At 36.2% G+C, this 72,089-nt stretch overlaps 2 protein-coding genes and 1 long non-coding RNA gene across 24 annotated transcripts; all 3 read left to right on the forward strand.

Moving 5' to 3' along the window:
* The first annotated feature begins 17,299 nt into the window (after window positions 1-17,299).
* Window positions 17,300-27,590, forward strand: LOC107632864 (vacuolar protein-sorting-associated protein 33 homolog). Of its 13 annotated transcripts, none has more exons than XR_015907304.1 (26): window positions 17,331-17,579; window positions 18,375-18,899; window positions 19,440-19,590; window positions 20,553-20,735; window positions 20,804-20,843; window positions 20,966-21,046; window positions 21,236-21,430; window positions 21,512-21,622; window positions 21,788-21,853; window positions 22,045-22,152; window positions 22,324-22,368; window positions 22,450-22,506; window positions 22,876-22,970; window positions 23,151-23,202; window positions 23,407-23,463; window positions 23,785-23,847; window positions 23,935-24,041; window positions 24,216-24,338; window positions 24,508-24,589; window positions 24,711-24,781; window positions 25,560-25,640; window positions 26,052-26,109; window positions 26,302-26,363; window positions 26,755-26,848; window positions 27,187-27,285; window positions 27,372-27,590. XR_015907304.1 is itself a non-coding variant. In XM_088508609.1 (26 exons), the coding sequence occupies exons 4-26, from the start codon at window positions 20,683-20,685 to the stop codon at window positions 27,377-27,379; spliced, it is 1,794 nt and encodes a 597-aa protein (XP_088364735.1). In that variant the 5' UTR covers window positions 17,331-17,579; window positions 18,375-18,899; window positions 19,440-19,590; window positions 20,553-20,682; the 3' UTR covers window positions 27,380-27,590. The 13 variants fall into 13 exon arrangements, 11 of the variants coding, with proteins under 11 accessions (XP_088364736.1, XP_088364733.1, XP_088364735.1 ...); XM_088508609.1 differs by having other exon boundaries at window positions 27,201-27,285; XM_088508610.1 differs by lacking the exon at window positions 18,375-18,899 and having other exon boundaries at window positions 17,300-17,579; window positions 27,201-27,285.
* A 2,525-nt stretch (window positions 27,591-30,115) lies between these two features.
* LOC107623871 (uncharacterized) lies at window positions 30,116-38,224 on the forward strand. 10 transcript variants are annotated; one of them, XM_088508631.1, is made up of 7 exons: window positions 30,146-30,826; window positions 30,946-31,084; window positions 32,989-33,323; window positions 33,682-35,502; window positions 36,446-37,037; window positions 37,126-37,583; window positions 37,666-38,224. In XM_088508631.1, exons 4-7 carry the CDS (start codon window positions 33,682-33,684, stop codon window positions 37,987-37,989), a joined length of 3,195 nt encoding a protein of 1,064 aa, XP_088364757.1. In that variant the 5' UTR covers window positions 30,146-30,826; window positions 30,946-31,084; window positions 32,989-33,323; the 3' UTR covers window positions 37,990-38,224. The 10 variants fall into 10 exon arrangements, with proteins under 10 accessions (XP_088364753.1, XP_088364756.1, XP_088364757.1 ...); XM_088508634.1 differs by having other exon boundaries at window positions 30,171-30,826; window positions 30,922-31,084; window positions 33,183-33,323; XM_088508632.1 differs by having other exon boundaries at window positions 30,171-30,826; window positions 33,183-33,323.
* Window positions 38,225-42,840: 4,616 nt separating this feature from the next.
* On the forward strand, window positions 42,841-43,789 carry LOC107630163 (uncharacterized). The gene is made up of 2 exons (XR_015907306.1): window positions 42,841-42,933; window positions 43,591-43,789. It is a non-coding gene; the product is annotated as an uncharacterized LOC107630163 (long non-coding RNA).
* Window positions 43,790-72,089: the final 28,300 nt, after the last annotated feature.

A 72,089-nucleotide genomic window follows, 5' to 3' on the forward strand; every position in this document is an offset into this window, starting at 1 on the left:
CCCTTATTTGTGCTTAGATGTGAAAACATGCTTTTTAGCCCTTTAACTTGATGATTTTAATCTCCCTTTGATTCCACTAGATGCCTTGATGTGTTTGTTAGTGATTTCAGATTGAAAAGGCTAGGAATGGATCAAAGGAGTGAAGAGGAAAGCATGCAAAGTGGAGAAGATCATGAAAAGCCAAAGAATTGAACTCGCCCATGGACGCGCGCGCGCACCTGGCGCTTACGCGCACCTTGCGAATTACCCCATGGACGCGTACGCGTGCTGTGCGCGTACGCGTCGATGCTGGAATATGATTTTTTAAGTGAATTCGCACCCAACGAATTCTGAGAGTTGTGGGGCCTAATCCTAACCAACTTTGGCACCTAAACTGCTATTTAAAGCCAAGGATTGAAGAGCAAAGGGAGATTCATTCATTCACACACATTAGGATTAGTTTAGAGTTAGTTTTAGAGAGAGAAGCTCTCACTTCTCTCTAGGATTAGGATTAGGATTAGTTTAGTTCTTAGATCTAGGTTTTAATCTTTGCTCTCATCTACTTCTACCTTTCAATTCCTTATTGTTACATTCATCCTTCTTCTATTCTTTTGTTGTAATTTCCTCTATGTTGTTCTCATACTTTATTGTAGATCTACTATTGTTCCTTCCATTTTCTTTCCATTCAATTCAAGGTAATTCATAATAATTGTGTTTCTTTTGGTTGTTGTTGTTAATTCTTTGCAATAAATGTTATTAGATTCTATTCTTGTTGTCAATTTACTACGCTTTTCTTTCATGCCTTCTAAGTGTTTGATAAAATGCTTGGTTGGATTTTAGTATAGATTTTGTTCCTCTTGGCCTAGGTAGAGTAATTAGTGACTCTTGCGTTATCTAATTCCTTTGTTGATTGATAATTAGAAGTTGCTAATTGATTTGAATGCCTCTAAAGCTAGTCTTTCCTTTAGGAGTTGATTAGGACTTGAGGAATCAAATTGATTCATCCACTTGACTTTTCTCCATGGTTAGAGGTTAACTAAGTAGTAGCAATGAACAATTTGTGGCCACAATTGAGGAGGATAACTAGGATAGGACTTCTAGTTCTCATATCTTGCCAAGAGCTTTGTTAGTTGTTAGTTTATTTTTTTGCCATTTATATTTCTTGTCTAAAATCTCAAAAATCCCAAAATAACTCATAACCAATAACAAGACACTTTATTGTAATTCCTAGGGAGAACGACCCGAAGTTTGAATACTTTGGTTTATAAATTTTAGGGGTTTGTACTAGTGACAAACAACTTTTGTATGAAAGGATTATTGCTTGGTTTAGAAACTATACTTGCAACGAGATTTCATTAGTGAAATTCTAAACCGTCAAAAATCCAATCATCAAAATGGCGCCATTGCCAGGGAATTGCAATGGTGTTGTGTTATTGGTTATTGTATATATGTGAATATTGTGAATATGTTTGCTTTTTGCTTCTTTGTTAGTTTTTAGTTTGTTCTCTTTATTTGTTACTATTTTTTTGTTTTTGCCCTCTCTTGCTATCATGAATTCTCACTTTGGCTATGAGTATAGTTACAACTATGTTGTAGGTGATGAGAACTATAATGAGAATGTGTATCAAGGATGGGATAACCAAAGGTGGGAGGAGCCATTTGCATATGATCAATCCTCTTGGCAACAACCTCCACCAATGCACTATGAAGAAGATCCATTCTATGATGCATATCAATCCAATGGCTATGGTGAATCACCTTGCGACTTTCAAGAACCACCACATATGCCTATGAACCATATCCTCAACATAACTCTCAACCATACTCACAAGCCCCTTCTTACCAACCACCTTCATATGACCCTAATCCATATCCATCCTACCAACAATCATATGAGCCATATGAACCACATATAGAGCCACCACCATTCCAACATCAATATTTTCAAGAGCCACCTCCTCCACATTATTACCAAGATGAACCACATCCAATATATGAAAATTTTCAACCACAAGATGAATACTACTTTCCACCGCAACCTCCCATGGAAGAATACTCATCTCCATTGATCCAAGAGCCACATGATCCTGATCATATTATCCAAGAGGAACAAGAGTCAAGGGATCGTCTCAAGGAAGCATTGGATCAATTTCAAGCAACCATGGAGTGTGTTGTGCAACAAGTGGAAAGAGTGGAAAACATTGAACCACCACAACTCTACCAAGAAGAACCACCTTCCTATTATGAACCCTTCTCCCAAAATGATGAAACCTTCCATCCACCCCAATCTCTAATGGATGAAACCCTTGGTGTTCTTGTTCAAGGGCAAGAAGAGATGAAAAGGGATGTGCAAAAATTCATGGCCGCCTTGGATGCGGTAACAAAGCAATTAGCCTCCCAATGCTTGAACACTCAAGGAACTCCCATGGCTACATATGGAGAATCAAAAGAAGAACATAGCATGAAGGAGAGATCGGAAACTCCGGTGGAAAAGGAGGAATTCCACTTTGTGTTAGAACAATTGGAGGAACCTATGACTATTGAAGAAGAGGAGGAAGTGGTTGAAGACTTAGGAGATGCGAAACCTCCATGGGAACCTAGAGTTATAGAAAACTCCTCCAAGAAGATTGAAGTTGATGTTGAAGAGGAGTGTGCACAACCTGCAAGGCATATCCCATATGAAGACTTGGAAGGAATAAAGCAAGAATCGAGTTCCCTTGGAGATAAAGATCAAGCATCAAATCTTAGTGGTGGTGAATCCTTTGAACTTGAAGAACCTTCTCCCGATGAAGAAGAAAGCGATGTGGAGGTAGATTTCTCTCAACTTCCCATTTATGATTTGAGTGATGGAGAAGAGTTAGATGAAATTGACAAACAAAGGATTGGATTTGAAAAATCTTGTGAAGAGGTGGAAGTCCTTAGAAAAAGAAGGACGGGAGTTGAGTACGCTTTGTCAAGATCCTTGGAAGCTTCTTTGCCTAGGTTGTCATATATTCCTTCACTTGAGTAGGTAAAATTCATTTCTATTAGCTTTATTGTCCCACTTGAGTATGGTTTGCTTGAAACAAATGGTCAACTTAGGATGATTTGTGGGATAAAGCATAAGAGAAGAATGTTTAGTGGTTGGCGTTGCAAATCAAGGCTCATTTTGGTTGATACTTCAAAGCTTAGATGCAAGGGTTGGGTAAGTGCTCACTTGAATGGGTCTAAAAGGAGAGTTTGGTATCACCTTGAGAATTTGGTGCACGAAATTGTGATGTCCAGTTTCGAACAATCCCTGGCAACGTGAGCAACTTGGTACGCGTAATCGTGATTACACTTTAATTATGTAAAACTCATGGCTCTTTCTTTCCCTGGCAATGGCGCCAAGAACATGGTGCCAATACCATGGTTCACAACTTCGATACAACTAACCAGCAAGTACACTGGGTCGTCCAAGTAATACCTTACGTGAGTAAGGGTCGAATCCCACGGAGATTGTTGGTATGAAGCAAGCTATGGTCACCTTGCAAATCTCAGTTAGGCAGATATAAATTGATAATGGTGTTTTCGAATACTAAATAATAGAATAGGGATAGAGATACTTATGTAAATCATTGGTAGGAATTTCAGATAAGCGAATGGAGATACTTTCGTTCCTCTGAACCTCTGCTTTCCTGCTATCTTCATCCAATCAGTCTTACTCCTTTCCATGGCTGGATTTATGCAAGGGCATCACCGTTGTCAGTGGCTACATCCCCTCCTCTCAGTGAAAAATATGCTCACATGCTCTATCACAGCACGGCTAATCATCTGTCGGTTCTCGATCATGCTGGAATAGGATTCACCCTCCTTTTGCGTCTGTCACTAACGCCCAACAATCGCGAGTTTGAAGCTCGTCACAGTCATTCAATCATTGAATCCTACTCGGAATACCACAGATAAGGTTTAGACTTTCCGGATTCTCTTGAATGCCGCCATCATTCTAGCTTACGTCACGAAGATTCTGGTTAGGAGATCTAAGAGATATTCATTCTAGCTTATTTCATGTAGAACGGAAGTGTTTGTCAGGCACGTGTTCATAGGGGAGAATGGTGATGAGCATCACACATAATCATCACCTTCATCATGTTCTTGGGTGCGAATGGATATCTTAGAAGCGAAATAAGATGAATTGAATAGAAAACAGTAGTACTTGCATTAATCTTTGAGGAACAGCAGAGCTCCACACCTTAAGCTATGGAGTGTAGAAACTCTACCGTTGAAAATACATAAGTGAAAGGTCCAGGCATGGCCGAGATGGCCAGCCCCCATGGTCTAAGAACTATGCGTTCCCAGATGTCTAATACAATAGTAAAAGGTCCTATTTATAATAAACTAGTCACTAGGGTTTACATGAGTAAGTAATTGATGCATAAATCCACTTCCGGGGCCCACTTGGTGTGTGCTTGGGCTGGGCTTGAGTGTTGCACGTGTAGAGGTCCTTCTTGGAGTTGAACGCCAGCTTTTGTGCCAGTTTGGGCGTTCAACTCTGGTTTTGGCTCCTTTTCTGGCGCTGGACGCCAGATTTGGACAGAAAGCTGGCGTTAAACGCCAGTTTACATCATTTATTCTTGGCCAAAGTATGGACTATTATATATTGCTGGAAAGCCCTGGATGTATACTTTCCAACGCAATTGGAAGCGCGCCATTTCGAGTTCTGTAGCTCCAGAAAATCCATTTTGAGTGCAGGGAGGTCAGAATCCAACAGCATCAGCAGTCCTTCTTCAACCTCTGAATCTGATTTTTGCTCAAGTCCCTCAATTTCAGCCAGAAAATACCTGAAATCACAGAAAAACACACAAACTCATAGTAAAGTCCAGAAATGTGAATTTAACATAAAAACTAATGAAAACATCCCTAAAAGTAACTAGATCCTACTAAAAACATACTAAAAACAATACCAAAAAGCGTATAAATTATCCGCTCATCAGAATTCCTCTTGCTTACCACCTGGATGGATTAATGATGATCAACTTCAAGACGGGTGCGAAAATAAAGTGTGGGATCTCGGATCGCACAAAGAGAATCAATTTTGGGAGCCCCAAGCTTGTGAAGAACTCCATCAACACTTGGCTCAATCCATAAGAAATCTTGGGGCACAATGGAGAACTAAGCATTGGTGGGAGTTCCAAGATGAATTCAAGCACAAGCCACCTTGAGAGGAGCTCCCCATAAGTCCAACTTAAGGACAATAAACAAAAGTGCTAGGTGGGAGGCACCCCACCATGGTAACTTCTTTTCATTTTCTCTTTTGTAAATATTGGTAGAATTAGGTTAATTTCATGTTTTGATTATTTTGTTGAGTATATTTGATAGTTTAGTATGTTAAATAAGGTTTTAAGGTGTTTTGGTAGATATTTGGAAGGCTTGGTTTGGTGCAAAAACATAGAAAAATTTTGAAAAACAGAGTACCATCCACGCATACGCGCACTGCACGCGTACGCGTGCCCAAGCTTTTTCAACCATCCACACGCACGCGCACATGACGCGTCCGCGTGGATGCAGAAGTTCCACCCCCAGCCAAAAACCTGAGAGTTAGGCCTGCACTGTGCGAAAATTGGGCCTAAGGCACAAACCAATGCGTGCGTACGCACACCTGGCGCGTACGCGCCTTTTGGCAACTTGCAGATTGACGCGCAAGCGCACCGTGCGCGCACGCGCCGATAGTGCCACCTGCCCTCCTGGTACATTTTCCAGAGAGTTATGCCCACGCTGCGCCAACATTGTGCCTTTGGCACAAAACCACTCGCGCGTACGCGCACCTGACACGTACGCGCCACTCTCGAAATAAGCCATCGACGCGGACGCTCTCTGTACGCTTACGCGTCGCATCCATTGCACCATCATCTGCGCGCGCGCCATGTGTGCGAACGCGCAGACGCCCTTATTTCAAACATTTCTTTTCTGCTCCTCCGTCCTTTTCTTTCCTTCTCCCTTCTTCTTCCCTTCTTCTACCCCCCATCCAACACTCCCAAACACCATTAGTAACCATTTATTTTAGTTAGCTAATTAGTTAGTTACTTAGTTGATTAGTTAGTTTCATTTTATTTTCTCTTTTTCATTACAAGTGTTGGATTATTACTTTTGTTGACATATATTGCTGCCTATTCCTAATTGTATGCTATCTTAGCATAATTGTTTCTGATATTCATTGTTGGATTCCATTGTTGAGGTTATATTTTGCTACTTGGTTTTGAGTCTTTCATGCTTACCTTTTAAGAATTCCAAGTGATGAGAAATGCCCACAAGCATGTTTAATCTTCTTGAATTGCATGATTTGGCCACCATGTGATTTGAACCTTATTCTATGATTAGGCAATATCTTGATGGATGATATTGTGCATTTACCTTAATGCATTGTATTTCATGATCATATGCATCTATATGTTATAGCTTGAATGCTCTCATGCTTCTTTAATACTTGTTTTGCCTTACAAGTTTACTTAAAGTATTTCAAGCACACTAGGATAAGTGTAACACCCTAACTACCAAAGCTCACGCTTCCGGCTGCGCAACTCTGATAGCTCGGACATTACGACGACACTTATATTATTTAATACTAAAATATGAGCCTGTTTAAAACTTTAAAACGCAATACCGCTCCCAAAATACTTTCGTTCGACAACGTACATCCATAGATACCATATAACTTACAAAAACTCATAAAGGATACATCCATATAGATACATATATTTATAGATAATATCACAAGTAGTATTCAATATAATTCCTATCCCTCTTACAGAATATCTCAAGATAAAGGCGAGGGTACAATAAATAATAATCTAAAGCAATACAGAATATCTCAACAACAATTAAATAAACTCTTCGTAACTTCTGCGCCCATATCCTGAAAGGGGAAAAATGTAGGGGGGTGAGAACATCATCCTCGAAAGGGTTCTCAGTAGAGGGTTTTTGGGAATTACTATAATAGGATACGTGAAGATAAACCGTACCAGTGATTAATAACCGACTTATGCCTCATTTCAAAAACAACGGTTTTCAATAAAAGTAAAGTCAGAAATCTTTTCTGAAAGAGGAACCGTTCAATTCTCGAAAACATCAAAAGCTTTTCAAAAAGATTTAACCATGCTGAACCAAATTAGCATTTCATACTTTTCCAAACCAAAAGCACAAAACCGGAACCAATCATCGGTCCATTTCATTTCAACCACGGCCCTAGGCCCAAACAATCCAACCATCAACCAATCACCACCATCCAATAGAGTCCCAGATGCAAACACAGATAGAAAGTTCAAGCATAAACAAACAGTTACAGCAAGTAGAACAATTAGCAGTTAATCACAAAGGCAAACCATGTACAATATGCACACCCAAACAATGTCACATAGATGCATATGATGCATGCCTGTCCTAGTGGCTGATGATATCATCTGTCGGTTACCAAGCCAACCCGACGTGTCCGGTAGCTAACCCGGACACAGTCTTTCTGTTGCGCATTATTATCATTAAAGGGTATCTGCGCTCTGTCGCCATTAGAGGGTATCTACGCCCTGTCGCCATTAGAGGGTATCGGTGCCCTGTCACCCTTACAACCGAAGAGAAAACACAAGCATATTCACATACAACATTCATCTCAGCCATCCGGCTCACGGTTCAATCCAGAACCAGCCAATTTATCAATAAATACAGCCCTTCGGCTTAAACTCATAATTCATAATCAGCCATACGGCCCACAACGCATTCGGCAATTAGCCATAGTTCAATAGCATACACAGCCATTCTGGCTCATAACAAAATAGTACTTCCACCATTCAACATCATCAAATTCATAAATCGGCATTTAAGCCATAAATCACTTTTCTCAATTCATTTCACTTTGAAATCAAATTTCAACTCTTTTCAGCCTTGGCTTTAAAGATCTCATTTCTCAAATCATCTCAGGCTCATAAGCCAAATTTACTCAAAGTGAGTTTCCTTTTTAAAACAAAGCCACTCTCGGCATTCTCTTTCCAAAACTTCCAAAACCATGGCAAGTTAAGGATTTATTTCAAAGTATTCAAAACCACCCATCCAACAATGGGATTTTATAACAAAAGCTTCTCGGCAGAGTCCCAAGTCTTTAGGGAAGGTCAACCTATATCAATTCCTAAAAATTCATTGAAACTCTTAAAATCATGGATTCTAGGCTCAAGTAAATAAAACTGAAATTATTATGAAACCGACCATACAAAATCATAAGTTCTAACCCGGTCCAAAAATCAACTCAATGGAAAAGGAACCAATTCATTTGAATTAAACCACTTTCAGGTTTCTTTTTGGAACCTATTTTTCTAACTCTTCCAAAATGCCTCAAACTTAATTACTCAATCAAAAGTCTATATTTCTTTGAAATCACTAAAAGCTCCTTTTTATATTGAAATCAATATTAGAGCATCATTCTTTCCTTCAGTGGTTCAAACGGTAAAAATAGTTCATTTCTAAATAAGTCGAACTCAAGGCATAAAGTTCGCTAAGTAAATTAAGCTTGAAAACATAAATATTCTCTTAATAAATCAAATAATACAACTTCTCAAATCCAACCCTTTTTAAATAAATTTTCAAACAAGACTAGGATTTTGTAGAAATTTCGGCAGCACCTCCCCTAAAACTTGGACTTTTGCCACCCGGTTCGGGTCCCAACTAAACCGTTTCTCATTCCTGTTCAACAGCTCAAAACCAGAAATCAATTCAAAAGCAAGCTAAATCCAATAGTCGCCTCAGTGGCATATCTCAAGGAAACCATTTCAAAACCAACTCAATATCAACCGATTTAACTCATTTCCAAAGTTTTAAAGAAACGGTTTAACAACAAATCATTTGTCAAAACCAAGCCAATTAAAGTAAACCAGACTGGATCCAAAAGAGCATTCGATATTTCACATTGTCAAAAAAATCAACTAAATCCAAATCAATTCTCAATGGATTAAACTCGACCTCAAATCTTTAAAGGAATCAACTCAAAATCATTCCGTTTCACAAAACCGCACAACAAACCAACCAACAAACATTCATAATCAATCGAGACAAATCAAACCATACATAAGGCCGATACAATCACCAAATACACAATATCTCACATTAGTATCCATATATAATAATTCCAATACATAAAAGATAGTTTTTGAAAAGCGCCCCTACCTCAAAACGCAATTCCATAACCCAAACGCCTCACAGAGTCCTTTCTGCCTCAACCCGAACTGACGGCAACCAAGACCTCAGCTCCCAGTCACGTTCGCAATAACCATAGCAACACTAATCGTAACATACAATAATCAGGACTCGACCCCACGTTATCAAAACTCATATTCAATAACCGAACACAACAGAATACTAACGCGAGATCATTCGAAACATAATTTCTTACCGAAACAACACAATGAGGCAACTACGATTTCGAACCGGCCCGACAACAGCTCCGACGGCAGCCAGAAGCTCCGATGGATCGACTATAAAAACCACGTAGCATCATAACCTTTTCGAAATCCAAAAAGAACAGAAATCACAAATTTAAAACCCTTAACGGCAGAGCATTCTCCGGCGGCAGAGGTAGCCTCAGCTTCAACTACTCGTAGCAGCAACAACAAGCCTAACCATGACATGCCATAATTCGAACTCAGCCCGCAACTAAGGAGAAGTTACTGAGCCAAGCGGCGGCCCTGGTAGTGATTCCAGCGGCGGCAACTTGCAGCAACTCCTAGCACAACAGCCGTATCACAACCCTCATGGTAAAGATGAACTGTAATGGATAAGGAAACTGAAGACGGGTTAAAGCTTACTGAACGACACCAGCTTTGGTGGCGGTTTCCGGCGGCAGCAGCGTTAGCTTCGCACAACACGGCGGTTCCAATGGAGGCGGCGCCGGCGACGCAAGCACGGCCGGGCACGGTGGCTGGACTCCCAACTCAGCCTCAGATCTCCCGCGTCTACTCTGCTCCTGGGCTCTCCCTCTCTGCTCTACCATAAATGATGGTGACTGTCTTGGTGGCAAAGGTGATGGCGGCACGGTGAGGACGCCGGCGTTAGCACACGGCGGCGCAGCGGGTCGCGCTCCTCGCGTCACTGGCCCGCATCCTCCTCCCTCACTGTCGCGCATTTTCTCTGGGCTCCCTCGACAGCGATGACTCCTCAGCGACGGCGAGCAAGGATGGTGCTGTCTGCATCAAGGCACAGTGGCGGCGGCGCGCTCCTCCTCCCCTGGCATTCCCTCCGTCACAGTTCTACTCCCCACAGGAGCAACAGGCGCGGTCCCCCTCTCTTCCCCTTCCCTGATTCTGCCTTCCCCTTTCTTTGCTTCGTTTGTTTCTTTCTTTTTTTTTTCCTTTTTTCCTCTGCGTGTGGGTGTCTAGGGTAGAGGGGCAGCAGCTGCTGCTACTGAGTGTGGGTGGAGGGAACCGGGTCGGGTAATGGGTCACTGGGTTAGGGTTTTACTTTCTTTTTGAAAATTAGGGTTAGGGTCACTTTTGTAATTTCACTTAAAAATAGGGATAATATAGTAATTGAAACTCAATTAAATCCAACATTAATTATCTATAGAAAATACTATTTGTTCATCACTTTCACAAATTATTTTCAATACAAGGTCCAAATCAAATAACTAAAAGCAATATAATTAAATCATTTATTTTCTAAAGTAGCAGTATTAATATTTAAAAATATTAATTATTTAATCCAAATTATTTAAAATCCTTATTAATTCATAACTATCAACTTTATAATTCAAATATAAAAATAATCCAATAATTGTGAAATTGGATAAAAATCGTAACTTATCTCAAATCAATAAATCAAAACTTGCCTTAATTATCTTTAATAAAATAATTTCTGAAATTAAGGCTATAAGTAACCATATGATTTGAGACTTGATCATAATAAGACTTTTCAAAAGTTCTGAGTCTTACAATAAGTGAAGTGTATATTTCTTTTATGGCATCACTTTTTATGCTAATGTGTGTTCTAAAAGGCGCTTAATTTAGAACTCACATCCCTACTTTCACTAATGTCACACTTATTCACTCACTCAATTCTAGTGATTTACCTCATTTCACCAATGTATGCTTCCTTGCTTTTGTCTCTTCTCATCTTATGGTGTTGTATTTCTGTTTTTCATGATGGATGCACCACAAGCAATAACAAAAGTAAGTCTAAAAACACGCAACACCGATTGATCTATCAGCTGAAGGTAGCAATCTGGAGAGTCGCCGTACCCCCTTGCTCATCTTTGAGTGCACCGAGGACGGTGCAAACTTTTAAGTGTGGGGAGGTCGTCCGACCGGTCGGTGATTTTGGGTGACAAATTTCTAATTCCAACACTTTTGCATTTCATCTTAGGTTTTTAGGATTTTTATTTGTATTTTTCCTATTTTTGCATACATATATAAAATAAGCTTAGTCAAAATAATGAAATTTTTCAAGATTTCTATCTATAGGGCATCTCAATTGATTTGAGTGAAAACTTTTCATAAAACTTGCTTGAATTATATATATTGTGGATCATGTTTTGAGCTAAGAACACAAGCAAGTGAGACTTGAGCCTAATGGTATGGTTACATCTTATAACCACTTATTTTTCCTTCTTGTGTGCATTATTCTCTTTCTATGATTGTAATCTTTGATTTGTTTGGTTCTATATGTCCATTATTTTGTGTATACATGCATTTATATGATTGAGGCCATCATTTCATTTAGCTTACTTACCCAAATGGCCTTACCTTTTATCTTCCTTTGTTAGCCAACTTTGAGCTTACGATTAACACACTTTGTTCTTAATCTAGCACATTACAAGCCTTAAAGTAGAAAACAATAAAAGTCCTTAATTTGGATCTTTGATTAGCTTAGGCTAGTGTGTGTGGCTATCATTCAAGTGTGGGAACCTTGGGACATCGAGGGAATAAAAGGGTAGTTTTATATTTTGTTGTAAATATTGAGAATTGGGTACATACTCATGTATTGATCAAATGTAAAATCTTATGCATTGATGCTCTTGTATATAGAAATAAAAAGATGAGAAAAATAAAAGAAAAAGAAAAATAATATGGAAAAGAAAAGAAAAAAATAGAAAAAAAAGAAAAAATAAAGAAAAAGAAAGAAATAAAAAGGGGACAAAATACCCCAAAGTAAGTTCAATAAAGACCAATACATAAGTGTTGTGAAATGAAAAGAAAATGATGAGTATGTGAAAAAGTGAGAAGAATGGGTAGTTAGGTTAGAACTTAAATTGTATAGGATGTCGTAGGTTAGGTGGGAGGTTTAAGCTTATCAAAGATTCAAATTTCAAGCTCACTTGATCAAATATGCATCCTACCTTGACCCTAACCCCATTACAACCTAAAAAAAGACCTCATGATAGATGTATGCATGCATGAAATATATGTTGATTGTTAGAAGAAGAACAAATCTTGAAAAGCATGAAATAGGGGAGAATTGAGTGAATCAACCCTAAACACTTGAGCGAATAGAGTGCAAACATATCCGGTGAGGGTTTGATGCTCAATTACATGTTTTCACCAACAATCATCACTTTTCATGCAAGTTTATAAAAATATTTAATAACTCGATTCAATTGTAGATTAGACTTGCTAGTCCTTAGCCCTTGTGCATATATGCTTCTTGCGAATTGATTTATTTTGACCAAGCACTTGCATTCATATAGATAGTTGTAAGGTTTATGTTGTATTGATTTTAAGAGATTTTAACATCTTTTACCCACATTTATTCAATGAATTAGCATGATTTTGTGATTGTCCCCTTATTTGTGCTTAGATGTGAAAACATGCTTTTTAGCCCTTTAACTTGATGATTTTAATCTCTCTTTGATTCCACTAGATGCCTTGATGTGTTTGTTAGTGATTTCAGATTGAAAAGGCTAGGAATGGATCAAAGGAGTGAAGAGAAAAGCATGCAAAATGGAGAAGATCATGAAAATCCAAAGAATTGAACTCGCCCATGGACGCGCGCGCGCATCTGGCGCTTACGCGAACCTTGCGAATTACCCCATGGACGCGTACGCGAGCTGTGCGCGTACGCGTCGATGCTGGAATATGATTTTTTTAAGTGAATTCGCACCCAACGAATTCTGAGGAGTTATGGGGCCTAATCCCAACCAACTTTGGCGCCTAAACTGCTATTTAAAGCCAAGGATTGAAGAGCAAAGGGAGATTTATTCATTCACACACATTAGGATTAGTTTAGAGTTAGTTTTAGAGAGAGAAGCTCTCACTTCTCTCTAGGATTAGGATTAGGATTAGTTTAGTTCTTAGATCTAGGTTTTAATCTTTGCTCTCATCTACTTCTACCTTTCAATTCCTTGTTGTTACATTCATCCTTCTTCTATTATTTTGTTGTAATTTTCTTTATGTTGTTCTCATTCTTTGTTGTAGATCTATTATTGTTCCTTCCATTTTCTTTCCATTCAATTCAAGGTAATTCATAATAATTGTGTTTCTTTTGGTTGTTGTTGTTAATTATTTGCAATAAATGTTGTTAGATTATATTCTTGTTGTCAATTTACTACGCTTTTCTTTCATGCCTTCTAAGTGTTTGATAAAATGCTTGGTTAGATTTTAGTATAGATTTTGTTCCTCTTGGCCTAGGTAGAGTAATTAGTGACTCTTGCGTTATCTAATTCCTTTGTTGATTGATAATTAGAAGTTGCTAATTGATTTGAATGTTTGTAAAGCTAGTCTTTCCTTTAGGAGTTTATTAGGACTTCAGGAATCAAATTGATTCATCCACTTGACTTTCCTCCATGGTTAGAGGTTAACTAAGTGGTAGCAATGAACAATTTGTGGTCACAATTGAGGAGGATAACTAGGATAGGACTTCTAGTTCTCATATTTTACCAAGAGCTTTGTTAGTTGTTAGTTTATTTTTTTGCCATTTATATTTCTTGTCTAAAATCTCAAAAACCCCAAAATAACTCATAACCAATAACAAGACACTTTATTGTAATTTCTAGGGAGAACGACCCGAGGTTTGAATACTTCGGTTTATAAATTTTAGGGGTTTGTACTAGTGACAAACAACTTTTGTATGAAAGGATTATTACTTGGTTTAGAAACTATACTTGCAACGAGATTTCATTAGTGAAATTCTAAACCGTCAAAAATCCAATCATCAGTATTTTTAATTTTTTTTTAAGAAACACAAATAAATGTATCCAATGGAAGTGTTTGAATTGCTAGACTTGGTAGTTAAATATTTAATATTTAAAATATTATTATTTTGAGTAATATTCAATAATTTTTTTTTCAAAGGTGAGTACCCGTAATATAATTCGTAGCTAGTTACTTCGATTTAGAGATTTGATAAAATGATAATGGATTCAATTTGCTACGACGCCCAACATATTCCATAAATTGAATTCATCTAATTCGATTTACCATGGAATATAAGCTTTATTATGGTGGGACTCACAATAACAAAAAAATGTAAGTTATATAAATTTTTTAGTATAATAATCCAATAATTCATTTTAAGTCCACACTTTTAAATATTGTTAGTTAATTAATAATAAAAAATAATAAAATTTATTTACTTTTTAGTATTTCTCAATGTCTGTGAATTACTAAATAAAGAATTACAAAATTAAAGATTCTATTCACTACCTCGATTTTGAAATCAAAACAGTGGGTCGTTTTATGAACATTACAATGAAGAAATTGATTGGATCTTTGTTGATTGCTGCAACTGTGGTTATCAATTAATGATGTTCAAACAAATATTGGATATTAAAGAGATGGATAAAAAATGAAGAAAAATTGGATATTAAGTAGATGGATAATTGGAACAAAAACAATGAAAATTTTGATAATTAAAGAGATTGATAAACGATTCTAATTGTAGGATTGAGTAATTGATAATAGATTATTCACCAATTTATAATCTTAATATTAAAGGAAAGATAAGATTAGAGTATCTAAATTAAAATAAAAACTTAAAAATTGAAAATAGAAATTTAAAGATAAGATAGATGAATAATAAATTAATAATTTATAAACACGAGCAGGAAAATTGAGAACGGCGTAACATATAACGTAGTGCACAATTCAATCGATTGGATAACACAACCAATCAATTGAATTGTGAAAATTCATATTGCTTTCAAGACTTAAATCGATTGAGTAACACAAACAATCGATTAAATTGTGAGACCTCATATTGCTTTGAAGCATTCAACCGATTGGATAAAATGAACAATCGAAAAAACCCACATTCTAAGCATCGTTCAATCGATTGTGTAAAAGTTACAATCGATTGATTTTTGGAAAAACTATACTACCGTCTAATATTCAATCGATTGTTTTGTGAAAACCTGAATTCCAATCAATTGATTTTCTAAGACACACGATTTTCACAACCCTATACGAATGACGAATGTAACGGATTAAAGATAAAATTTTAATCGATTAAGATTGCCAAAAAGATTATTACGATTAAAGATCTAATTCGTTATTATTTTTGTTTTTGATTATTAATAAACATGATAGATGAATAATAAAATAATAATTTATAAAATAAAAAATAGATTTTATAATTAAATAATATATAAGAGAATAATTTATAATTAAAATTAGATAAGAACTATTTAGCAGATATTAAAAAACTTAAAAAATATATTTTATTATAAGACCATTTAATAATCTATACGTTCTAGACCATCGAATCCGGTGCTAACAAAGAGCCGGTCATTTTCTAAATAAATAAATAACGAGACTTTTTTGGATTCCTGAAATATATAAGACATCATGTTTGGACTTTGGACCTATCTTATTAACTTTTAAACTTTTGTTTTCGGTTCCTCTGCTTCACTTCTTCTTTTGCTAAAAGAAGTTTTTGTGTTTGTTTGAGGGTTATGGGACTGGGCTTAGCCATTTGAACCCTTTCGGTCCAATTGCGCACATGAATTTTCCTACGAAATGTTGATTTGGGTTCAAATGTCACAACAAATCCAAGAAGTCCTCACACCAAGGCCTATCGTTCATGACAAAAACAGTCACGGTTTAATATGGACCAAAAATATTATTTCTACATCAAAATTAATCACGATGTTTTTATGTATAAATGTATGTATTATTTAATTTATTTTTAATATATATTTTATATTTTAACATATATTTTATACTAATGGTTAATTTTAATATATATGTAACATGGTTGAATCTAGACACATGGTCGAAAGAAAATCTGAACAAACATTTGTAATTATTGAAGGTTTAATTATTTTGTTAGTACCTATAATTTCATCGAATTTTTAATTAGATTCTTATATTTTTTTTTAATTGAGTTTTTATACTATTTTTTTGTAATTAAATCATTTCTAGTATAAAATATATTCGAGTTTATTAAATATTTTTCCATAAATTGAAAGTATCTATAATTATTAACCTAATTAGATTTTTGACCACATATTTTTTGAGAAAAATATTTTGTTAATTTTAATATTTTTAACATAAAAAAATTTAATTACAAAGTTAAAAACAGTATAAAAATTTAATTAAAAAAAATATATATATAAAAATCTAATTACAAATTTAGTAAAATTATAAACACGATGAATTTAGTAATAATAATACATGATGTGTTCACCAGAAAAAAAATAATGATAATGCAGGGTGTTGATCAACCACCCCAACCCCCTTCTTTTCCGGCCGCAGTGGCAGTATATATACAGTGATACACACACAATATGATATGTATGGGTGACTTTGATGGCATAATTCATTATTCCAAGGTTGCGAGAATCGGACCGGTTAATAAACCGATAAGGTTACTGGTTTAATAGTTTATTGGTTCGATCGGGGTTCAACCGAAGTTCAACCGGTTTAATAAAATATTAAATAAAATTATTAAAAAACCTAAAAATAATTTTAAATATATAAATTCAATAATTTCTAACTTAATAAAATTTAAAATTTCACATAATAAATTATCCATGACTTAATATTAGAGGTTCATAAACAACCTCAAACATCAACGTTTATAACTCCCTGTAACATTGATACTGGTTCTTGCTCCCTGTTGACATGATGATTGTTCACAACCATGGTTCTGAAAATCGAACCGGACCGACCGGTTCAACCGGAAAAACTGGAAACCGGTTATTTATCTGGTTTGGATAAGATCAAAAACCGTCTGAGAAAAAATCGGAGAAAAAACCGGTCGAACCGGCGGTTAACCGATGAACCGGGAAAACCGTCCGGTTTTTTTGCGGTTTTTAGAAGGCAAGTTGAAATGTTTAAACGGCGTCGTTTTGCCTCTTTTTTTAAAAAAAAAAAAAAAAAGAAAACGCCTAATTGCCTAAATGAAACGAAGCCCTAAATCCCCTAATCAGTTTCCAGAAATCACCAAGCTCCAGAAATCACCCAAGCACAGTTCACCACCCAGTCACACACAGCCATCAGCCCTCTTCGCAGTCGCATACCCACCAGCCCACCACCACCAATCGAGCAGCCACAGCAGCGACCACCGCAACCACCACCGTCGTTGCCGAGCTCGCCTCCTCCTTGGTCGTTGCCGAGCTCGCCTACTCGTTGGTCGTCGCCGACACCCCGTCCTCGCCGTTACTCGCCTCCTCCTTGGTAATATTCTGTTCTTGATCTATTTGCTGCCTTCTGATTTTGATTTATGAGCTCGCCTCCTTCTGATTTTCTGTGCTTGATTTTATGATTTATTTGTCTGCGATTTTGATTTAGTTGCTGCCTTCTGATTTTAATTTTTTGTGCTTGATTTTGTTTTTTTTATTTGCTGCCTTCTGATTTTCATGTTCTGTTCATGATTTTGTTTACTGGCTTCATTATTTGTTTGTTTGCTGGCTTCATGATTCTGAGGCTATTTGTTCATGAATTTGTTTGCTGCTTTATTTGTTCGATTTTGATTTTGATTTTTCATTTTCTGAAGTTATTTGTTTGTTTGGTGGTTTCATGAATTTATAGTGAAGTATGACAATATTTTGCTCTCTGCTGGTCCCTTTACTGTAATAAGATTGCAACATTTCCGTTTTGGATAGAAAAGGAATTTTATTAAAGAGAAGAGCAGATATCAATGAAATTAACGATTTGTTATAATGAATTCACAGCACAACTTACAGAAGTTGGAATTTTGGACACTTTTTCAAATCTTCCAATTTTTCGTTGTTTAATTCAGGGCAGTTTTGGCCATCTAAATTAATGTTGCACACAGTTCTTCTAATTCAATCCTGCTTCCTGCATTTAGTAAAGAATGGCCTTCATCTCTAGACTACCAATGAGTTTGGTAGCTTCTGTTGTTTTTTTTGGGGGGAGTGTTTGTACATGTCAATGTAAGGTCTATTATAAGACTGAATATGATGGTATTTTAACACTTACTATTTTTTTTTAAAAAAAAATTGCATTCAGGATAACGTCAGAGATATGGTTGATAATTTTCTTGAATTTGTTGTGAACAATGTTCTGAAAACTGGACCGGACCGGCCAGTCAAACCGGTTTAACCGGGAACTAGCACTATAAACGGTCCGGTCCATTATCCAAAACCGTTAGAAGAAAAACCGTACAAAAATCGTCGAACCGGCCGAGAACCGGTCGGTTGGACCGGACCGGTAATCGACCGGTTCGAATAAAGCGACGCCGTTTTCTATTTGTAAAAAAAAAAAAAACGAAACAGATCCGTGAAGGCGTGAAGTGTGAACCAACCCTTATTCCCCCAATTCATTCGTCACTCAGTCACACCCTGGATTGGAGAACTCTGAACTCTGAAGCAAAGGGAACCCTAGCCCTTCTTCGCCGCCGCCGGTCCCAGGTCGTCAACGCCGCCGCCGTCCCCAGGTCCTCAGCGCCGCTGCTTCTTCCTCTTCCCCGTGTCCAGAACCCAGTTGCTCGGCATGTCCTCTTCATCTTCACTGGCTTCTCGGCATGGAACCCAGGTTAGTGGCTTCTCCTCTTCATCTTCACTGAGGGCTCGGTCTTCTTGGTTTGAAGTTCCGAAATTGTTGTTCTTCGGTCTTCTTCTTCGGTATTCTTCTTCAATTTTTGTTCCATTTTTCTTCAATTCTTCTTCTTCGGTCTTGGTTTGAAGTTTGGTTCTGAATGTTTTGTAAATTGTAATTTCCTGTTGTTGATAGATCTGTCTTGTACTCTTGAATTTGCTGGTTGCTGATGGTTGAAAATTTACAAATTTGCAAATTTGTATATGGTTTTGAACTTCTGATTGCTCTGTTACTCTGTTAAATCGTGTATTAAAATAAACTTACTCTGTTATATCATTTGTATCAACCAGAACACCTAATACTTACTCTTTTATTCTGTTTTAGTGTTTTCTAATTGCTCAATGGCTCTGATAATGTTTTACTGGTTCACCAGGCTCCTAATTTTTTTGTTCATATTTGCTCATGGTCTGTTGCAAAAATTAGAAATCAAATCATTATTGAAATTTTTTTATTTTTGTTTATCTTTATTGATTTCAGGTTTAGTGTGGTTACTTTATGCTTGTTTTATAATGTTTGTTGCTGGATGAAGTGTGCTTCACTTGGCATGCCTTGTATCTGATGCTGGAATGGTGGAGCTGCTCCTACAATTTAGAGGGAAGATTGCAACTGCAAAATTACTTATTTTAAGGTAGTTATGTCAGTAGTTCTTCTATCTTTTAGATGATGTACTTTATGCTCTAAAGTGCAACTTGCCAAAGGCTGCCCTAAGAGGAGACAAACCCATTCGTCTTCATACTGTGTGTCCTATATATTATATGCCTTTGAAATTATCTGTCCTAGCTATGAAGATCTACCCCGCCTCTTGTTATATTCTGTTTCTGCACTTGTAGTCACATTTCTTATCTTACTTTATGTGCTAAACATCTAGTTCATGAGAAACTTCATAGAATTAAGGCTAGTGAAACATTGTTATAATTTACTGGATAATGCATGTTTTTCTAAGTAATACATATACATTTGGTACTTTTCAAGTGTTTCAAGTGATAACAACACTCGAGAGCATTATATTTATGCGTGTTTTTTTTTATTGTTGGAATCAGCCACTTTCTGAGGTAGTTATTAAGGGAGAGGGCATTTATTCAGTTTCATTATGATTCATTTTGTGTTCATTTTTGAGATATTTGTTTGGTTGAATCAGACATTTTTGTGAATATGATAAACACATGATTTGGTATGTGTATAAAGTATAAACTTTTTTTCGATTTCTTACGGTACATACAATTAAATATCTAAATGACTTATTGCTTGAGTTTTATAGTTTATTTTCTAATGATTTATTAGAATGTTGTTAGTTTATAATATAATGATAACGCGTATTCTATTCTAAAACGGTTTTTTCGGTTGAACCGCCGGTTAGACCGGTTGAACCAATAAACCAGTAAACCAGTAACTAAAACGGTTAGATGACCGGTCCGATTTTCAGAACCTTGGTGTGGACCATGTTAAAATCAGAAAACTCAGGTCTAAAAACACATAAATTAAAGTTGAAGGGTATACATTTTTTTTTAATTTTTTTTTTCTGTACTCCATGTTATAGGTTGAGTTGGCGAAAGTAAGTAGCTTTGGTGAAGTTGTTACATTTTATTACAGGATTCTCAGTTCAGGCTAAAGTAGCTTAGTGTTGAGTAGCGTTATCAGTGATTGATCTGCGGGTGTACGTTAGCGTAAGATGCGCTTCGATTGAAACTCTCTTTGAACCGCTAATTTCATTTCAATTACAATGGCTCAGATTCCCAACCTGGACAATGCCCCCATCAATCTCATTTCAATCAGGTATACCTCTTTTAAAAGTATTATTTGATAACAATTCTAAATTTTTAATTTATATGGTTATATTTCAGGGAACAATCCCAAAAGGAGCTCATCAACATCCTCAAGAACGTAATTGTTTCTCAATTCCCACCAATTTGTTTGTCCTTTTTTGGTTTTGAGTGCAATTCGTTGTGATGGCACTCAAAAATCAAACTGACTTTGTAAATTGCTTGTGGTCGTTCTTGTTTTAGATTCGAGGGAAGAAGTGTTTGGTTATCGATCCGAAGCTAGGGGACTCTCTCTCTCTCATCATACAGACATCATTACTCAAGGTAATCAAATTTTCTGTCTTTTGCTTCTATTCAATTTTTACACGGAACATATTTATTGTATTAGATTTCAGAAAAATCATTCTTGCCCATGGAAAATAGTTGGAATTTTTTTATAAGTAGTAGTTTGTTGTTTAGATGATTGGATAGTTTTATTGTATACTGAGAGGTTGTGTTGAACTGGTGAAATAGGAGCATGGAGTTGAATTACGGCATCTTTCAGCTGACCACATTCAAACTGACTGCACCAAAGTGGTCTACCTCGTGCAATCTCAGCCTAATTTGATGCGACATATATGTTCTAATATTCACCATGACGAATCGAAAGGACTACAAAGAGAATATCATGTTTATTTTGTTCCCCGCCGCACTGTTGTTTGTGAGAAAGTGTGTTTTCCCTTAACTTGAGTATGTTGTACTAGTATACTTGTCCTACCATACAAAATAATTATATTTTCTTGTGAACAGGTTCTTGAGGAAGAGAAATTACATAACATGGTTACAATCGGGGAGTATCCCTTGTATATTGTACCAATGGATGAGGATGTACTATCATTTGAGCTTGACCTTGCTTACAAAGTATGTTGTTGGATATTACCATTTCTGCTCTTCCTGATATATTTATTGAGTTAATTTGGTATTGTTGTCCCTATGAGTTATAATTTATCATCTTTGAAATTGTCTTCCATTTAATATTTGCTTTGAACAATTACTTATCCTTGTTTGCCTTCTCATCTATGGTAGGAGTGCCAAGTTGATGGTGATACAAGCTCGCTTTGGCATATCGCAAAAGCAATTCACAAACTTGAGGTTGTAGTTTTGAATACATAATGTTGTCAAATTTGTTAGCAGGGAAGTTTTGGACTCAGAACAATTATCATCAAACTGATAGGAGATAATCAAATACAAATAGAATTCCCTTTTTGATATAATATCATCGATCTGCTTGTCCTCTTTCTTAAAATTGTTTCGTTGTTGTGTTTTATTATTTTATTTTGCAGTTCTCTTTTGGAGTGATACCAAATCTGAGGGCAAAAGGAAAAGCATCTGTGCGTGTTGCAGACATCCTTAACCGAATGCAGGCTGAGGAACCAGTCAACTCATCTGACGTAATCATGCTCTACTCTGTTTTTTTCCCTTTCTTTCTTCAAGATAACTGGCAACAGTAAAACAGCCAAAAGATACCCCATAAAGAATAAAACTCATACACACAGTGAGAGTTTTCAAAGCTTATTTAAATACGCCGTACAGTCCTCTGATTGTTTGATATTTGTATATAGATGGTTATGCCAGAGATAAACACGCTAATCCTTTTAGATAGAGAGGTATGTCCTTCCGTTCCATTTACTGGATACAATTGACATCCTCAAAACTTATCACTGAAATTGGGTGCACAATGAATGCAGGTGGATATGGTTACTCCTTTGTGTTCTCAATTAACATATGAAGGATTACTTGATGAGGCAAGTTAATGCAGAAGCAGCCTACATATTTATGAAAGGATACATATTGCATAGTATATTTTATTGCTTGTTATTTGATGATCGGTCTTTTCTCCTAAGAATATGAGAATATCTCCTAATCAAGTTTGGTCTGCTTAGTATATTCCTTCCCTTCATTTCTTTCTGAATTTTAATATTGTAAGTATGAATACCAAAACTTTCCAATACCTGCTTTAGTTATTTGGATAAGTAGTTTTGGAGCGTTATGTAGCCTTCATGGCTTATTCTGGTGCCATGATTTTGTTTTCAGAAATATATAATTTCAGCATATGGAAAGAGTTGAAATGTGGCTTTACCTTTTTTCTATCTTATTGCATTTGTATACTGCAGTTTTTGAATATCAAGAATGGTTCTGTAGAGCTTGATGCGTCTATTATGGGACTTCAGCAAGAGGGGAAAAAAACTAAAGTTCCACTTAATTCAACGTAGGTTACTTTTCTGACTTCCTCTTTTAGTTTCTACCTTCTATTAATGATGCAATGTTGATGGATGTTAACTCTCTTATCTATGAGGTTTGAGATGCTTTACTTGCATCATACCTGTTATCTTTTATTTACGATTTGCTCTTTATATATCTTAAAATTTGCTTTCCTGTCCTGTGTTAGTGACAAGCTCTTCAAGGAGATACGGGATCTCAACTTTGAAGTTGTTGTCCAGGTTGATTTTATATTTATCTTGACTAATTTCTCTCTCTCTCTCACTCTCTCTCTCTCTCTCTCTCTCTCTCTCTCTCTCTCACTCACACACACACACACACACACACACACACACACACACAGAGGAGTGAAAAGGTTATTTAGATAGACCATCTATGGTTCCCTTGTAGTTCTAGTTTCTTAGTTGATGTCTGCAGTATTGCAGATTTTGCGTCAAAAAGCTACATCCATGAAGCAAGACTACACTGAGATGACGACTACTGTAAGTTGATGTCCTATACTTGGATGCTGCTTTTCCAATTAATTTTGCAAGAAAACAAAAACTGTTTCAAAACCAAATTTTTATGTGAAATTATTTATCGAATCGACTGGAATCCTATTGCATACTTTACCTTGGAGATCAAATCCTTCAAGCTGTCCCAGTTGTATGCATGCTCATTATTGCAACCTAAGAATAATAAAATAGTTAACTGCATATGTTCAAGTATTTAAACTTTGAGAAGCCTAAACATGTTTTTTTAACTATTTATATTAAGATGGATCGCCAAAGGCATTCTAATATATTGCTTTCCATAATATCCAGTCACAATCAGTTTCCGAGTTGAAGGACTTCGTGAAAAAGCTGAACTCATTGCCAGAAATCACTGTAAGAACTTGTTCATTTTGACATTGACTTCATTAACTAGATTCTTAGAGTTATCAAAACATAATATGCTTGAAATTATTTTTCCAGAGACACATAAATCTTGCTCAGCATCTGACAACATTCACATCAAAGCCTTCATTTCTGGGGCAGCTTGATATGGAACATACAATTGTTGAGTCTCAGAGTTATGACATGTGAGTTGATGTTGCATGCAGACGTCCTTAAAGTATTTGGATGGCATTTTATTGTCAATTAATCTGGTCAATGTTTGGAGTTTGCTAACTGGTGATGCATTGTGCTTTAGAGATTTCTGCTTGTACATAGCTTATGTTTTTAAGATGTGAAACTTTAGTTGCTAATTTATGCAGATGCTTTGACTATATTGAAGAGTTGATCCACAAGCAGGAGCCTTTGACGACGGTCCTGCGCCTTCTAATCCTATTTTCCGTTACTAATTCTGGGTTGCCAAAGAAGCATTTTGACTACTTAAGGCAAGCTTGAATGACCATGGATCTTTTCTTCTTTTACTTTCCTTTTCTTACTCTATAGAAACTAGGTTACTTGTAATATTTCTCCATTCTTGCTTGTCTGCATTATACCAAGAAATCTTATTTTGTGGTACTCATTGTTGTCCCATATGTTTGTAACTTCCATTTTTAGGAGAGAACTACTACATAGCTATGGATTTGAGCACATAACAACCCTAAATAATTTAGAGAAAGCTGGGCTCTTTAAAAAGCAGGTATCATGAACTAGTTGTTTACTTGCAAGCTCAAATGGGTCTCTGGGTTTTTTTAATTTTTTTTTATTATATTTGTGGACATATTTTTAACTAATGCTTATTTTGCATTTGATCCTCTTAGGAGTCAAGGAGCAACTGGCTTACCATAAAACGTGCTCTGCAGCTTGTGGTTGAAGACACTGATACAGCCAAGTAATTTTCTTCTAGATAATGTGATGCTTGGACACCTTTATTGTGTTTTTCCAATTTTGATTAGGAGGTTGATGCATGTTAGTGTAAAAGTGCTAGAAGCATTTTGACTCTTGCAACAATTGTCCCAGAAGTAATTGTCTTGCAAGTTGTTTTGACTTTACAATAACTACCCCTCAAGTCATGCATATAATGAGATGTGGTTTTGATTGGCAATGCAAAACATTTGACACCAATAGTATTTCAAAATTAATCTCTTTTGTTTAAGTTATACAGCCACAGATTAGAAAGTTATGGATTCTTCTTTAGAAATGTGTTAATGAGTATGTATACAACACAACTAAAATAATTTCTTTTCGCGGTGGGATTTGGGGTAGGGCGGTTGTTAGACATTATGAAATGGTAATAAATACAGAAATAAGCATCTCACTATCACTTCATTAAAGGTTAATTGTTGCAACATTGATGTTTCCAGAGTACGTGCTCTTTTTTTAATTTAATTATTATTTATTTATTTATTACTACTTATTTTTAATTGCTCATCTTTTGTGGCTGCACCACAAGTATTCCTCTGTTATATTCACTTCTCAGTAGCAATTACTGATGGTGTTAATGTTTCAATTTGTCTTAGTGTATATAGTACATGGTATTTCTTGCAAAATCTTTCATGGGATTCATTTACATCATCATTACTTTATTAATAAAATGCTGTTTTGCAATTATCTACTTGTTGCACTCTTGTATCCCTACTAATTTTTAAGTGATTTCCCTCCCGTTACAGCCCCAATGATATCTCTTATGTCTTCTCTGGATATGCACCATTTAGCATTCGTTTGATCCAGCATGCCATTCGATCTGGATGGTAAGTTTGAAATTTCAATACTAAAGGCCCTCTTCATAGCTATTATTGAGCATGGAAATTAATTATTTATCTAACATGATCATATATAAAATTTAAAGACAAAAGTTTATAGAGCTGCAAGTTTCATTTATAAGCAAGGTTCCAATGATGTTATTGTTATTATTAGTACATACTACTTTATAGTTGTGCTCTCTGTTGAGTTCCAATATTGTTCAGTTTCTTAGCTTATTTCAAATTGGAAGACTATATTGTATTATTATAAATAGCAATTTCCATGCTAATCAAATTATCTTAGCCTTTAGTTCCAGATTTTCATTTAAACACAATACATTTATTCAAAAAGATAATTTGATTGTGAGCTTAGTTTTAAAGCAACTCATGCAATATTAAATGTGATAATTGGTCTCTCAGGCGTCCTGTTGAAGAAATTTTGAAGCTGCTACCTGGACCTCACCTGGAAACAAAGAGGGTTAGTACTTATTAACTTTTCTAAATCATAATATCGGTGCATGCTATAATTGGCCAGCTGAAAATCTTATAACTGTTCCAGCAATATTTCACTTATCCTGTTCATATTAGTCACATCACTTGTATACTCCACTTACCTTAACCTCTCTTTCTATTTATACTTAAAGTTTGGCTTGCTTGGTTGCTTTTACAGGGTGCATTCTCAAATAGCCCATCATTTGACTCTTTATCAGGGGTTTCAACCGGCATAGCCAAGTATGGGTTTACATCAATCTCCATAAATGCAATGCTTGTGCATTGATTTGACACTGCTAAAACATTTAGCAATAATAATATAACTAATAAGGTTCAGATGGATCCTATCTTTTATTCATCCACAATTTATTATTTGTTAAGGGTATCACTTAGCAGCAGAGGTGAGCTTTACTACCTGGGAAAATAAACCCTAAATGCAAGAAAGAATTCAATCGCTTTTCTGCCATTTCCTTTGTTTTTAGTTTACTGAAAGAGATAGCAGTTGGAACTTGGTGGTTCACATTTGAAATAGGAGTTTCAGAAATTGCAAAAGATTTTAGTCTTAAAGGAAGAAGTTTTATAACTTCTTTGATAACGTTTTTTTTCCCTTCTGACCCGTTACATATTTCAGAGTACCTGATGGGAGGCGTGCCCTGGTGCTTGTTGTCTTTGTTGGAGGTGTTACCTTTGCAGAGATTTCTGCTCTTCGGTTTCTCTGTTCTCAGGTGTGGCAATCGTTTCTTTTTTCCAATTGCTTTTAACATGTTAACCAATACATTCTTCCTACTATTTAGATCCTGGTTTTGTAAATTTGGCTATTGATCCATAATGTAGCAGGTGAATGGACGTATTTGCTTAGTAAATTTGTGGCTTATCATGTCTTATCTTTTTGATGATGTGTACTAGAGGCATTATCTTTCTAGAATGGTGTATAGTGTGTCACATTAGGTGTGAATCTCTTCTTGTCATGAAATCGCTTGTTTCAAAAGGTTAAACTATTAGGTAGAGATACATAAATCGTCGCATCCAACACTTCTATTTGGTTCCTAAATCAAATTTATAGTGTTGATTTTGCAGGAAGGCATGGCATATGATTTAATCATTGCAACGACAAAAATAGTCAATGGACAAACCTTGGTTGAGACATTTATGGAGAAGCTAGGTTGATCAATCATTGCAGTTCTTTTTTTTTTTTTTCATTTTTTTACCTTTTATTTTTTATAAACTAAATTGTCTTTCCCGGCTTAGGGGGGTGAGATTATGTTTGATGATGCCAAATGAAAGCTATATGCAGCCTAATCGAGTTCTTCTAGAGTGATGCTTAACCAATGTTTATTGATGTTGTAAAATAAGTGAGGCCTGGAATATGAGAGTTGTTTTTATTTAGTTCTACTATCGTATATTTGCCTACTCTTATCTGGTTCTTTAATAGAATCTTGGTGCCTCTTCCATGGCTTAAGATTTCTAGAGATAGTAAAGTGTGATGAATTGTTAATTTAACTACATTTGAGAAGGAACCTTAATTTGTATTCAAAAAAGTTAAAAAAAGAGACCCTACCATTAGCAATGATTACAAGATTTTAATCCGAAGTTCGTTAATGAATTGGAGTCCACCCTTGGTGGCTGGCTTTACTTGCAGTTACACTTTCTGCTTTCTAGGTTATCATTTAACATTTCCAAAACACTCCCTTCGTGATGTTTAATCAATTTCGTTCCATCATTTGCCACGCTATTGTGGTACCTACAACGTGAAAGTGTCATGGTATATCTTTATAGTAAACATCTTAGTTTAAACATTCATAATGATATATGTTGTACTCGCTTGTCAAAATATTTGTCTAAAGAACCAAAAAGTACAGAAAATAAAAAACTGGTATTTTAAAATAACTATTTATTCCGAATAATTAGATCCACTCATGTAATTTTAATCATTATCAAATTTATTTATTATTTTTCTTATATGTTTCTAGTTGGTCATTTTTAAACAAATAGTCGAATACAGTAATTTACAAATATTCAAGAATCATCATTTAATAGATATAAACGTGATTTTGAATTTAGAAATCTTGTACAATCGTCACATAACATCTTTTATAGCTAATTTTACAACATTTCTCTTTACAGAAAACTAGAAAAGTACGACCACAACATAATACAAAGTTCCTGCACATTTTGCATGCTCAACTCTATCAGCAATGCAACAGAAATCAAAGTGAAGGAAAAACAATGGAGAATAATACACCATTATACCAGGTGGACATGGTTTACAATACAATATCATCTAAACATCTATAAGCTAAATAATGAAGTTACATTGTCATTAAGCTAAAAACTTTGCACATTCTGATCCCCTTCAATCCGCTGTAAGACTTCTAATATGCTTCTACACAATAGTTTAGTACTTTTGGAAAATGTTGGATTTAAAAATTTTTTTTTGAGAAAAATAAACTAATTCCCTCTATTTCAAATTGAAGTTGTTCTAAATTGTTGTACTATTTTTCCTAATGATGTTCATATTGAAACTGTTTGATTCAAAATTTCTTCCTAATCTTTGAATTAACCCGCTTTATGCTACATTTTGTTGCATATATATATATATATATATATTCTTGTTGTTTGGTAATCTCACGTATTCCTTCAAATCCTTGCGAAATACCACCTTTGTCCAACTGTGAACTTGAGTATTCTTCCAATTTCTCGCATAAACCTTTCGTGCCGTTTGTCTTTCTCTTCTCATGTTTCGTATTCCTTATATGCGCTAGTTCTTAGGGACACGATTTGTGTGTACGGAAAGTGAATATGGTCAATCTATGAAGTTATAAGGAGTTGTGGAGTTTTGAGGCAATAAGAGGAAGTGATCATGCTTTATTAAGAGTTCTAAACGAACATTGTGCCTATTTAATTTTAGATTTTGAAATTTGGTTTGCATCAAATTACTTTTATCAACTTTTGCATCATCTAATATATTTTCTTCTATGTTTATGTGATATGATTTTCTTGGAACCTTTAAAATATTCAAAAAGGGATGTGAATATAAATCTTTTCTTCAACTTATATCAATTTTCGAGGGCAAAAATTTTTGTAAGTTGGATAGAATGTAACATCCCACATTTTTGAAAATATAATCATAAATAAATTGTGATTTTATTTTATTAAGTTTAAAACTTTATAATTTTAGAAATTATTTTATTAGAAATAATTAAATAGATTCGGAGATAACTTTATTTTGAATCAATTAATATTCTTAAGTAATTTTATTATATTGGAATATTTTGTATAATTTTAGTAATTGAAAAATAAGGAAGGATTGTATGATTTAATTTAAGTAACTTTTATCATGAAAAAGTTACGATTTATTTTATTAATTTGATATCTTATCTTATAAATTAATTAATTAAGGGTAATTAAATTAGTTTTATTAATATTTGGAGTTATGTTAATTAATACTCTTGTGTAATTTTATAATTGTTATTTCATATAATTTGAAATTAAGATTTAGTAATAGAAGTAATATATAACTTAATTTAAGAAATTTTTATTATGGATAAATTATGGTTTATTTTATTAGTTTGAGCTCTTAGAGATTAACTTATTAGGAATGATTAAATTGATTTTTATAAATACTTTAAGTTTAAGTAAGTTAATATTTATGTACAATTTTTATTATAATTAGATATTTTGTAAATTAAAATTAAAGTTTCGGTAATAGAAAAATAATAAAAAGTTATATCATTTAATTTGAATCATTAAATATTGAGTTTAAACTGCATTTTATAAAAATGTGATTAATATGCTTATTTTTTTAATTTAAATTAAAAATAATTAATTCAACTTAGCAATATGTTGATAAATAATGTTCTTAAATATTTTTAAGAGAGTATATTTAATTTTAAAATTATTCTACCCTTCAATTTTATCAAAATATCTATTCATATCTATCTATAATTTTTTATAAAATTTTAATTTCTAACCCTAATTCCTAAAATTAAGTCAGAACCCTAATTTCCCCAGTTCCTAACCCTAACAGCCGCAGCCTCAACCTCCTTCATAGCAAATGCATACAAATTTAAGAAAGGGGGAAACAGGGAGAAAGAGGGAAGAGAAGGGAGACGGCGCTGGCTGGGGCCTCGCCGCCGTCACCGTCGCTGTCAAGCGTGAAGGGTGGAGAGGAGAGAGCTTGCATCCAAGAGAGAATAGATGCTGTCTGCCGTCACCGTCGCCGCCCTGGAGCTCGCCGTCGAGCTGCTTCACGGCGCCGTCCCGTCCATGGACCCACAAGCTTGCGTTACTGCCGATCCGTTCACAAGCCGTCGTCGATGGGACAGAATCGCGAAGAGAGAGAGAGAGACACACGAAGAGAAGCCCACGACCAGCCTTGTTGCCGGCAGCGCCGCGGGTTGCCGTCGCCATCCTCGCGAGCTGCCACCGCATCGCCGTTACTGAGCTGCAGCACCGCCGTTGTCGCACTCTGCTGCTGCCGCGTCTCGCCAAGCCGCCGCTGGAGGAGGAAGGCCCGCCAGTTTTGTTTCTGCTTATGGGTTTTGGAATCTGAGAAAACGCCACTGCCGTTGTTGTTTGTTGGGTTCAAGATCATTGCTGCCACTGGAATCACGAACCGGAAAGGAGAGGAGGCCGTTTTCTGTTGTCGCTGGTGCTGCCATAGGACGGTTGAAGCCATTGCTGATTATGATTTTGTTATCTGGGTACTGGTCTGATCTTTTCCTTAGGATTGATCCATTTACTTGTTTTGTTTTGTTACTGCTATGGTAGCCATGTTCTGATTTTAATTCTATTTTAGTCCTTGCTTTGTCTTGAATCCTAGGGCTGAAAATTGCTTTTGATTCCTACTCAATTTAAATCCTCTATTTTACTGCAACCATGGTCAAAGTTGCGAAGGCTGGTATTGTTGCCGTTCTGGTTGTGTGACAGTTACCGCTACTGCCCTGACACTAAAAGAGAAGGTATTTGTTACGTTAAAGTATGCGATTGCGACATCGAGGTAGGGGGTTTAAAACGATTTTAATTTAAGAATGCCTACAAGGTTTATTGAATAACTGCAAATAGATTTAATAGCTGTGATTAATTGGTTGATTATGTGAATATTGAATTGTGGCTGAAATTGTGATTGGAATGGTTGAGATTGTGATTTGGAATTGTTGATTGGTGATATTGATTGATTATGTAGATTGGGAATTGTTTGATGACTTATTGTTCAGAATTACTGAATTTTAATGGGTTATGTTGGATTTGTTGCTGTTGAGCTGATATTTGGTATATTGTAATGATAATGAGCTTGGTTGGTGGTTGATTTGGAATTGGTTTTGAGGGGTATTGAAGGGTTGGGTTTTGAATACTAAATGGTTTGCTGAAAATCAGGTTCTCTTGAAAATAAACGGCAACTTTGAAAGTGAATCAGTGACTCTATAGTGACTGAAATGATAAGAATTTAAGTGTTAAGTAAATTATATTAAGTGTAATTGTGAAAACTCAATTTTGAAGGTTTCGTATCAACTAGAGAATTAGTTATGATTTTTCAAAGTTGAATTCTAAAATCTGATTTTCTGCGTAATTTCTATACCGAGTCAGCAACTTTGAAAAACTACAACTAATTCTGTGATTATCGGAATTGCGTGGGACCAAGTCCGGATTAAGCTTGGGAATATAGGGAGCTAGACTGCTGAATTTGAGACTTTTTCATTAAGTTTATGATTTATGGTGAATTTTTGAATTATGGATGTCAAATCTGGTTTTTCTGCAGAACGTTTAACACAGCAGCAACTTGTTTCCTCTATTAGAAATTCTCCAGTTTGCATTTTTAAATGGAACCAATTTTAAATGAAGCTCTGGTTCTAACACTTTAATTTCAAAAGAATTTAGAATTGTTAGAGTTGTGGTTTTAAAGATTTGGATTTTTAAAGTAAGATGTATTATGCAGTAAAAGTCAGGTTTTGTTTTCTAAGTCAGTAACTTTGAGACTTTATAATTTTTAATTCTGGAATGATATTGAGATGCAACCAATTGGAGGTGAAAGTTGAGTATGTTTAGTATAGTTTAAATGTTCAACTATTAAACTCAAATTTGAAGACTCTTGCAGGGTTCTGATTGAAAGGCTTTCATACACCTCAAGTTGTAGTTTAAGAAATTTGTTAATTAATCTGGTGTAAGAGGGATGAATGACTAGCTTCTGGTTCTTTTACTGCTCTGTTGTTACAGCTCCTTTCAGTCCTTAATTGCTTTGTTACATTCTAGCTTTCAGTCCTTTTATGCGAGCATTTGTTTTGGAGCTTCTGTTCACTATTTTTTTGTATTTTTTTAAGTGCTTCTATTACTTTATGGTTTTTGTTACAAATTGATGCTGAAAGCTTGCAAAGAATTTGGCCTAATTTTACTATATTCAAGTATTGTTTGTTAGGTTGGATCAGATAATTAGTGATATTCTGGATTCTATTTTCTCAAATAATATTCTGACTTTATTTACAAAATGCAAATTTAAATTTGGCTTTATTAACAAACTTACAGTGGTTTCTTTTTATTTGGTCAATTTAGACTTCAACTCTAAATCTGATAACTTATTCTTCATTCATATGTGTCTATATTTTGGGTTGTTGTCTATGCTGCTATGAGCTTCAATTTAGATCTTTCTTTGTGGTTTCTAATTGAAATGATTGGTTGTACTCTTGGTCTAATATAAGATAGAGTATTTACCCAAATTGGTCCCCAAAGAATTTTTAAGTGGACGTTTTGGTCCCCAACAAAATTTAATTATGTAATTAGTCCCCAACTTTTGTAAACGTCCGTCATTTTAGTCCTTTTGTTGGTTTTTTCCGTGAAATTCTAACGGTAGAGTCCAACGTGTCACGTTCAGGTGATGAGTCAGCCGTTAAGTGCCACATGTTCAATCAAGACAAATTGGTCCCTATTCTGAATGATGCTAAACGCGTCGTTTTGGGAGTAGGACATAAGGGTGTGTGTCGTTTCGTTAGCTGAGTGGTTTTAAAGGTCCATTTTTGTCTTCCTCCCCCAAAACGAAATTACAACCAGCACCCTCTCTTCCCCTAGGTTTTACAAAGAAAGCCACCACCACGTGAATCGGTAGTCAGTCTTCCGACGACCTCGCTGACATTGTTGACTCAAGACTTTGTACCAAACGAAGTTATTGTAGAAGAAGGTTTTGCCGGTCTATCGGTCTTCACCGGTCAGGTTAGTATATCTTTTCTCTATTATGATGCGGATGGTATAGTTGATCATCGTTGCAATTGTTCGAATGTGTTTACCTTGTGTATCTGTTTCTGGCAATAGAAATTAGTTACTGAAGAAAGTGTTTTTAAGTTCTTCATTATTATGAAAATCAGTTACTGATAAGTGACGTAATGCATGCATATATGAGTTTAACATTAAAAAGATTCAATATTTTGTGGTAAATACACTTTATACATTAATTAATCTAGTTATCACAATTAGGAAATTAAAGTTTGAGCAGTTGTTGTTTAATATGAAATTGCTCTGTATAAGTTTGTGTTCTGGTTTTGACATTTTATTCCATGTTTATGGATTACAGATGACTGATTGGGTTATCCCTGTCTTTCAACATGGGGGGAGTTTTGTCAAAGATAACAAGGGTGAACTACTTTACATTAATGGGAATGTAAAGAGATTTCCTCCTTTGGATCTTGATTTAGTGAATTATTTTGATTTGAAGAAAATGTTTGAAGAACTTGGCTACCATGCATACAAAAAGATGTATTGGTATGACCCAACAGCTCCTAGTTATGAAGCAGGCCTACATCCTATATATGGAGATAAGGAAATCAGAGAGATGTGTGACAAAAAGAGGGAGGACAGAGAGACGGATGAATTGTGTCTGTTCTTTGATCATCCAATTATGGAAGATGTTGATTTTGAGGATAGCGATGATACTGATGAGCATAGTGAGGCCGAGGTCTTGTCTGATGAACCAATTTCTGACAACGATAGCTATGATAGCTATGAAAGTGCTGAAGACGAGGCGTATAAACCCCCACCTCCAGGATTTGAGGATGACACCGATGATAGCTATGATAGCTTTGAAGATGAAGAACTCATGAAGAAAACAAAGAGAAAAGGTGGCAACAGAGATAAGAAGGGTAAAAAGAAAGCTGTTGGAAAAAAGGATAATGCAAGGAAGAAAGGTGGGCCTAAACAGACTACTAGGCCCAATGACAAATATGGGCCCAATATAACTGTTGGGCCTACTCCTACTGCTAGGCCTAGTCCTACTACTGGTAGGTCAGAATTTGGTGTTGGACCGGGTATAGCAGAGGAAGGGGATGATATCTTTAGTGATGAGTCTGATGGTTTAGGATTTGAGTCAGAGGGGTTTGATACACCTCAATCATCAGACAATGAGGGAGATGATTTTGATTGGCCCCAATTCAATGAGGAAGCAGACTTTGGTGATGTTCAACTCCAATTGAACATGGAGTTTGCCACATTGGATCAATTCAAGCATGCCTTAAAGGACTATACTATTGCTGAAGGAAGGAGGATTTTTTATGCTAAAAATGATAATAGAAGAGTTAGATGCAAGTGTGCAAGTGGGGAAGAGAAGGCTATGATTGCAAAGGCAAAGTTCAAGGCTAAATGTAAGGCTAAAAGGAAAGAGACTGATGCTGCAGAAGTGGATAATTCTGGAGAGAATGGAACTGCTATTGTCCCTAGCAGTGATGATAATGAATGTCCCTGGCTGATTTATTGTGCCTGGAATAGTGCTAGAGGGTGCTACCAGATTAAGACGTATGAGCCTAAACATACTTGTGCTAGGGAATTCGGGTCTAACATGGCTGATCAGAAATGGGTGGCTGATAAATTAGAGAAGAGGTTATTGACCCAACCTCACATGACTCATGGCGAAGCTTTTGATCATATTAAGATAGACTTTAATGTGGTGTGCAGTGACAAGATGATTTATAGAGCTTTAAGGGTTGCTAGGGAAAGGTATGTTGGGAATGAGAGGGCTCAGTATGGAAAGTTGAGAGATTATCTCACTGAAATACACAGAAGTAATCCTAGCAGCACTGCATTGCTGGAAACAACCCCCACAATTCCTGGTTCACCGCCATTGTTTAGCAAACTGTATATTTGTCTGGAAGGGTGTAAAAGGGGGTTTAAGGCTGGTTGCAGACCACTGATTGGGTTGGATGGATGTCACTTGAAAGGATATTATGGGGGGCAATTGTTGTCTGCTGTAGCTCAAGATGCAAACAATCACTTCTATGTGATTGCCTATGCGGTGGTTGACAGTGAAACAAAACAAAGTTGGAAGTGGTTTTTACAACTTCTTCAAGAAGATATTGGTAACTGCTCAACAGAAGAATGGAATTTTATCTCGGATCAACAAAAGGTAAATAACCATTGCACTGATTGTATTTGACTTTATTTTACTTGCTGTGATTAAATTTGGGTTGGTGTGGTTGCATTTGAATTGAATTGTTGTTATAATAGTTGCATAGAATTGTTATAATTGTTGTTAATGCTTACTGTGATTATATTTGTGAATGTTAACGCTTACTTGTATTTTCTCTTCTATCCTAAAATCTGGTTGGTTAATAATTAATACTGCTTCTTTTATTTCAATATCACAAGTTATACTGAAATTTGGTCGTAAATTAATTTTTCCACTTTGTTTTCTGCGTATATATAATCATGTCTCAAGCTAATCTTTATATTGTTGCATATTTATTGGATGAGGAAGCGTGCCATACAAAAAAGTGTGTTTCTATTAATGTGATATTATTGGCATATATAAAGAGCATGTTACTTCTTCACCTAATAATATCATGTACATTGTTGCATAATATAATAGCATGTTACTATTCATGTTATAATTGCATGTTACTGTTCATGTTATATAAAGAGCATGTACAATAGCATGTTACTATTCATGTTATATAAAGAGCATGTTACTGTTCATGTGATATTATTGGCAAATATTATTAGTGGAATGCGTGACATTTGAATTAGTGTAATTGATTATAAGTCTCTTATGCTCTTGTCTTTTATTTGAATTGTACTATTTGTAGTAATTAAATTTGAATTGATGTCATTATATTTGAATTGAATTTAGGTGAAGTTAATATGAAATAGTGTTCTAATAAGGTTTCGGGTGGATGAAAGGGTCTAGATGACTGTCAAATTATATTACTAAGGACTAATCTGTCTGATAAATAATTTACTTAGGGGCTTATTTGTCTGATAAATAAATTTTTTGGGGATCTTACTGTCTGATCTATGATTTTATTAAAAAAGTCTGTATATGTGTTTGTTCATTTTGATGCCTTCTTCAGGGTTTACTGCCTGCTTTGCATGAGGTGATGCCAAATGCACACCACAGGAATTGTGTAAGACACATTTGGAAGAATTTTATTGGGAAGTTCAAGGATAAACAACTAAAAAATATAGTGTGGGCATGTGCAAAGAGTAGTACAGATGCAGAGTTCCAACATCATATGCAGAGGCTAAAGAGGATGAACGAAGAAGCATGGGCATATCTTGCAAAGTTTCAACCTTCTTGCTGGACCAAATCTTATTTTAGTCATTGGCCAAAACTTGACAACGTGACCAACAACATGAGTGAGGTCTGGAACGCCAAAATTAACCACTATAGGGGAAAGCCTATTCTCACCATGTTGGAGGAGCTTCGTTGCTACTTGATGAGGAGAATGGTAAAACACAAGAAGATTCTAAGCACCTACACTGGAGTACTGGCACCAGTTCAGCAAAGGAAATTGGAGGACCTTATGAAGGATACTAAATTCTGGACGGCTCAATGGACTGGTGACAATGATCGTAACGTGTTTGAGGTGCAGACACATTCAAAGAAGGTTGGTGTTAATCTTGGAAGGCATACTTGTACCTGCAATATGTGGCAACTGACAGGTAGTCATAACATATTGTATTTGACTTACATGAGTTTAAGATATGCATTCTGCTGTATTAAAGTCAATGCTAGTTAATTCTTTTGTAGGAATACCATGTGTTCATGCATTAGCAGCTATTCAAAAGAGGTGTGATAGGCCAGAACTATATGTGCATCCTTGGCTAAAGATGGATGCATTTAGAGCAACCTATGAGCATGTCATGAAACCTGTCAACTCAGAAGAGTATTGGGTGAAGACTGGACTACTATCTCCAGAGCCACCCATCATTAGGAGACCTGCAGGCCGCCCCACGAAGAAAAAAAGGAAGGCGGACCCTGTTGAAGACGTGCGTGATGGAACAAAAGGACGACGAACATTCAAGGTTACCTGTCAAAAATGTGGCGAATCTGGCCACAATGCAAAAACATGCAAGGGACCACCAAGGCCTAAACCCCCACCAAAGAATAAAGGTAAAAAAAAGGGTAATGGAAATGGATCCACCATTGCAGCAGGGTCACAGGAAGAAGTACAAGTAACCCTCTCAGCCCCTCAACCACAGCCACAGGTACCTTTCTAAATTGGATTATATTCGATGCTTTGTATGCCATTCATGTACTTACTTGTTTTGTTACTTTGTCTTGTGTTAGGAGCAAACTACTAACTCATCCAACCAAGTTGCATCAACAAGTTTTAGGCCTCCAAGACCTAAACAACAAATTCTGAGACCTCATGTAGCTCCAGTCACTGCCCCAACACCTCCTATGAAGCTTGTTTCGGCTCCAAGACCTTTACCTCCACCAACTTTAACTCCTCCACCTACAGCCCCATTTGCTCCAGTGCCTAGGTCACTCCATCCGAATCAGATACCAAGAATCTCTCCGGAAACAGTTGCTGCTACAAGCTCTGGAACTGCTGCCAGAATATTCAAGTTCATGCCTACACCAGGACTCAACCTCCAAAAGAAGAAATGATATTGCTCTATGATATCATGCTGATTGTAGTTATGTTGTTTAGTTTATTAAGACCCTTTTGTAACAGATTATGGTTATGTAGTGCATTTATGCAACTTTGAGCTATGCTTTTGGAATGTATCTTTGATGCTAGCAACAGATATAAACTAGCTAGGAGTAAGTTTTTTGTTGGAATATTTAGAACTTTGATGCTTGATTTCAAATATATGAAATTATGGTTATTAGACTATTTTGATAATTATGAGTGATGTGATTTGTATTAAATCAGGTTTTTGAAACATTATTTTTGTGAATGCATATGATTCTAATATTTGGCAAAGGAAATTTCATTACACAATTCTGACAGACTATAATATTAGCAATTACACTTTGATCAATTATTCAATTACAATATATCCATACATAATAAGCACTTAATTCCCTTCTTTTCCTACCTAACTATATCTTTCCTAAAAAAATACAAACCAAAAAACCTAGCATGAAAAAGAACACATTTTTCCAATGACTGCTCCACTCCCTCCTTTTACTTATATTCTTAGTCTTCTTCTCTAATTCATCTACCAAATCTTTCAACTTCTTCACCCTCTCTTCCAGTACAACATTATGCTGGCTATCTTGCATTTCATGGGAAAAAATTTTGTCAAACCATATAAAAAATTTACAGTGTGGAAGATTCTCCTACATTGAAGGGGAAAATGCACAAAATCAGAGTTAACCCATGAATTTAACAATGCATAAAGAAAATACCATACCCAACGTTTCTTACCCTATAATAAGGACAACCAAAGAAAGGTCTTCTTGGGTTCTTATCTGTTCCAGATTCCACAACAATGGCATAAGCTCCACAGTGGCATCTTGGATTCTCCCTTCTTGCAATTCCAAATTTGGGGCCACCTGAAGCACTGCTAGCACTACCATCTCCGCTACCTCTAATAACTCGTTGACAATAAGAACTTGTTGAATTCCCTCCACTTGCCATGGTTACACGTTTTCAGAGTAGCACACGAGGATGATTATGACCTTCACACCATTGTTTTAGGATTTAGGGCATCATACAAGAACAAATCTGTAGTTGTATTTCTAGGGACTATTTTGTCTTTCATCCCATGTGGCATTTAACAGCTGACTCAACACATTAACATGACACGTTGGACTCTACCGTTAGAATTTCACGGAAAAAACCAACAAAAGGACTAAAATGACGGACGTTTACAAAAGTTGGGGACTAATTACATAATTAAATTTTGTTGGGGACCAAAACGTCCACTTCAAAATTCTTTGGGGACCAATTTGGGTAAATACTCTATAAGATAAGGTTATCAACACTAATAGGTAGGAAGCTTATTGGGAGGCTCCTCAAAATCTTTTCTTACCATGGTACACTCTAACCCCGACAACAATATAAGAAAACAGAGGAAAAATAGAGGAAAAAAGAATTCGTACCCCTTTTATTTTTTCCCCACCTTTCTTAACATGTGTCCTATTATGTTGTCGAAGTTGTGTGTTCTTACTGTTGGTATAAGTATTTTGATATTATCCCTTAAGAGTTATTACATATCTTGGAGATTTTCTAAGTTTAGATTTATATATTTGATCATTCCTCCAGTATATCAAGTGACTTTTGCAAATAAGTTGAGCTTATCTTTTATCATACAATCCTAATCTTACCATAACTTAATCTATTATTGTGTTTTGCAGTTGCTCAATGTTCCAAATCCTGCTGTTCTTGACATTCCTGTTTGTGCATTGGGGGGTGGATATTGGAATTATATATTATTATACAGATTGCCTAAAGACTAGGTAATACCATTATGAAAACAAGTTTGTTAGGTACTCATAAAGATTTTTTATGCCTTTGAATGATTAATTTAAATTTTTAATTTAGTCAATAGAAAAATACTGCAAAAGCATTATGTTATTCTTTTGCATGTTGTCAGATAGGTATATCCATGATGAGGAAGGAAGTTGAGAACGATGAGTCTATAAAAGTAATTCGTTTCCGTTGCTGTTTCCATATATTTTTTTTAACTCAAAACAAATAAACAAAGGCCATGCTTTTATATCAGCTGGATTTGATTTTAAGAAAAGGATTTAGGTTTGGAAATATTTGAAACTTTTTTGTGGTCAATCATTTGAGCTGGAACCAACATACGGACTTAAGAAATTTATGTTTAAAGGTTTTGTTCTGATTTTTTGCAGGAATCTTCATCTCTTAGAAAAATACCAGTGGTATCTTTTGGCCGTGAACTTCAACTTCCTGCACATAGTAAAAGAAATTCAAAAAATATAGTCATACTGAATAAGCATACAAATTAGAAGTTTTTAACAATTATTTGAATGGTTTCTACTCATTGCAATATTGTGCAGTTAGTTGGAGATGATTTCTTGATGTTTAATGCAAAACGCATTGAGAGAGTAATACTAGAGTATGCATGTAACGCTCTTTTTTAAATGGACTTTGATGGGGTTCCTTTGTTTAGTTCAAAATTGTTCTCACTTTTTCTTCATAAAATTAATCATATTTCGTTAATAAAGATGTTTGGATATCCAGAGTTTGAAAAAAGTTGCTTCTTTATGCAATAAATTAGAAGATAGAGTTTACAAGTTTTTTACCCATATTAAAACACTGTTGCATGAGCTATTTTTGATAAATTAATTTTTTTTAATTGCTATTTTGTTATTTTTTTTATTGCTGTTCTTCCTCTGACATGGATTTCTATAGTATTTTACTTATGCATTTGTTTTTGTCAATCTTTAAACGTGCATAAATTTAATTTAATTGTTACGATAATTATAAATACAGAGCAAAGTCCAAAAACAGCCAATTAGACAGAACCCAGAAGTTACTCTTTGCTGTGATGTACGCTGTAAGATTGTAGGAAGAAGTGATGAACCCAATGTCTACATAAGCAATGAACAAACCACTGCGGCTGCAACGCTTTCCTTCATTCAAACTTCAATTTCATGGTAATAGCTACTACCTCTGTTGATAAGTTCATTTTTTTAATTGATTTTTTGCTGCTTTTTCTTTTTGTTCTTCCATTGCCATTAAAAATCACGACATAGAAGCGCAAGTATGAACTTACTGTTTTGTTAAATTTACATATAATCTTTGATGCAATTTCTGATTCTGCTGTAAGTTTGTGACTTAAAAAAATATATATTAAAAGGAGATTAGAACATGAAATTAAGAAAGAAAACAAAGCTCAACAGATTGACCTTTGTTGTTTTTTTTCTTTTCTTTATTTTCCATTGACCTGATTTTTATCAAGTCTATAAAGACTGAGATACATGCAGTTCCAGTCTTATAATAGTGATAATTGCTATGGTGACCAAAGTACATATCGTAATATTCACTTCTAAAGCTCATACATTTTATATACCCCATTGTAATGTAGATCAACCAAGTTGGAATTGTTACAGAGATCATTGAGGTGGTGAAGTAGGCAAAGGAAGTACATTGGGGAGTGGTAACTTTTCATAGATTTGGGAAAACTATAGACTCTTTCATTGTTGCCAATGGAATTAAGTAAATCAGACAGTTAGTATGATCTTCTATAAAATAATTCTTTTGTCTTCATATGTTTATATGTTATGACTTCGTTCAAGTAAATTTTATTGAGAAAAAAGTCTACTATATTTGTAAATTGGTTTCTTGAAACTTATCTTATTACTCTTTAAAGGAATTGCATCTACCGTAGAATATTAATATTTGTTTCTCAGTATCTATTAATTGGACAAAATTGCTTATGTTTTTATGAATTTTTTTAGACTTTATATTTGATGGGTTGGTAGTGATTTGAGTAAGGTGTATGCAATTCTCACCAAAGCCTTTACTAGATTTTAACATTCTTTTAAGTCTAATGCATTTTCTTTTGATTAAAATCTCAATTGCTGAGATTTTTCTATCATTCAATAAACCTGAAAAATTTATATTCCATAATTTAAAAGAATTGATAAGAACTAGATGAACATGGAGCAGTTTACTTTTTGTTTGCGGCTTAATCATATGATGCTTTCATGAGATGGTTTCATTGTGATTTTAGAGTTTGTATATTGAAAACTTTTAATTAATATGCATGCTCAGGAGAAATCACTTGAACTGTTGTCGGCATCTTAGGTCTCTCACATACTCTAATTAATTAGTTACTTCAATTGTATATACTATATCATCATTGATCTTAATTACTTTCTTTTGTCTTGCTCAGGAAACATAATTTCTGCCTTCCTGTTCTTGTCCCCAGTGTAAGTTTGATATATTTTGCCTTCATTCTTAACTATCTCTTTTTATGGGGCCATATTTTTGTCATTTTTATTTGCATCTAATCTTCCTAGAGTAAAAAGGAAACAAGTGTCTTAATTAGGATGATGCAAAACACTAATTTAGTATTGCTTGTGCTGTTTTATCATTGGGTTTTAAGGTTTAACGGGTTTCATTGATATTTAATTTGATTGCATGGTAATTAGCTAATTTTTGGTACTTAATTACTTTGGTTAGATAAAGATAACTCTCTAATTATTTAAGATTAATTATTAATTTAAGATAAAAATATTCATTTTTCTTTCGTGTTATTTCGATCTGTTTTTGCTTCCCTGGTTGAAGTGTGAAAAATTGTGTCTTGATTTTCGCCTGGATTGTTGCAAGTTGCTATGATATTCCTTCCCTTTTTTATGATGGATTTTCTCTATTTTGTGTTTCAGAGAGATCCAAAATCCTGTGAATCACGTAATCCAATGTGCTCGAAGCCTACACCAGCCTTCAAAAAGTCGCAAAGTAACCCTTCCTTACCTATTTCCTTCATTTCTTTATTCTAATTTTTATCTCATTGAAAGGAGCTGGTTTGGACACAGGAGTTGAGAGGCAAATTTGGTCTTGTTGCCTTTTTTTTTTTTGCTTCTTCAATTGTGCAGCAGTTTTTGGGTTCAGAGATAAAATACTTTTGGGTAAGTTAAGTAAGACCACTACTTGTTTATTTTTTATATGAATTATTCTTTTGTTTTCTTTTGTGTGGGTTTATAAATTTTACCTTTTTATGATATGTGAAAGTTTATGTGTGTAAAAATAAGTTAATGTATTTATAGGGTGCAATTGTATTCACTGGTTTATTGTTTTTTTTTCTGGTTTTCTGATTTTATGGTATTTTATCTTCTTGATTATTTACTTTCTAAATACATATTTTGTTTACCTCTCTTATGAAATAAAATTAGTAAGAAACTTATGGTTATTTGTTTCTCTCTTTTATTTATTTCTTTTTTCCTTGTCTGAATATTTTTTTCCCTTCTGTTTTCTTGGGTGTTGAACTAAATAATTAATAAGTGTTGCTGTTCTGTCATTTTTTTTCACCATTTGCTTCAGATTGGAGCTATTTATCTCTCTATATCTAACTGTTGAATTATGCCCTTTTATGCATTCAATTTCGAAAAACTATTGTTTTAAAACAGTGGAAAATTCTTTAAAAATCTGTATGGTGTAATTTCAACCGCTGGGTTCCTTTATTTTATTCTGTTGTTTCTCTAATCTTTTGGTTTTTATCTTCTTGGATACTTATTTTATCAATGTATATTTTGTTTCCCTCTATTCTGACGTGTTATGAGTGATAGGCGTGATGGATGACGATTTGCTTTTGATGGTCCGCTCTGGTTTTGCAGTGGCGGCGGTGCCAGTGCTGGGTATGACTCTTCATTCATATTACTCTGTTTTTTGTTATTTTTCATTTTATTTTTCACCTCTGTGCCTTATTATTTATATATAGGCGTGCATCACGATTTTTATTTGGAACCTGTTTAAAATACTTTCTCACTTTTTAGGAGGTCTTGGTTTTTCTCTTTTTTTTTTTGTGATTATTATGCTGAAAGTATGCCATTTAAATATTTTCATTGATTTAGAGAATGTATCTATTCCTGCTGTGAAGAAAACAAAAGAAGTTTACTGAATGAGAAAAATAGTAGGTTTATATTAAGAATTGTTGGATATTAAGTTTGTTTTTCTAATTTCCTTTTGTTGTCACACAAAGGGTACCAGATTGAAATCTTTCTTTTTAGATGTCATCATATGTTGTTACTAGGATTTAGAATGTTGATTTATATAATTGGTTGATAGATATTTAGCATTGCATAAGGGATCAATTCATGTTACTACTTTGTATTGTAATTATGTCAATGTACTCAATGTACTCATTTGTACTCATTAAACACCATAAAACGGTACATGGTATTCTTACTGAGTGTGCTAATATAAGTTATGTTACGTATTTATCACATGCCATTACCAAATAGGCAAAAGATGAAATTTATGGGGGAGAAGGTAAGGTACATTATTTAGTTGTTCGAATAAATAAATTCTGTTATGTGTTTATCACATGCCATTTAGTTGTTCGAATTGTGTAGTACTTATTTAGTCACATGACATGCTTTCAAATTAAAGACAATTCCTAACCAAAATACATACCATGAATGCCTTTAAGCTAGGGATGTTATTGCAATTGAGTTAAAATTACTGAATTTTTATTTTGTTCGTTTTGATTTTTCATTTGTTTTTTCGAGGTTATTTGTGGAGCTGAAAATACTAAAATATCTCCAATTACATAACGAGTTTCTAAATTTTTTAATTTTATATTCTTTCCATTCCAAGATCTCAAATGTCTTTTTGTTCTTTGTTCTCAGTCTTGGTGTATTATTTGGAGCTTTTTTTTTTTTCGTCTTCTTTATTTCTTTATTTAATTATACCTAATTCTATGTGAATGATTTCTTTATGCCAATCATCTTCACTGTATTGTTATCTGTCTCAAGAGAACTTTTCGTTTCATTTTCTCCTTATACTATGCATCTTTCATTTGGTTCTGTGGAAAATGTTTGATTTATGAAATGTTTATTTTGCTTGAGTTTAGAGATTTGGGCTTTATTTTTTATATGTTTCACTTTTGTTCTCAGTTCAAGATTGAATTCCTAATCTAAATATATAGATCATATATCAATTTTGTGATAGGAGTATTATTGATATTTTAATTTTCTTAGACCATATTAGTAAAATTAAATTTTATTTTCTAAGATATTCTTAGGAAGGCAATACGGATACACTTCATGTTTATTTTATGCTTGCTTTATTATTATATTTCAATTTATGCCACAAACTAATGATTATAAACTTATAAAATTAATTGTTAATTACGACGACTATATTTTTCATTTTTTATGTTTATTTAATATTTTGTAGTTTTTTAAATTGAATTAATTAATTTTTGAAACACATGATTAAGTATATGCTAAATATTATTTTGGCATAATTATACCAAAAAAATGATAATTCAAATTTTTAATTGGTATGCCTATAAAAAAATAATCTTAATAGTTAATTAGTTAAAAAAAAAACTACATAGTTACTTTTATTTTTATATTACAATAAATGTATTTATTTGTTTATAAATTTAGTTAAAATTTTTCTTAAAAGTTGTCAATTCAAAAAGATAGTAAAAAATACAAATTAATGTTAAATTATTTAAAGACAGGTATTTTTTTAATTTTACAGGAGAACATATGACATGAAAATAATCTAAATACATAACTAAAATGCGTTACTAATATTTTAGTTTCTATTTACAATAAAAGTCTGCTTCAAGTCAACTGCATTATTAACTTTAAGTCATGCCTCTTTTAAGAAAATTATTCAAACGATAATATTTTGGTAAGTGTCAAATTTTATAGTGTTTTTTGTTAAAAATAATATAATTAAGATATTGTTTATTTTTTTTAAGTCAATATATATTACCCGTATTTTTTAATAAAATAACAATAATATTTTTTATAAACATAATCAAATAAAAGAATTTAGTAAATAGAGATCTTCCAACCGTGCATGCACGGTCTTCTGCTAGTAATATATTATTTATACTTAGTTTAGTAATTTTGGAAAATATTGGATTTAAATATTTTTTTTTGAAAAAGATAAACTAATTTCTTCTATTTCAAATTAAAGTTGTTCCAAATTGTTGTACTATTTTTCCTAATGATGTTCATATTGAAACTGTTTGATTCAAAATTTCTTCTTAATCTTTGAATTAACCCGCATTATGCTACATTTTGTTGCATATATATATATATATAGTTCAGTAATCTCACGTATTCCTTCAAATCCTTGCGAAATACCATCTTTGTCCAAATGTGAACTTGAGTATTCCAATTTCTTGCATAAACCTTTCGTGCCGTTTGTCTTTCTCTTCTCATGTTTCGTATTCCTTATATGCGCTAATTCTTAGGGACACGATTTGTGCGTACGGAAAGTGAATATGGTCAATCTATGAAGTTATAAGGAGTTGTGGAGTTTTGAGACAATAAGAGGAAGTGATCATGCTTTATTAAGAGTTCTAAACGAACATTGTGCCTATTTAATTTTAGATTTTGAAATTTGGTTTGTATCAAATTACTTTTATCAACTTTTGCATCATCTAATATATTTTCTTCTATGTTTATGTGATATGATTTTCTTGGAACATTTAAAATATTCAAAAAGGGATGTGAATATAAATCTTTTCTTCTACTTATATCAATTTTTGAGGGCGAAAATTTTTGTAAGTTGGATAGAATGTAACATTTCGCATTTTTGAAAATATAATTATAAATAAATTGTGATTTTATTTTATTAAGTTTAAAACTTTATAATTTTAAAAATTATTTTATTAGAAATAACTAAATAGATTCGGAGATAATTTTATTTTGAATCAATTAATATTCTTAAGTAATTTTATTATATTGGAATATTTTGTATAATTTTAGTAATTGAAAAATAAGAAAGGATTGTATGATTTAATTTAAGTAGCTTTTATCATGAAAAAGTTACGATTTATTTTATTAATTTGATATCTTATCTTATAAATTAATTAATTAAGGGTAATTAAATTAGTTTTATTAATATTTGAAGTTATGTTAATTAATACTCTTGTGTAATTTTTTTATAATTGTTATTTCATATAATTTGAAATTAAGATTTAGTAATGGAAGCAATATATAACTTAATTTAAGAAATTTCTATTATGGATAAATTATGGTTTATTTTATTAGTTTGAACTCTTAGAGATTAACTTATTAGGAATGATTAAATTGATTTTTATAAATACTTTAAGTTTAAGTAAGTTAATATTTATGTACAATTTTTATTATAATTAGATATTTTGTAGATTAAAATTAAAGTTTTGGTAATAGAAAAATAATAAAATGTTATATCATTTAATTTGAATCATTAAATATTCAGTTTAAACTACATTTTATAAAAATGTGATTAATATGCATTTTTTTTAATTTAAATTAGAAATAATTAATTCAACTTAGCAATATATTGATAAATAATGTTCTTAAATATTTTTAAGAGAGTGTATTTGGTTTTAAAATTATTCTACCCTTCAATTTTATCAAAATATCTATTCATATCTATCCATATTCTTTTATAAAATTTTAATTTCTAACCCTAATTCCCAAAATTAACTTAGAACCCTAATTTCCCCGGTTCCTAACCCTAACAGCCGCAGCCTCACCCTCCTTCATAACAAATGCATACAAATTGAAGAAAGGGGGAAACAGGGAGAAAGAGGGAAGAGAAGGGAGACGGCGGTGGCTGGGGCCTCGCCACCGTCGCTGTCAAGCCTGAAGGGTGGAGAGGAGAGAGCTTGCATCCAAGAGAGAAGAGATGCTGTCTGCCGTCACCGTCGCCGTCCCGTCCATGGACCCACAAGCTTGCGTTACTGCCGATCCGTTCACAAGCCGTCGTCGATGGGACAGAATCGCGAAGAGAGAGAGACACACGAAGAGAAGCCCACGACCAGCCTTGTCGCCGTCAGCGCCGCGGGTTGCCGTCACCATCCTCGCGAGCTGCCACCGCATCGCCGTTACTGAGCTGCAGCACCGCCGTTGTTGCACTCTGCTGCTGCCGCGTCTCGCCAAGCCGCCGCTGGAGGAGGAAGGCCCGCCAGTTTTGTTTCTGCTTATGGGTTTTGGAATCTGAGAAAACGCCAATGCCGTTGTTGTTTGTTGGGTTCAAGATCATTGCTGCCACTGGAATCACGAACCGGAAAGGAGAGGAGGCCGTTTTCTGTTGTCATTGGTGCTGCCATAGGACGGTTGAAGCCATTGCTGATTATGATTTTGTTATCTGGGTATTGGTCTGATCTTTTCCTTAGGATTGATCCATTTACTTGTTTTGTTTTGTTACTGCTATGGTAGCCATGTTCTGATTTTAATTCTATTTTAGTCCTTGCTTTATCTTGAATCCCTAGGGCTGAAAATTGCTTTTGATTCCTACTCAATTTAAATCCTCTATTTTACTGCAACCATGGTCAAAGTTGCAAAGGCTGGTATTGTTGCCGTTCTGGTTGTGTGAGAGTTACCACTGCTGCCCTGACACTAAAAGAGAAGGTATTTGTTACGTTAAAGTATGCCGATTGCGACATCGAGGTAGGGGGTTCAAAACGATTTTAATTTAAGAATGCCTACAAGGTTTATTGAATAACTGCAAATAGATTTAATAGCTGTGATTAATTGGTTGATTATGTGAATATTGAATTGTGGCTGAAATTGTGATTGGAATGGTTGAGATTGTGATTTGGAATTGTTGATTGGTGATATTGATTGATTATGTAGATTGGGAATTATTTGATAACTTATTGTTCAGAATTACTAAATTTTAATGGGTTATGTTGGATTTGTTGCTGTTGAGCTGATATTTGGTATATTGTAATGATAATGAGCTTGCCGTAGAAGTGGCCATTTCGGCTCACCTTCAGGTGTCCTCCTCGGGATAGGGTCATTTAAAGAACGATGGTCAGCACGACGTATAAAAAAAAAAAACCTGAAAAAAACTAGGAAAAAAAAATCGGAGGAGTTTGCTGGTGATGAGGCCATTTCGGCTCGCCTTCAGGTGTCCTCCTCGGGATAGGGTCATTTAAAGAACGAGTGTCACCACGACGTAAAAAAAAAAAAACCTGAAAAAAAAGGGAAAAAAACCGAAAAAAATCAGAGGAGCATGCCGGAGATGAGGCCATTTCGGCTCGACTTTAGATGTCCTCTTCGGGATAGGGTCATTTAAAGAACGAGGGTCAGCACGACGTATAAAAAAAAATCGGAAAAAAAACCTGAAAAAAATCAGAGCCTGCCGGAGATGAGGCCATTTCGGCTCGCCTTCAGGTGTCCTCCTTAGGATAGGGTCATTTAAAGAACGAGGGTCAGCACAACGTATAAAAAAAAAAAACCACCGAAAAAAAAAGACGAAAAAAAATGGGAGGACCCTGCCGGAGATGAGGCCATTATGGCTCGCCTTCAGGTGTACTCCTCGGGATAGGGTCATTTAAAGAACGAGTGTCAGCACGACGTAAAAAAAAAAAAGAAAAACGAAAAAAAAAAAACGAAAAAAACAAAATCGGAGGAGCCTGCCGGAGATGAGGCCACTACGGCTCGCCTTCAGGTGTCCTCCTCGGGATAGGGTCATTTAAAGAACGAGGGTCAGCACGACGTTAAAAAAAAAAAAACGGGGAAAAAAAACGAAAAAAAAAATCGGAGGTTCCTGCCGAAGATGAGGCCATTACGGCTCGCCTTCAGTTGTCCTCCTCGGGATAGGGTCATTTAAAGAACGAGGGTCAGCACGACGTAAAAAAAAAAAAAAAACTGGGAAAAAATCGAAAAAAATGGGAGGAGCCTGCCGGAGATGAGGCCATTACGGCTCGCCTTCAGGTGTCCTCCTCGATATAGGGTCATTTAAAGAACGAGGGTCAGCACGACGTAAAAAAAAAAAAAGAAAAAAAAACATCGGAAAAAAAAACGAAAAAAAAAATCGGAGCAGCCTTCCGTACATGAGGCCATTACGGCTCGCCTTTAGGTGTCCTCCTCGGGATAGTGTCATTTAAAGAACGAGGGTCAGCACGACGTAAAAAAAAAAACCGGGAAAAAAACGAGAAAAAAAATCGGAGGAGCTTGCCAGAGATGAGGACATTACGGCTCGCCTTCAGGTGTCCTCCTCGGGATAGGGTCATTTAAAGAACGAGGGTCAGCACGACGTAAAAAAAAATAGGAAAAAAAAACGGAAAAAATGGGAGGAGGCTGCCGGAGATGAGGCCGTTACGGCTCGCCTTCAGGTGTCCTCCTCGGGATAGGGTTATTTAAAGAACGAGGGTCAACACGACGTAAAAAAAAAAAATCTGAAAAAAAAAAAACGAAAAAAAGGAGGAGCCTGCCGGACGGCTCGCCTTCAGGTGTCCTCCTCGGGATAGGGTCATTTAAAGAACGAGGGTCAGCACGACGTAAAAAAAAATCGGGAAAAAAACGAAAAAAACAAAATCGGAGGAGCTTGCCGGAGATGAGGCCATTACGGCTCGCCTTCAGGTGTCCTCCTCGGGATAGGGTCATTTAAAGAACGAGGGTCAGCACGACGTAAAAAAAAAAAAAAATCAGGAAAAAAATCGAAAAAAATGGGAGGAGCCTGCTGATGACAAGTCATCTTAGCCTAGTTTCACTAGCCATTTTCTTTTGTTTTCAATTGAATTATGCACTTTCTTGAGCCATAAGCAAGCCAATTGGGTAGATTTTCATGTTTCCTTTGATTTAATCGACCATGTATGAATTAATGCAATTTCATGAGGTTTTATGCTATAATTGTCACATATTATGAAAGAATGAATATCTCATGATTTTGAGCATAGCTTTGATGTGTTTGGTTGATTAATGATAGGTGAAGAAAGTTTGGAAAAAGGTTGAAGCAAGGAGGAATGGCTAGGAGGAAGAGAGGACAAAAAGTTTGAGCAAAAGTTTGCCTCAAACTTTAGCTCAAACTTTTGGAATAAGTGAAAATGAACCAGGGAGCAAAAAGCTGGACCAAAAGTTTGCCTCAAACTTTTGGGCAAAAAGCTGGAGCAAAAGTTTGCCTCAAACTTTTGCGCAAACTTTTGGGCAAAAAGCTTGAGCAAAAGTTTGCCTCAAACTTTTTGGCAAACGTTGGCGCATGAACAACACACCCTGGAGAGCAAAAGTTTGCGCCAACGTTTGCCTCTAACTTTTTGGCAAACGTTGGATCCATGAGTGTGCAAGGGGAGGCCAACGTTGGAGCAAAAGTTTGACCCCAAACTTTTGCCCAAACGTTGGTATCAGCAAAAGAGGGTGGCTGATGTGAAAAGTTTGAGTAAAAGTTTGCCTCAAACTTTTACTCAAACTTTTACTCAAGCTTTCATGATTCCAAACCCGGTTCAATTCGGTTCTTCTCCAAACTCCAAGAGCAATCAACCAAGGCCTCTATCAACCCAATTCCATCAAGAGCAAAGGCCCAATTGAAGGCTTGAAGACCATTTGAAGAAAGTGTATAAATAGCATAGGATTTAAGTTTTAGGAGAGCTTTCTTTTCGGTTTTAAGTAGTACACTTAGTAGAGAGCTCATTTTTACATTTCTTGGCATTGTTGTTTTAATTCAAGAGAATTTGGGAGGAGAATTGATCTCTCTTCTTCCTTGTTCTTGCCCAGCACTCTTTACTTTCCTTGTCTTGGATCTTGGGTTGGAGAATTGAAGGAATTCTGTTTCAATCTCATCCTGATCTCTCTCTGTTTCATTTTACTGCATAATTGAATTTCCATTTTGGTTAATTGCTTCTGTCTTTTACTTTCTCTGCAATTTACAATTTACAATTCCTTTGCAATTGTTCTTGTTGGATCTAGGAAGGCATTGAGATCTAGACTTGGTTATTTAGTCTCTTGGGTCCTGAGATCTGAATTCCAATTTTACATCCTCTGTTTAATATTTTTTTTCAAGCCCTTTACAATTCAAGCCCTTTACATTTCTTGCACTTTAAGATTCTGCAATTTACATTTCTTGCGTTCTAAGTTTCTGCCATTTAATTTCTTGTTCTTTAAGATTCAGCACTTTAAATTTCAGTTCTCTTTAATTTCATGCCAATTACCCATTCCCTTTACTTTCTATGCAATTTAAATTCTGCAAATCACAAATCTCTCAACCAAATCTTGATTCGCTTGACTAAATCAACCACTTAACTAAAATTGATCAATCCTTCAATCCCTGTGGGATTGACCTCACTCCCGTGAGTTTTATTACTTGATGCGATCCGGTGCACTTGCCGGTGAGTTTTGTGTCGGATCGTTGATGCGCATAAACTAGTTATGCCACGATTTAGGAAATTGCACGATCGGCAAAATTCCTTCCGGCAAGTGCACCGGTTATCGTCAAGTAAAAAAAAACTCACAATAGAGTGAGGTCGAATCCCACAAGGATTGGTTGAATGAGCAATTCGGATTAGAAGTGTGTCTAGTTGAGCGGAATCAAGACTTAGATGAGGATTGCGGAATGTAAAATTGGCGGGAAACGTAAATGACAAGAAATTGAAATGGCGGAATCTTAAATTGCATGAATTAAAGAGCAGAAGCTAAATTGCTGAAATTAAAAGGGAATGGGGGTGATTGCATGAATTGAGTTGCAGAATGTAAAGAGAAAGTGGAAATCAGAAATGGGGAATTCATTGGGTGTTAGGAGATATTGAGATCTCCGAATCAAAACATTTTTATTCCTTCCTCAACCAATGCATTCATTGAATTTTGCTTGGCAATCTTATATGATTGGATCCCAATCCCTTGGCTCACCAATTCTCTCTAAAAACGAACAAATTCCCAATTCCTTGGTTTAAATGTTCATAAGAAGAGATGATGCTCGATCACTGATTATACCACACAGTTTCATGAACCACAATTTGGTAGGATTACATGTCACAATATCCATCCAAACCCCAATCCAATTCACTGTGAGAAAGCTTCTCTAGCATGAATCCTCCATTCCTTTCCCAAGGTTCCGAAGGATTCCAATTATGGGTAGTTTCTTTCCCAAGACAACTACCCAATGGAATTAGATCGAGAAGCTTTCTAACAAAATTCAAGAGAAAAGATTGAAGAAGAAGATAAAACTATTATTGATTCATTGAATTACAATAGAGCTCCCTAACCCAATGAAAGGGGTTTAGTGAGTCATAGCTCTGAATTCAATTACAAAGGTATGGAAACTAGCAAAATGATCCGGTAAAAATCCTCCTAACTTAAATTCTATCCTATTTATACACTTTCTATATTGAGCTTCTGTTGTGTTTCTTGGGCTTTGAGGCCTCTCCCTGCTTTCCTTTTGCTTTGGGTTTATGATCCATAATCTTGATGAGGCTGCTGATCCAAATTCTGTAACATTCATTGAGCCAACTTAGTGATAATCAAGTAATGACACATGACTCAACAAATTGAAATTCCAGACTCATCAATCCTTCAGGCCCAATCCATAAACCATGATATTCAATTGGGTTTCATACCAGAGTAAGTTTAAGTTAATGTTTGTGCTCAAACGCTAACTTAAACTGCAATATTTTTGGCCCAGAAACCTTTTCTAATAGTGGCGTAGCTTAAACGCCAGACACTTCCAGTGATGCCTTTTGTGGAAGCACGTTTAAGCTTCAGTTTTAGGTTAAACTGAAGCTTAAACGTGGAGATGGAAGAAGGCAGCCCTGGAGGGTCACTTAGTCGAACACGTTTAAGCTTCAGTTTAAGGTTAAACTGAAGCTTAAACGTGGAGATAGGAAAGGCAGCCCTGGAGGTCGAACACGTTTAAGCTCCAGTTTAAGGTTAAACTGGAGCTTAAACGTGGAAATGGAGAGAGCAACCCTGGAGGAGAAAACTTGGTCGAACACGTTTAAGCTCCAGTTTAAGGTTAAACTGGAGCTTAAACGTGGAATGCTCCTGGTGCCTTTCTTTCTTCTGGCGTTTAACCTCCAGTTTAAGGTTAAACTGGAGGTTAAACGTGAAAATGCTTCTTTGGTGAGAGTTTGTGTCGAACACGTTTAAGCTCCAGTTTGAGGTTAAACTGGAGCTTAAACGTGGAATTGCTCCCATGGTGAAATTCTCACTTCTGGCGTTTAACCTCCAGTTTAAGGTTAAACTGGAGGTTAAACTTCAATTCCAGCATTTCTTAGCCTTCATGATTCTGGCGTTTAAGCTCCAGTTTAGGCTTAAACTGGAACTTAAATGCCATTTCCAGCATTATATGGCTTGGTAGTTTAAGTTCCAGTTTAAGCTTAAACTGGAACTTAAACTCCACATGTGATATTCAAGCTTCCTTTATTGATTTTGTTGCTTCCTTGCCTAGCCTCTTCTTCCCTGAAATCATCCAAACAATTGCATCAAAGTCTTGCAAAATTTCATGAGAAATCTTCCATTCATAGCATTCAAGTAATATGACTAAAAACTCATGGAATTTGCATCAAAATCATACTGTTTGGATGGTTCATTGCTTTGTTATTCATTTAACCATTCTTGGTTACTTTAAGCTCAAGAAAATGCATAAAACCACTAAAACTAACAGAAAAAATGCTAGTGAAACTAGCCTAAGATGCCTTGGCATCAATCGTTTTCCGCTACATCAAGTTTTTGGCGCCGTTGCCGGGGATTGATTAGATTGACAATGATTAAGTGAGGTGGTGATCTAGATCAAGCACTTTTTCTTTATTTTTCTCTAATTTTGACTAACCCACTAACTGTTTGAATTTTTGCTTAAGCTAACTAAAACTTCATTCTAGCAATAGATTGAAGTGTCACTGGTTTGTGTGTTTCTTATGTTCTGCTTGTATGTCAGGTACAAGAAGAACTACACCCACCTTTCATGAACAAGACGAAAGAACTCTCCGGAGGTTAAGAAGAGCTGAAAGAGGGAAAAATATTGTTGGAGAACAGGAATCAGAAGAAGAATTCCAAGATATGGAGGAACATTCAACCAATCCACCTGGTGGAGCAGACAATAACAACAACAACCCACCCTAGAGGAGAGTTTTGGCCTCCTATACCTTTGCAAATGCTAGACATTGTGGAAGCAGCATTCTCACCCCTAATGTCAATGCAAATAACTTTGAATTGAAGCCACAACTCATTACATTGGTCCAAAACAACTGCTCGTTTGGGGGAGGACCATTGGAGGATCCAAATCAACATCTATCTACCTTCTTAAGGATTTGTGACACTGTCAAGTCCAATGGCGTGAATCCTGAGACCTACAAGCTTCTGCTGTTCCCGTTCTCATTAAGGGACAAGGCCGCACAATGGCTTGAAACTTTTCCTCAAGGAAGCATCACTAGCTGGGATGATTTGGTGACTAAATTTCTAGCCAAATTCTATCCACCTCAAAGAGTCATCAGGCTAAAAACTGAGGTGCAAACATTCACACAATTGGATGCTGAAAATCTGTACGAAGCATGGGAGAGATACAAGGCTCTGCTGAGAAAATGTCCACCAGAAATGTTCACTGAGTGGGACAAGCTACAGAACTTCTATGAAGGACTCACTCTAAAGGCTCAAAAATCACTTGACCACTCAGCTGGAGGATCATTGCAACTGATGAAAACAGCAGAAGAAGCTCAAAATCTTATTGACATGGTGGCCAACAATCAATATTTCTTTGCTCACCAAAGAAATCGCCAACCATCACAAAGGAGAGGAGTAATGGAGCTAGAAGGAGTGGACTCAATCTTGGCTCAAAACAAGATGATGCAGCAGCAAATTCAACAACAATTTGAGCAAATGGCCAAGAGGATTGATAGCCTCCAAGTTGCAGCAGTTAACACAAGCCAACCATCACCCACATGGGGGCAAAATGAAGAAGCTCAAGAAGAACAACAACAAGAGCAAGTACAGTATATGCACAACCAAGGACCAAATGAAGTGTATGGTGATACATACAATCCATCCTGGAAGAACCACCCAAACCTCAGATGGGGAGATAATCACACCCAAAACCAACAACCATGGCAGAGGAACTCAAACCAAAACAACCCAAGAAGCAACCAAAACCACAACCAGCAGCAAAATAACCAGAACCCCTACAGAAAACCTCAAAACAACTACCCCAACCCCAACCAGTACCAATCCAATAACCAACCCACCAACCAAAATGCCTACCATCCACCACCCACATCTCATAACCCACCTCAAGTATCATCTGAATCTCAAAGACTCACTAACTTGGAGACCTTGATGGATAAAATGTTGAAACACCAGGAAATGACAACCAAGAACTATGAAGCCTCCATAAAGAACCTAGAGAGGCAGATGGGGCAAATCTCCAAGCAGATCTCTATTGAGAGACCTTCAAGCTCTTTGCCGAGTGACACAATCCCAAATCCTAAGGAAGAATGCAAGGCAATACAATTAAGGAGTGGGAGAACATTGATGAGCAATAATGACACTACAAAGAAGCAAGCAGAGAGCAGCAAAGGGCCAATAGAAGATGAGGAGCAAACAAAGGCAGATGAAACCAAGGATCAAGTTGTGATGCCAAACAAGAGCATTGAGAAACTAAAAGAGAAGGACAACCAACCACACGGTTCAAAAGAAGTAACTCAGGGACAGCAACAAATAGGAAAGAGCATCACACCTCCACTGCCATATCCCCAGAGGTTCAACCAAGAAACTAAGGACCAACATTTTCATAAGTTCCTTGAGACTTTCAAAAAGCTGGAAATCAATATTCCCTTGGCTGAAGCACTTGAGCAAATGCCTTTGTATGCCAAGTTTTTGAAGGAGCTTATCAACAAGAAGAGAAGTTGGGATGAGAAAGAAACCATACTGCTTACTGAGGAATGCAGAGCCTTGATTCAAAAAGGGATTCCTCCTAAGCTTGAGGACCCAGGGAGCTTTTTGCTACCTTGCACCATTGGGGAATTAACCATCACTAAAGCAATGTGCGATCTAGGAGCAAGTATCAACTTAATACCATCCTCCTTGGTAAAAAAGTTGCATATAGAGGAAGTTAAACCAGTACAGATATCTCTAGAGCTAGTAGATAAGTCAACGGTATACCCCAGGGGTATGATTGAAAACCTTCTGGTCAAGGTGGACAATTTCATATACCCTACAGATTTTGTGGTTCTGGATTCAGATGGGGATGATGGTGATTCTATTATACTGGGAAGGCCATTCTTGGCCACTGCTAGAGCTATCATAGACATAGAGCAAGGAGAACTAACTCTCAGGATGCATGATAAGAGTGTCACTCTGAAAGTATTACCAGAAGCCCAATATAGTAATAGGAGGAGGGACTCTATGGAAATTGATAAGGTGATTCACAACAATATCCCAAGGCAGAAGATTGTGCAGAAGGATGAAAAAGTCCAAGAGGATATTGGAGTATTAGCCACTGAAGAGAGAAATCCCAAGGTAAGTCTACAGCCATAAAAGAAAGATCAACAAAAAAAGGGATGAAACGCAGAAACAAAACAAAAAGGGGTTGGAAGAACAGGAAGATTCCAACAGAGGGGCTTTCCAAAGGTGACAAAGTGCAATTGATATATCAACAACTGGGAGCAAGCCAATAGACTGATGACCATTACACTGTCAGCAACATAATCTCGTTGGAACATGCCGAAATTGAACACCAGAGAACAAAGAGGAAGATCACAGTCAAGGGAGACAAGTTGAGGCACTACAATCCTCAACCACCATAAAAGAAAGCTCCAATGTCAAGCTAGTGACAATAAAAGAGCGCTCCATGGGAGGCAACCCATGATTTAAGATTATTGTCATTTTACATTCAATAAGCTATGATCAACTGAGCATGAATTTTTTTCTTTTCATGGACATACTTAATGAATGCATGCAAAATTTTTTTTTTTTTACATATGTTAAGACTTCTAAAGTTTGGTGTGCCTTCAAGTACACCAAACCAGTGGTACAAACATTTTCATACTATATGCCTAGCATATGACCAAACACTAAGTTTGGTGTTTCTCTTCTCATGAAAATTTAAAAATCATGCATCAATGATCATACATTATCTCTTACTGAGACTTTTCAATTAAAAAGAAATCTTATTCTGTGATGAAGGCATCAATTGTGATTTACTACTAATATCTCACATTTACCCCTTAAGCAAGAGGCAAGTTTGGTGTTCATCAAACTTTGATGCACGGATTTGGGGACACAATTGATCCTTCATGGAAAAAAAAAGAGAGAAAAAGGAAAGTTATGATGAAAACATTTCTTATAAACATTTGACCAAGAATGACATTGGGATTTCAATTTCACTAGTTGGAGGAAGAAACACATATTTTCAACTATATGACCAAACATTAAGTTTGGTGTCCTCCAAGAAAAGTCACGGTTCAAATGGATATAAGGAATGGTGATTCATATAGTGTTAATGAAAAAAAAAGCACCATTACCACGGTTTGATAAAGCTAATGTGTGTTGTCTTGTTGTGATGACTAGGTGGTCAAAGAACACTTTATGAAAGAGACAAGACAAAGGAAAACATAGCATGAGGACAAAATCTCATCACATGCCTCAAAAAGAGAATCTGCCACTCCTTGAAATGATCACGGCAAGGACAATTGAAGAAGCAAGCTTTGTCTTCATTCATCCTTACATGCACACCTTTGATTCACATAGTATCTAATTGCATCCTAGCCATTCATTGTTCATTTAAATAACATACCACCTCCAAGCCATGCATGTAACCAAATCCTTGCACCACAACCATTTAAACTCCATTTCTTTCATCATTTCTCATCATAATAAGCTCAGCCTCAAATTTCTTCTTGCTCCAAATATACATCAAAATATCCAATATTCTTCACACTCCCTTTAACCTCAAGAGTCTCAAATAACCAAGTGATCATGGCCTCTTCCTCAAGAACCAAACGAAGAAGAGGGAAAGATCCCATGGTGGAGGAGAGCACCCCTGAATATGACCGATGGAGATTCAAATCTCGGTACCATCAGATGCAAATTGAATGGATGAATGAGAAGAAGATATATCCAGAAATTCCACTCTTGCTGCCGGATGATGGATGCCAAGAAATGAAGGACAAAATTCGAAAGAGGAGGTGGGAGGAACTCATATCACCAATCACCCGAATCAATGCTAATATCATAAGAGAGTTCTATGCCAATGTCTCAAGGCTTGACATGAGTGAGGCGCCAACATACAAGAGCTATGTGCGGGGAGTAGAAGTAGACTTTAGCTCGGATGCAATCAAGAAAGTCTTGGGACTAAAATCAGTCCGCTTTAGTGAATCGGGATACCACCAAAGGGTAAATGGTGATCCGGATTATGATGGGATTGCTAGAGATATTTGTATGGAGAACTCAGAGTGGGAAGGAGATGACAAGAACAAATACAAGTATTTGAAGAGAGTTAACCTTACCCCGGAAGCAAAGGGATGGTATGAGTTGTTGAAAAGATCAATTCTGGGCACAGTAAACACCTCAGAAGTTAACAGGAATAGAGCTGTTTTGTTGCATTGCATTATTGTGGGAGGAGAGGTAAAAGTTCATGAAATCCTGGCAAAAGACATTCAAAATCTTGCTGAGAAGAACTCGGCCGGGTCTTGGTTATACTATCCAAGTACCATTTGGAGGTTGTGTGCAAAGGCTAAAGTGCCAATGGAAGAGGAGAATCCAATATGGTTAAGCCAAGGCATGCCTATAACCATTGAAAGAATGATGATGGCTCCTGAAGCACATCAAGGCCGAAGACTACATGGAAGAAGGCAAAGAGAAGAACCAATGGAGGGAGAAGAATTACAAGAGGAAGAAGAGCCACAAGAGGAGGAGGAACAGTAGCACATTCCCCTACATAACAATCTGGACATGACTCAAATGCAGGAAGCAATTGGAAGATTATCACAACAGTACATGAGAATTCAAGAAAGGCAAGAGGAATACCATTCACTATACATGAAAAACCAACAAGAACAAGAAGAACGGGAGCTGAGAATGATGAACAAACAAAGTGAATTTGAGTCAAAATTCCTTGTGATGCAAGAAGAGCATGCTTTTCAATCTCATGAATCATTTGGAAAGTTGGAACAAATGCAAGCTGAAAATTTGAGGGCTCTCAAAGAGTTCACAACACTCCAAGATGCAAGATATGAAGTCCAAGCCGACTACAACATAAATAGTCAAATCAAGCTGAACTATATTGGAGAGCATCTGCACAACATAGATCCAGCTTTTCCAACTTTTGATGAATTCTTCAAAAGGAGAAGTGAGATAGAAGTAAGCAATGCAATGAAGCTTGAAGATAGAGTAGAGGAAGCGATGAATAGAGCCGGTTTCTGGCAGGATCAACAGACAACAGACATGGACACAGGGAACACCAGCAACCAGGTGTATGAAAGAAGAAAGAAAAAGCATGACAAATGAAAGGTGGACTTGCTCCTTGTTCATCAAACTTTTTCTTTGTAGTGATGAACAAGGAGCAAGTCCACCTTTCATTTGTCATGCTTTTTCTTTCTTCTTTCATACACCTGGTTGCTGGTGTTCCCTGTGTCCATGTCTGTTGTCTGTTGATCCCGCCAGAAACCGGCTCTATTCATCGCTTCCTCTACTCTATCTTCAAGCTTCATTGCATTGCTTACTTCTATCTCACTTCTCCTTTTGAAGAATTCATCCAAAGTTGGAAAAGCTGGATCCATGTTGTGCAGATGCTCTCCAATATAGTTCAGCTTGATTTGACTATTTATGTTGTAGTCGGCTTGGACTTCATATCTTGCATCTTGGAGTGTTGTGAACTCTTTGAGAGCCCTCAAATTTTCAGCTTGCATTTGTTCCAACTTTCCAAATGATTCATGAGATTGAAAAGCATGCTCTTCTTGCATCACAAGGAATTTTGACTCAAATTCACTTTGTTTGTTCATCATTCTCAGCTCCCGTTCTTCTTGTTCTTGTTGGTTTTTCATGTATAGTGAATGGTTTTCCTCTTGCCTTTGTTGAATTCTCATGTACTGTTGTGATAATCTTCCAATTGCTTCCTGCATTTGAGTCATGTCCAGATTGTTATGTAGGGGAATGTGCTGCTGTTCCTCCTCCTCTTGTGGCTCTTCTTCCTCTTGTAATTATTCTCCCTCCATTGGTTCTTCTCTTTGCCTTCTTCCATGTAGTCTTCGGCCTTGATGTGCTTCAGGAGCCATCATCATTCTTTCAATGGTTATAGGCATGCCTTGGCTTAACCATATTGGATTCTCCTCTTCCATTGGCACTTTAGCCTTTGCACACAACCTCCAAATGGTACTTGGATAGTATAACCAAGACCCGGCCGAGTTCTTCTCAGCAAGCTTTTGAATGTCTTTTGCCAGGATTTCATGAACTTTTACCTCTCCTCCCACAATAATGCAATGCAACAAAACAGCTCTATTCCTGTTAACTTCTGAGGTGTTTACTGTGCCCAGAATTGATCTTTTCAACAACTCATACCATCCCTTTGCTTCCGGGGTAAGGTTAACTCTCTTCAAATACTTGTATTTGTTCTTGTCATCTCCTTCCCACTCTGAGTTCTCCATACAAATATCTCTAGCAATCCCATCATAATCCGGATCACCATTTACCCTTTGGTGGTATCCCGGTTCACTAAAGCGGACTGATTTTAGTCCCAAGACTTTCTTGATTGCATCCGAGCTAAAGTCTACTTCCACTCCCCGCACATAGCTCTTGTATGTTGGGGCCTCACTCATGTCAAGCCTTGAGACATTGGCATAGAACTCTCTTATGATATTAGCATTGATTCGGGTGATTGGTGATATGAGTTCCTCCCACCTCCTCTTTCGAATTTTGTCCTTCATTTCTTGGCATCCATCATCCGGCAGCAAGAGTGGAATTTCTGGATATATCTTCTTCTCATTCATCCATTCAATTTGCATCTGATGGTACCGAGATTTGAATCTCCATCGGTCATATTCAGGGGTGCTCTCCTCCACCATGGGATCTTTCCCTCTTCTTCGTTTGGTTCTTGAGGAAGAGGCCATGATCACTTGGTTATTTGAGACTCTTGAGGTTAAAGGGAGTGTGAAGAATATTAGATATTTTGATGTATATTTGGAGCAAGAAGAAATTTGAGGCTGAGCTTATTATGATGAGAAATGATGAAGGGAATGGAGTTTAAATGGTTGTGGTGCAAGGATTCGGTTACATGCATGGCTTGGAGGTGGTATGTTATTTAAATGAACAATGAAGGGCTAGGATGCAATTAGATACTATGTGAATCAAAGGTGTGCATGTAAGGATGAATGAAGACAAAGCTTGCTTCTTCAATTGTCTTTGCCGTGATCATTTCAAGGAGTGGCAGATTCTCTTTTTGAGGCATATGATGAGATTTTGTCCTCATGCTATGTTTTCCTTTGTCTTGTCTCTTTCATAAAGTGTTCTTTGACCACCTAGTTATCACAACAAGACAACACACATTAGCTTTATCAAACCGTGGTAATGGTGCTTTTTTTTTCATTAACACTATATGAATCACCATTCCTTATATCCATTTGAACCGTGACTTTTCTTGGAGGACACCAAACTTAATGTTTGGTCATATAGTTGAAAATTTGTGTTTCTTCCTCCAACTAGTGAAATTGAAATCCCAATGTCATTCTTGGTCAAATGTTTATAAGAAATGTTTTCATCATAACTTTCCTTTTTCTCTCTTTTTTTTCCATGAAGGATCAATTGTGTCCCCAAATCCGTGCATCAAAGTTTGATGAACACCAAACTTGCCTCTTGCTTAAGGGGTAAATGTGAGATATTAGTAGTAAATCACAATTGATGCCTTCATCACAGAATAAGATTTCTTTTTAATTGAAAAGTCTCAGTAAGAGATAATGTATGATCATTGATGCATGATTTTTAAATTTTCATGAGAAGAGAAACACCAAACTTAGTGTTTGGTCATATGCTAGGCATATAGTATGAAAATGTTTGTACCACTGGTTTGGTGTACTTGAAGGCACACCAAACTTTAGAAGTCTTAACATATGTAAAGAAAAAAAAATTTTGCATGCATTCATTATGTATGTCCATGAAAAGAAAAAAATTCATGCTCAGTTGATCATAGCTTATTGAATGTAAAATGACAATAATCTTAAATCATGGGTTGCCTCCCATGGAGCGCTCTTTTATTGTCACTAGCTTGACATTGGAGCTTTCTTTTATGGTGGTTGAGGATTGTAGTGCCTCAACTTGTCTCCCTTGACTGTGATCTTCCTCTTTGTTCTCTGATGTTCAATTTCGGCATGTTCCAACGAGATTATGTTGCTGACAGTGTAATAGTCATCAGTCTGTTGGCTTGCTCCCAGTTGTTGATATATCAATTGCACTTTGTCACCTTTGGAAAGCCCCTCTGTTGGAATCTTCCTGTTCTTCCAACCCCTTTTTGTTTTGTTTCTGCGTTTCATCCCTTTTTTTGTTGATCTTTCTTTTATGGATGTAGACTTACCTTGGGGATTTCTCTCTTCAGTGGCTAATACTCCAATATCCTCTTGGACTTTTCCATCCTTCTGCACAATCTTCTGCCTTGGGATATTGTTGTGAATCACCTTATCAATTTCCATAGAGTCCTTCCTTCTATTACTATACTGGGCTTCTGGTAATACTTTCAGAGTGACACTCTTATCATGCATCCTGAGAGTTTGTTCTCCTTACTCTATGTCTATGATAGCTCTAGCAGTGGCCAAGAATGGCCTTCCCAGTATAATAGAATCACCATCATCCCCATCTGAATCCAGAACCACAAAATCTGTAGGGTATATGAAATTGTCCACCTTGACCAGAAGGTTTTCAATCATACCCCTGGGGTATACTGTTGACTTATCTACTAGCTCTAGAGAAATCTGTACTGGTTTAACTTCCTCTATATGCAACTTTTTTACCAAGGAGGATGGTATTAAGTTGATACTTGCTCCTAGATCGCACATTGCTTTAGTGATGGTTAATTCCCCAATGGTGCAAGGTAGCAAAAAGCTCCCTGGGTCCTCAAGCTTAGGAGGAAGCCCTTTTTGAATCAAGGCTCTGCATTCCTCAGTAAGCAGTATGGTTTCTTTCTCATCCCAACTTCTCTTCTTGTTGATAAGCTCCTTCAAAAACTTGGCATACAAAGGCATTTGCTCAAGTGCTTCAGCCAAGGGAATATTGATTTCCAGCTTTTTGAAAGTCTCAAGGAACTTATGAAAATGTTGGTCCTTAGTTTCTTTGTTGAACCTCTGGGGATATGGCAGTGGAGGTGTGATGCTCTTTCCTATTTGCTGCTGTCCCTGAGTTACTTCTTTTGAACCGTGTGGTTGGTTGTCCTTCTCTTTGAGTTTCTCAATGCTCTTGTTTGGCATCACAACTTGATCCTTGGTTTCATCTGCCTTTGTTTGCTCCTCATCTTCTATTGGCCCTTTGCTGCTCTCTGCTTGCTTCTTTGTAGTGTCATTATTGCTCATCAATGTTCTCCCACTCCTTAATTGTATTGCCTTGCATTCTTCCTTAGGATTTGGGATTGTGTCACTTGACAGAGAGCTTGAAGGTCTCTCAATAGAGATCTGCTTGGAGATTTGCCCCATCTGCCTCTCTAGGCTCTTTATAGAGGCTTCATGGTTCTTGGTTGTCATTTCCTGGTGTTTCAACATTTTATCCATCAAGGTCTCCAAGTTAGTGAGTCTTTGAGATTCAGGTGATACTTGCGGTGGGTTATGAGATGTGGGTGGTGGATGGTAGGCATTTTGGTTGGTGGGTTGGTTATTGGATTGGTACTGGTTGGGGTTGGGGTAGTTGTTTTGAGGTTTTCTGTAGGGGTTCTGGTTAGTTTGCTGCTGGTTGTGGTTTTGGTTGCTTCTTGGGTTGTTTTGGTTTGAGTTCCTCTGCCATGGTTGTTGGTTTTGGGTGTGATTATCTCCCCATCTGAGGTTTGGGTGGTTCTTCCAGGATGGATTGTATGTATCACCATATACTTCATTTGGTCCTTGGTTGTGCATATACTGTACTTGCTCTTGTTGTTGTTCTTCTTGAGCTTCTTCATTTTGCCCCCATGTGGGTGATGGTTGGCTTGTGTTAACTGCTGCAACTTGGAGGCTATCAATCCTCTTGGCCATTTGCTCAAATTGTTGTTGAATTTGCTGCTGCATCATCTTGTTTTGAGCCAAGATTGAGTCCACTCCTTCTAGCTCCATTACTCCTCTCCTTTGTGATGGTTGGCGATTTCTTTGGTGAGCAAAGACATATTGATTGTTGGCCACCACGTCAATAAGATTTTGAGCTTCTTCTGCTGTTTTCATCAGTTGCAATGATCCTCCAGCTGAGTGGTCAAGTGATTCTTGAGCCTTTAGAGTGAGTCCTTCATAGAAGTTCTGTAGCTTGTCCCACTCAGTGAACATTTCTGGTGGATATTTTCTCAGCAGAGCCTTGTATCTCTCCCATGCTTCGTACAGATTTTCAGCATCCAATTGTGTGAATGTTTGCACCTCAGTTTTCAGCCTGATGACTCTTTGAGGTGGATAGAATTTGGCTAGAAATTTAGTCACCAAATCATCCCAGCTAGTGATGCTTCCTTGAGGAAAAGTTTCAAGCCATTGTGCGGCCTTGTCCCTTAATGAGAACGGGAACAGCAGAAGCTTGTAGCTCTCAGGATTCACGCCATTGGACTTGACAGTGTCACAAATCCTTAAGAAGGTAGATAGATGTTGATTTGGATCCTCCAATGGTCCTCCCCCAAACGAGCAGTTGTTTTGGACCAATGTAATGAGTTGTGGCTTCAATTCAAAGTTATTTGCATTGACATTAGGGGTGAGAATGCTGCTTCCACAATGTCTAGCATTTGCAAAGGTATAGGAGGCCAAAACTCTCCTCTGGGGTGGGTTGTTGTTGTTATTGTCTGCTCCACCAGGTGGATTGGTTGAATGTTCCTCCATATCTTGGAATTCTTCTTCTGATTCCTCTTCTCCAACAATATTTTTCCCTCTTTCATCTCTTCTTAACCTCCGGAGAGTTCTTTCGTCTTGTTCATGAAAGGTGGGTGTGGTTCTTCTTGTACCTGACATACAAGCAGAACATAAGAAACACACAAACTAGTGACACTTCAATCTATTGCTAGAATGAAGTTTTAGTTAGCTTAAGCAAAAATTCAAACAGTTAGTGGGTTAGTCAAAATTAGAGAAAAATAAAGAGAAAGTGCTTGATCTAGATCACCACCTCACTTAATCATTGTCAATCTAATCAATCCCCGGCAACGGCGCCAAAAACTTGATGTAGCGGAAAACGATCCGACACAAAACTCACCGGCAAGTGCACCGGGTCGCATCAAGTAATAAAACTCACGGGAGTGAGGTCAATCCCACAGGGATTGAAGGATTGATCAATTTTAGTTAAGTGGTTGATTTAGTCAAGCGAATCAAGATTTGGTTGAGAGATTTGTGATTTGCAGAATTTAAATTGCATAGAAAGTAAAGGGAATGGGTAATTGGCATGAAATTAAAGAGAACTGAAATTTAAAGTGCTGAATCTTAAAGAACAAGAAATTAAATGGCAGAAACTTAGAACGCAAGAAATGTAAATTGCAAAATCTTAAAGTGCAAGAAATGTAAAGGGCTTGAATTGTAAAGGGAATTGGGAATTGGATTTGCAGAAATTAAACAAGGAAAAGTAAATTGCAACAAACAGAGAAGTAGAAGATCACTTGGATTGAATCGGATCTATAAACAGAAATGTAAATGAGATTGAAAAACATTAAACAGAGGATGTAAAATTGGAATTCAGATCTCAGGACCCAAGAGACTAGATAACCAAGTCTAGATCTCAATGCCTTCCTAGATCCAAAAAGAACAATTGCAAAGGAATTGTAAATTGTAAATTGCAGAGAAAGTAGAAGACAGAAGCAATTAACCAAAATGGAAATTCAATTATGGAGTAAAATGAAACAGAGAGAGATCCCAGGATGAGATTGAAACAGATTTCCTTCAATTCTCCAACCCAAGATCCAAGACAAGGAAAGTAAAGAGTGCTGGGCAAGAACAAGGAAGAAGAGAGATCAATTCTCCACCCAAATTCTCTTGAATTAAAACAACAATGCCAAGAAATGTAAAATGAGCTCTCTACTAAGTGTACTACTTAAAACCGAAAAGAAAGCTCTCTTAAAACTTAAATCCTATGCTATTTATACACTTTCTTCAAATGGTCTTCAAGCCTTCAATTGGGCCTTTGCTCTTGATGGAATTGGGTTGATAGAGGCCTTGGTTGATTGCTCTTGGAGTTTGGAGAAGAACCGAATTGAACCGGGTTTGGAATCATGAAAGCTTGAGTAAAAGTTTGAGTAAAAGTTTGAGGCAAACTTTTACTCAAACTTTTCACATCAGCCACCCTCTTTTGCTGATACCAACGTTTGGGCAAAAGTTTGGGGTCAAACTTTTGCTCCAACGTTGGCCTCCCCTTGCACACTCATGGCGCCAATGTTCGCCAAAAAGTTAGAGGCAAACGTTGGCGCAAACTTTTGCTCTCCAGGGTGTTGATTTGTGATGCCAAAAGTTTGCCAAAAAGTTTGAGGCAAACTTTTGCTCAAGCTTTTTGTCCAAAAGTTTGCACAAAAGTTTGAGGCAAACTTTTGCTCCAGCTTTTTGCCCAAAAGTTTGCACAAAAGTTTGAGGCAAACTTTTGGTCTAGCTTTTTGCTCCCTGGTTCATTTTCACTTATTCCAAAAGTTTGAGCTAAAGTTTGAGGCAAACTTTTGCTCAAACTTTTTGTCCTCTCATCCTCCTAGCCATTCCTCCTTGCTTCAACCTTTCTCCAAGCTTTCTTCACCTATCATTAATCAACCAAACACATCAAAGCTATGCTCAAAATCATGAGATATTCATTCTTTCATAATATGTGACAATTATAGCATAAAACCTCATGAAATTGCATTAATTCATACATGGTTGATTAAATCAAAGGAAACATGAAAATCTACCCAATTGGCTTGCTTATGGCTCAAGAAAGTGCATAATTCAAATGAAAACATAAGAAAAAGGCTAGTGAAACTAGGCTAAGATGACTTGTCATCACAACACCAAACTTAAAGCTTGCTTGTCCCCAAGCAAGAAATGATTTATTGAGAAGAAAGAATGAAATGGAAGAGGATGTTCATGCTAGTAGAGTGTTATTGGTAGTTCATGGGGTTTTATGTGGATATGTAAACACTCACCTCTTATTGACTCTTAAGCCTAGAAAGTCTCCTTCAAGCTTCAAGTAACATACTGCTATGACCTCTCATTATTTCTTTATCCTTGGCTATTATTTTGTTCATAAGCTTTATTTGAGTGTCATGTGTAGCAAGTTCATTTCCTTTTCTTTATACTTGACACATTATTCACTATAAACACTTGGCTCACATTCCTTCTTAGAACATTGATGCCCAGCACCTCTTTGGGCTACTAAATGCCTTGTAGTTAGGTTGCTCTTGATAGTGGACTTTCAGCTGATGATCCCGGGTTAGTTAACCCAAGTCATCAAGTGTTGATGCACTCCAAAGAGCTTAATAATCCAAGCAGATCCTAATACAAAGACACCACAGGCATATATTCTAAGGTTCAAGCTATTGGTGTCCAGCTTTGTTTCTTTTTATTTTTCTTTTGTTCTGCCACTCTTTGGCTATTTCTTTTTCTCCTTTTTTTTTTCTTTCTTTTTGTTTTTCTTTCTAACCAAGGATTTTTATTTGATTGAGATTCATAGACAGTAGGCCACTTTATACTTAGAAGGAGACATCCTAGTTCTTTTATTCACTAAAGTGAGCTATTATACAATCACACACACACACCACCACTTACTTTTATTGTACTCCTATCTAACAGAGAACTATCTCACTTCACATTCAAACATTTCTTTTATTGAATTGAAAATGCAGGGGACAAAGCATGCTTTTTGTTCAGTGAAAGTAAACACACAAGCACACACATAGACTAGCTTACTTATTTTAAGAGAAACAAACATGATGCAAAGACTATTAATTATAATAACTACTTAAAGATGCAAGGACCACTTAAAACAGACACAATGCATGCTTTTTTTTTCTTTGTAGTGATGAACAAGGAGCAAGTCCACCTTTCATTTGTCATGCTTTTTCTTTCTTCTTTCATACACCTGGTTGCTGGTGTTCCCTGTGTCCATGTCTGTTGTCTGTTGATCCCGCCAAAAATTGGCTCTATTCATCGCTTCCTCTACTCTATCTTCAAGCTTCATTGCATTGCTTACTTCTATCTCACTTCTCCTTTTGAAGAATTCATCAAAAGTTGGAAAAGCTGGATCTATGTTGTGCAGATGCTCTCCAATATAGTTCAGCTTGATTTGACTATTTATGTTGTAGTCGGCTTGGACTTCATATCTTGCATCTTGGAGTGTTGTGAACTCTTTGAGAGCCCTCAAATTTTCAGCTTGCATTTGTTCCAACTTTCCAAATGATTCATGAGATTGAAAAGCATGCTCTTCTTGCATCACAAGGAATTTTGACTCAAATTCACTTTGTTTGTTCATCATTCTCAGCTCCCGTTCTTCTTGTTCTTGTTGGTTTTTCATGTATAGTGAATGGTATTCCTCTTGCCTTTCTTGAATTCCATGTACTGTTGTGATAATCTTCCAATTGCTTCCTGCATTTGAGTCATGTCCAGATTGTTATGTAGGGGAATGTGCTGCTGTTCCTCCTCCTCTTGTGGCTCTTCTTCCTCTTGTAATTCTTCTCCCTCCATTGGTTCTTCTCTTTGCCTTCTTCCATGTAGTCTTCGGCCTTGATATGCTTCAGGAGCCATCATCATTCTTTCAATGGTTATAGGCATGCCTTGGCTTAACCATATTGGATTCCCCTCTTCCATTGGCACTTTAGCCTTTGCACACAACCTCCAAATGGTACTTGGATAGTATAACCAAGACCCGGCCGAGTTCTTCTCAGCAAGCTTTTGAATGTCTTTTGCCAGGATTTCATGAACTTTTACCTCTCCTCCCACAATAATGCAATGCAACATAACAGCTCTATTCCTGTTAACTTCTGAGGTGTTTACTGTGCCCAGAATTGATCTTTTCAACAACTCATACCATCCCTTTGCTTCCGGGGTAAGGTTAACTCTCTTCAAATACTTGTATTTGTTCTTGTCATCTCCTTCCCACTCTGAGTTCTCCATACAAATATCTCTAGCAATCCCATCATAATCCGGATCACCATTTACCCTTTGGTGGTATCCCGGTTCACTAAAGCGGACTGATTTTAGTCCCAAGACTTTCTTGATTGCATCCGAGCTAAAGTCTACTTCCACTCCCCGCACATAGCTCTTGTATGTTGGGGCCTCACTCATGTCAAGCCTTGAGACATTGGCATAGAACTCTCTTATGATATTAGCATTGATTCGGGTGATTGGTGATATGAGTTCCTCCCACTTCCTCTTTCGAATTTTGTCCTTCATTTCTTGGCATCCATCATCCGGCAGCAAGAGTGGAATTTCTGGATATATCTTCTTCTCATTCATCCATTCAATTTGCATCTGATGGTACCGAGATTTGAATCTCCATCGGTCATATTCAGGGGTGCTCTCCTCCACCATGGGATCTTTCCCTCTTCTTCGTTTGGTTCTTGAGGAAGAGGCCATGATCACTTGGTTATTTGAGACTCTTGAGGTTAAAGGGAGTGTGAAGAATATTGGATATTTTGATGTATATTTGGAGCAAGAAGAAATTTGAGGCTGAGCTTATTATGATGAGAAATGATGAAGGGAATGGAGTTTAAATGGTTGTGGTGCAAGGATTCGGTTACATGCATGGCTTGGAGGTGGTATGTTATTTAAATGAACAATGAAGGGCTAGGATGCAATTAGATACTATGTGAATCAAAGGTGTGCATGTAAGGATGAATGAAGACAAAGCTTGCTTCTTCAATTGTCTTTGCCGTGATCATTTCAAGGAGTGACAGATTCTCTTTTTGAGGCATGTGATGAGATTTTGTCCTCATGCTATGTTTTCCTTTGTCTTGTCTCTTTCATAAAGTGTTTTTTGACCACCTAGTCATCACAACAAGACAACACACATTAGCTTTATCAAACCGTGGTAATGGTGCTTTTTTTTTCATTAACACTATATGAATCACCATTCCTTATATCCATTTGAACCGTGACTTTTCTTGGAGGACACCAAACTTAATGTTTGGTCATATAGTTGAAAATATGTGTTTCTTCCTCCAACTAGTGAAATTGAAATCCCAATGTCATTCTTGGTCAAATGTTTATAAGAAATGTTTTCATCATAACTTTCCTTTTTCTCTCTATTTTTTTTCCATGAAGGATCAATTGTGTCCCCAAATCCGTGCATCAAAGTTTGATGAACACCAAACTTGCCTCTTGCTTAAGGGGTAAATGTGAGATATTAGTAGTAAATCACAATTGATGCCTTCATCACAGAATAAGATTTCTTTTTAATTGAAAAGTCTCAGTAAGAGATATTGTATGATCATTGATGCATGATTTTTAAATTTTCATGAGAAGAGAAACACCAAACTTAGTGTTTGGTCATATGCTAGGCATATAGTATGAAAATGTTTGTATCACTGGTTTGGTGTACTTGAAGGCACACCAAACTTTAGAAGTCTTAACATATGTAAAAAAAAAAATTTTGCATGCATTCATTAAGTATGTCCATGAAAAGAAAAAAAATTCATGCTCAGTTGATCATAGCTTATTGAATGTAAAATGACAATAATCTTAAATCATGGGTTGCCTCCCATGAAGCGCTCTTTTATTGTCACTAGCATGACATTGGAGCTTTCTTTTATGGTGGTTGAGGATTGTAGTGCCTCAACTTGTCTCCCTTGACTGTGATCTTCCTCTTTGTTCTCTGGTGTTCAATTTCGGCATGTTCCAACGAGATTATGTTGCTGACAGTGTAATAGTCATCAGTCTGTTGGCTTGCTCCCAGTTGTTGATATATCAATTGCACTTTGTCACCTTTGGAAAGCCCCTCTGTTGGAATCTTCCTGTTCTTCCAACCCCTTTTTGTTTTGTTTCTGCGTTTGATCCCTTTTTTTGTTGATCTTTCTTTTATGGCTGTAGACTTACCTTGGGGATTTCTCTCTTCAGTGGCTAATACTCCAATATCCTCTTGGACTTTTTCATCCTTCTGCACAATCTTCTGCCTTGGGATATTGTTGTGAATCACCTTATCAATTTCCATAGAGTCCCTCCTCCTATTACTATACTGGGCTTCTGGTAATACTTTCAGAGTGACACTCTTATCATGCATCCTGAGAGTTAGTTCTCCTTGCTCTATGTCTATGATAGCTCTAGCAGTGGCCAAGA

This window comes from Arachis ipaensis, chromosome B3, assembly GCF_059453495.1.
Source record: "Arachis ipaensis isolate K30076 ecotype BB chromosome B3, ASM5945349v1, whole genome shotgun sequence".
NCBI classification, from domain to species: Eukaryota; Viridiplantae; Streptophyta; class Magnoliopsida; order Fabales; family Fabaceae; genus Arachis; species Arachis ipaensis.

Excerpts from the sequence above, each read along its gene's own strand:
- LOC107623871 (XM_088508626.1), top strand. The coding sequence starts at position 30,440 with ATGGGACAGAATCGCGAAGAGAGAGAGAGAGACACACGAAGAGAAGCC. Across the intron at positions 37,038-37,110 it reads CAATATGTGGCAACTGACAG|TTAATTCTTTTGTAGGAATA; the intron begins GTAGTCATAACA and ends AGTCAATGCTAG. Across the intron at positions 37,584-37,665 it reads CCCCTCAACCACAGCCACAG|GAGCAAACTACTAACTCATC; the intron begins GTACCTTTCTAA and ends GTCTTGTGTTAG.
- LOC107632864 (XM_088508607.1), top strand. The coding sequence starts at position 19,529 with ATGGTGGAGCTGCTCCTACAATTTAGAGGGAAGATTGCAACTGCAAAA. Across the intron at positions 20,844-20,965 it reads TCATCAACATCCTCAAGAAC|ATTCGAGGGAAGAAGTGTTT; the intron begins GTAATTGTTTCT and ends TTCTTGTTTTAG. Across the intron at positions 24,042-24,215 it reads GAGTCTCAGAGTTATGACAT|ATGCTTTGACTATATTGAAG; the intron begins GTGAGTTGATGT and ends TAATTTATGCAG.